Raw genomic sequence first — 72,089 nt, forward strand, 5'->3', positions numbered from 1 at the left:
GATTCCCTGGAGGGAAGCTTCTCTTATATGGCCAGGGAAAGGCAGAATCTACCAGACTCTGACCCTAGGGGTGGCTACATGTGGGAGGACCACATGGGGGGAAGACAAACTCCAGAGAGACAGACAACCATTGGATCAAAATACTTTTGCAGTCACAATTCCTAATGACACTCGTGTGCAACATACCTACATGGCTTATTGTGATGTAGTTAAAGAATTCCCAGGTTTGCTCAGCCAACCATCTTATTTACCTCCTGCCCCCTTTTTAGTACTGAGAATAGGAAGAGGGAGAGAGCAATGAAGCGGACCAGAAGAAGGAAGCCAACAACACGTTCTAGTTTTTGGAAAATTTTAATCAATGCCAGGATGTTTAACTGAAACTGTAGGTAAGCCGTTCTGACGCCGGTCGGAACGCTGAAAGCAAACAGACTGTAAAAAGCAGTTTGCAGGCTGACACAACTGGCGTGCAAGGAGACCAAGCCAAAGGAAGCTCACGATTGATGGCCTTAAGAAGCTGAAGCGGCATGGAGCAGAAGAAGGCAAAGCGAGGGCTAACCAGCGAATAGGACGCAAGCTGAGTCAGCGCAATGAAAAGGAAGGGGAAGGAAAGATGCAAGGAACACCAAAGTCACCCGGTAAGCGCAAGAGTCAAAGTGATACCATTAAAGAAACAGATATGGATGTAAGCAATATTAAGACAGGGTTGTCGACCCAATATTTCAGAAGATGAATCCAAACTTTGCTGAAAAAAAAGTGTCGGGGCCCAATATTTGAAAAGAAGAGTTGAAACAGATTCGAACTTTGCTGAGAAAGGGTCAGAGACCCAATATTGGAAAAGCATTATTACGTGGATGAAAGAGATAGTGATTGAAGAACGGAAAAGACCTGGCAGGCTAGTTAACCAGGCAAATAGTGAGTCTGGGACTCACACATATACAGGAAGATAAAGCGAAACAGTAGTGTGACATCCTGGCAGGAGAGTAAACCAGAAGTGAAAAGGGAAGTAAACCTGAAATTGTGACTCAATGATGGATGTATATAAAAGGGAAGAATCATCCCCCTTTTAAGGATCAGTGAGAAATGTGCAATTAGCCCAGCAGGAGACTACACCGCGGAGATAAAGAGGCTAATGGAAGTACAAAGTGTGAGAAACTGAACATTTGAGAGAATTGTGTTTTTAAATCAAGTGCAGGGGAAGACTTATCCCTCTTGGCCAAACTTGAACTGTGATCAAAATGATTTTTAAACTACCAGAAGAAATATATGGGGAAGGAAAACCCCTTTCCTGGTGGAACTCTATTCTTTTTTTGTATGCCCCTTAAAACTATATTTTGAAACTCTGAAAGAAAAGCTATAAGTGCACAGCTTCCATAAATCCCCTTGTACACATTATATTGAATTTGGAGTATAAGGGTCCGTTTAGCGTTTTTGGACACAGGATGGAGGACGCTCTTTTGTTTAACATCCTGAAACAGATGATCTTTGGTTTTGTTGAGGCAGGGAAACCACTTAGGATTAGGGATAAATAGAATTTCCCCCAACCCTCTTATTATTTTGAAAAGTGTATAGCAAGCACCCAGCATGCCACTGTTTCCTAGTCTTTCTCTTGATCCCTTATATATGGTGTCAGTAGTGGGATACGACTCAGCTGATACAAACTGGAGGACCCTCGAATTTGTAAAATTGAGTGAGCGGACTACCAGTCCTACTATGGCCACCAAAGAATCTGCTGGCTTTGATTTGGCTTGTAGCCGAAAAGAGACCTTACAACCAGAAGACCGATTGGTACTCCCTACCGTTCTAGTGTTGTTTTCCCTGAAAGGAACCTATTTAAGATTGACCTTCAAAACAGGAATGGCATGGGGACATAGCTTAGATGTTTTGGCGGGGTGGTAGATTCCGACTATAGGGGTGATGTTAAGATTCTAATACAGAATAACCGGAAAAACACCTACACTGTCAAAGTGGGAAAAAAGATGGCCCTTGGAATCTTAGAGCAAGCCCTGTTTCCTAGGATTGTGGAAAGTACCCAAGCCAACAAGACTGAAAGAGGTAAAAAGGGATTTGGGGAGGCAAATGAAGAACCTGCATCATCATCTAAGATACTAAAATCCAACCCCCAGGGTGATGAGCCTGAGAGCATTCCCAACCTCACTTTTGCCCAACGCAATGATCCCATACTTGCAGAGGCTTTTGTAAACAGTCTCAGTAGAGGAAGGGAGAAAGAAAAGAAGTTCTGTTCTTTATTAAACAAGCGCTCTTGTACAGAGGGGATACTAGTTCAGAGGGATCGCCCAGATCACAGATTGCAGTTTCCAAAACCCACCAAAGGATGGTGTTAGAAATAGCCCATGCCCATCTAACCGGGGGACAATTCGGAGCAGCCAAGACATGGGGACAGGTGGCGAACAGATTCTACTGGCATGGTGTGTACAATGACGTGGAAAACGTTATTCTCACCTGTGCCTTATTCCAGAAGTATTAACACAAAGAAGGGCTAACACATCTGAAAAAACTGCACTGCAACACGCTCCACATTCAACCAAGAGTTAGAGTGGAGGTAAACTGCCTTTCCATACACTTAAAGAGACACAAGAATAGAGTGATTGTTTCACTAATCCTGCCTATCAGTATACTAATTCTAGGCTGCGCTGGTGTGCCACTTATCTAAAAGTGGATAAATTACAGATCATGATAATCTTTGTTCTCTTCTCCACTTCAATCAATCTCTGTCATTCATACTTAAAGCAAGAGACTAAGAAGTCCTAGTTGGAGCACTGGACCCAAAAGATAAAATACCCTCAGGGCCACGTTGACAGTCTCCACACACGGCAACTAATGATGATGCAGTTATAGATAATGCACATGTCTATTACCTCCAGAGGCTAGTGACTATATCACTGTATTTTTAACCGAAGAAAGTGATTTTAGCAAACCTACACCACTAACACCAGTAGACAGTGATAAAGTGGAATAGGGGTAGTCCTAACTTACCTAAATATACAGTTTTTGTTCTGGTCTCCTTTCAGACCAGCACGCTACAAGGGCCTGTAGATGGATCAGACATAGTATCTTCGTATCAACACAGAAAGTGGTTGTTATATTAAATACTATTTTACACCTTTGAGATCTGGGGGAGAAATCCATACGGTCTATGGGTTAGTAAACTGAGTTGTACCATGAATAGATAGGTGGATTTTGCCACAATCTCTTGTTTTAAGTATGAATGACAGAGATTGATTGAAGAGGAGAAGAGAACAAGATTATCATGATCTGTAATTCCTGAAACACGCTTGAGCATGGCTTAAGAAGAATCTAGAAGATAACTGATCTTTCATTTTTCCGCTTCTTTTTCTATCCACTTTTAGATAAGTGGCACACCAGCACAACCTACAATTAGTATACTGATGGGCAGGATTAGTGAGACAATCACTCTATCCTTGTGTTTCTTTCAGTGTATGGAAAGGTAGTTTACCTCCTCTCTAAGTCTCGGTTGAATATGGAGCGTGTTACAGTGCACTTTTTTCAGATGTGTTAGCCCTTCTTTGTGTTAATACCTGATTGTCAGGGCGAACCACGCTTATTTAAATATAAGGCTCCCTATTGTGTTAATCTGCCCTATGCCAGAAGACCAGCACCCACACACCTCATCCAGCCCCACTCCAACCTTTACCTATTATTGACATCCCCTTTCCATATATCGGTATAGACATTGTGCAGCCACTTGAACCTTCTGAGCTAGGGAACCAGTATATCTTAATAATTATTGGCCATGCAACACAATATCACAAAGGCTTTCCTTTGAGATATAATACACCACAACAGATATTAAAACATCTGATACCTTTTTCTTCTCGAGTTGGATTCCCTAAAGAGATCCTTACTGATCAAGGGAGACATTGTATGAGTGGATTAGTTATTCAGACAAAACAAATCCTGCAAATTAAAATGCTCTGTACCTCAATATATCACCCTGAAACTGATGGTCTGGTTGAGCGTTTTAATAAGATCATAAAAAGTGCCCTTCACAAGTTGGTGGAAGCGGATGGGAGACATTGGTATGTAATGATACCTTGGGCCTTTTAACCATCCAAAAGACCCCCCGACCCTCCCTTGGGTTGTCACCTTTTGAACTCTTATTTGGTTGAGAACCTCAAGAGATGTTAGAAATGTTGAGGGAAACATGGCAGGAGAGTTAAGACACCTTATTACCCCTAATCTCTATTACCACCCAACATCTGAACCCCAAACCTCTTATTATTTTGATAAATAAAAGTCTATAGCAAGCACCTAACATGCCACTGTATCTGAGTTTTACGCTTGATCACTTACATCTAGTGTTGATATATACTTGGCCAAATCCAATTTTTCGATTAGGTCATCAATCCGTGGCATAGGGTAGTTATCAAAGATGGAAATCAAATTTAGTTTTCTGAAATCTATACAGAAATGCCAGGATCTATCGGGTTTGGACACTAGGACAATAGGGGAGGACCAATGACTCTCAGAGGGCTTGATTGTGTCAGCCTTGGGCATCTCCTCTATCATATTCTTAATTGTTTTCCTCCTGGCTAGTATCCTATAAAGTTATTGATTAACGGTCATCTCTGCCGGTGTTCGAATGTAATGGAAGAAATTAGCAACTCTACCTGGTTGTTCCGAAAATACTTTGGGAAACTGGGACAGCAAATTGCTAAGGTCTTCTTGTTGGTAAGATGATAGGTCAGGAAAATCAATGCGTTCCTGTATTAGAGTCAGTAAGGAGAACAGCCATAGTAACTGTGGTGGTCTTGCTATGGTCTATTTTCCACTCTTTGAGCATGTAAACATGATAGACTTGTGTTTTCTGACATCTGTTGTTGGGTTGGGATATGAGATAATTCAAGGGGCATTTTTTTTCTAGGACTTCATAGGGGCCATACGACTTGAAAATCATCTTGTTCCCAGACGTTGGAAGGAGGGCTAAGACTGATTGTCCAACTGAAAAGGGCCAGGGTACAGCATGTTTATTATAGACTGTTTGTTGTTCTTGTCCCAGATGTTTTTTTACAATTCCTCTTACCACTGCCAAATGTGTTTTCAATTTTTGTACGGTTCGGGAAATTGGTTAAATGACGTCCTCTGTTTAACCCAAGGTTTCTTATAGCATGTCTAACACATCCTGTGGTTCCCTCCCATAGAGTAGTTCTGTCATCTGCCGTTATGGCAGAGGACGAGATTGGCGGATTCTTGCTCATTGGAATTGGCGAAACCGACATAGAGGGTTTTAGTCCTTTTTTTGTTTCCTTACGCACAGCTCCGTGCAGTATTTAAGCTCCGCCCACAGGAGATGCGTTGCGTTGCAACCCTCGTTTCAGGACGCTTCCTGTTTCCGGGTCCCTCTCGCTTTGTGTTTCTGGCTTCCTTCGGTTCTGCCAGTGACTAGCTATTTCGCTTCGGCGATCCTTTGCACTGTTGTGCTTTCCTCCCTCCTCTGCTCCTCCTCTCTCTACGGCTCTCTGCCGTGCCTGGCTTATTTACTTATTCTCTCGTGTTCGGTTCCGGCTCTACGGAGCCTCTCTTTCTCCCTCTCTCTCTCTCTCTCTCTCTCTCTCTCTCTCTCGCTATCTCTCGCTCGCTCTCTCTTTTCTCTCACCCTCAGGATCTTTCCCTTTTACCCGGGTCTCTGTAGTGCCCTTACCTGCTCCCGGCGCTCCTGGACCTGGTGCATTTACAGCCTCCTTCTCCTTCCTGCACAGTAAGGACGGCTGCTTCTTCCGGTGGAGTCTTCTACTCCTTTTCACTCGTCCAGAATCTCCATCTACTGGACTGCAATTTACCTTCTGTGACATCGCTCCTTACTTCCTCCGGTTGGAACTTTCTCCACCTCCTCCAGTCAGCACCATTGGGGATTTGACTTCTAAAGAAGAGCCTGTCTTTCATCAAGGGTTTTTCCCTCCAGGGTTTTTTCCCTTTCCGGCTTGATTACGGAAGGGGAGCCACAGGACAGCTGTTCCTTAGCTGTCACTGTGGCTTCTCTCCGTGACAAGCAAGTGCATCCCAAAAAGAAAAGAGACTACCTCACCCGGCGACGCCTCCAGGAAACCAGCGAATCCAACAGCTCAGGTGAGGAGAACGTGGGCATAGGGGAGGAGGGCAGCAGGAAGGAAACCTCGGCACAGTTTGCAACGCCCACAAGTTCAAAAATGTCTGCAGAGGAACAAGTACAGGAATTGTGGAAGGCCTTTCAGGCCATGTCCCAGGAACTGAAAGGAGTTAAGACTGAAAATGCTCTACTCAAACAGATGGTGTCGGCCAGGGAACCGGCCCCTCCTCCCGAATTACCTCCCATGGCTTTGTCCTCGGGGAAGTTTGATGGCTCTCCTAAGAAGGTGAGAGAATTCTTAGAGGCCTGTATGGTCTATTTCACCTTCCGGCCTCGTACTTTCATTACCGATCAAGCCAAGGTGGGTTTCCTAATTTCTAACATTACTTGCAATGCATTGTCCTGGGCGACTCCATTAGTAACCAGTGGGAACCCCGTCCTCCAGGATTTTGCCGGGTTTCAAACCCTACTTAAGCAAACTTTCGAGCGGCCAGAATTATCCTTTACAGCCTGTGAGGAATTATTGGACGCCAAGCAGGGCTCTTTAGATGTTCTGTCCTACATCTCTTCATTTAAGACCTTAGCAGCCGGAGCAGGTTGGCCAGAGACTGCCCAATATGCTATCTTTAGGAGAGGTGTGAAGGAGGAAATTAAGGATGAGCTGACCAGATCCCCACGCTCACCCACTTTCTCGGATCTGCTTGCTGCTGCCCTTCACATCGAATTTCGTCTGCAAGAAAGAAGATCAGAACGCCGAAAGCAAAGAGGTTTCCTTCCTGACCCCTCTACGCACACTTCTCCCAGTCATCCTGCTGCTCCCTCTTCGGATGAACCGATGCAGATCGGTGCTACTAGGGCCCCCCTGTCAGTCGCTGAAAGACGCCGAAGACGTGAGAAAGGACTTTGTGCCTACTGTGGCTCAGACCAACATCTTCTGAAAGAATGCACTGCGTTGCCAGGCAAGAGTTCGGGAAACGCTTCCCCCCGGTGTCATGATCTCTGCTTCCAAAAGATCAGGACTTGCCCGACTCCCTTGGAAGCAGACCCATAACCCCGGTTCCGAGTGCCAGCCAATTGGGACCTTTTGGACCCTGTCCTGGCGCCAGTGGCACCAGGCTCATAAAGATGCCCAGTACCAGAGCTGGAAGCGCCGGGCTCATAATGCTTGGGTGGACTTACCTGCAGCAGACCATGCTGCTTACTTACCTGCCAGTTGAACCCCTGATCCTCTTCTGTTTGGGACTACTTTTCCTGTAGGGTGGGGCAGGAGCCACTCCCTAGGTTCAGAACACTGGAACTCTTCTGGAAAGCAGGAACTCTTTTCTTACCTAGGCGTGGCTGTGGAAGGAGACGCCTAAGCACTACAGGAGGCTATTTAAACCACACCCGATGGATGAATCTTGCTTTGCGTTATTCTGCATTCTCTGCAGCAGAACGCTCATCGTGTCTTCTGCTTCTGATCCTGGGCCTAAGGGAACAAAGGTTTACCATCCTGGAATCCAGTCTTCAGCAGCACCTGTAAAGACAAAGAAAGAACAGGTTAGCACTACGGTCTTCAGTGGCAGCGCATCTCTTACCTGGTCCATCGGCTGTCACCAACGCCTCGCGCTGCATTCCGGCATCTGAAAGACAAAGGCTTACCTACTCTTCGCATGCTCCGGTTGTCTTCGCACTGCATTCCGGCATCTGAAAGACAAAAGCTTACCAGCTCTTCGCACGCTCCGGAGGCCTTTGGCGCTGCATCCCGCATCTGAAAGACAAAAGAAGGTGCGTTTAAAGACATTGGGCAACTTTATTACTCACGTGCCATTACTCCTTCCCACGCCGAATCCAGTGGGTATTCCAGCACCCTTCAGCTTCTCTAAAGCTCCGAACTTGTACCTGCAAGATAAAAGGGACAGTCAGTGCGCATCGTGAAGCAGGCTACAAGCGCTTACTTACGTGCTTCCAGGCGCTTCTATTCCTCACGCGGGTTCGATCCTCAACTCTCATCAGCCCGCCATCCGCCATCGCCGGAACCCTGCAAAACAAGAGATATCATTACAAAAGACTTTTAAGACATTTGAAGTGCCCAGAACTTACCGTTCGTGCAGTTAACGACGGACAGCAGTCCTCTGGGGTCAAGAGGCCTGCACCCTTATCCAGTGAAGAAACTGGTTACGACACCCTGCCTCGAGGCAGATGGAGAGCTTGGCGTTCACTTACCTAAGGTGAGGGTGTTAACCTTTGGGGTTCTACAGGAGAAGAGAAAGGGAAGAGGAGAGAGGCACCCAATAACCCCAGTTCATTAATCCCATATTTTCTATCTGCAGACATCTTACTCTTCGAGTCAGACATACAGTGCACAGAGGTCCAGCCCAAAGAGCCAACCGTGTGTTACACATCACCTTTGAAGATACGGCATTCACCCAGTCAAGACCGGCGCCTCTGCGGGAATCAGGTGAGCGTTACAGAACGCAAAGCCTATCGCAAAACTCCCACCCAGGCGCTATGGAATCCTCGGATACCGACCAGCTAGCCCAGTTACTTGGGGAACTAAGAGCAGAAGTGCATGCAGCCCGTCAGGAAACGAATGCTCTAAGAAGGGAACTGATTATTTCCAAGGAGCGAACAGACGATCTCGCTAGACAATTGCTACAGTCACAAGCCGGACAAACTCCGTTACCCGCATTTGGGGCAAATCTTCCTTCAACATCCTCTACGAACCCAGTGCAGATCAACCTACCTGGGAATGTACCTCTGGCTCCGCCCGAACGATTTTCTGGTGACCCAAAGAGGTTTGCAGTATTTATTAATCAGTGCCGGTTGCACTTCTTATGCCGGCCAGCAGCCTTTCCAACTGATCAAGCTAAGGTAGCTTTCGTGCTTTCGTACCTTAGTGGCAATGCGGCAGACTGGTCGATCCCTTTAGTTAATCAAGATGATCTAGTTCTCCATGATTTTCAAGCTTTTCAGCTCAGTATGGAAAAACGGTTTGCAAGACATTCACAGGGGCAGGCCTTGGACAATGAGCTCCTTTCATTGCGACAGGGTAATCAAGACCTTTTGGCTTATATTGCGTCTTTCAACAGACTGATAGTGGAAACTCGATGGCCTGAGGACAAAAGGATTACGCTGTTTTATAGAGGTCTATGTGGAGAGCTCAAAGATGTGTTAGCCCAAGTAGTGAATCCCCCGCAAGACTGTTCGGACTATATTGACTTAGTCGTTCAAATTGACCACAGACTGCAGAACAGGAAGGCCGATCGTTCCAAGTTTGATGCTCGAGTATTTTCCAAACCACCAACTCCTACCAAAGGAGTAGACTCCGGGGAACCCATGCAAATAGGGGGCCTGAAAGGACCACTAACACAAAAGGAGCGGGAAAGGAGAAAACAGCTGCAATTATGCCTCTATTGCGGAAACTCGGGGCACTTTCTTCGAGACTGTCCGGTGAAACCAGCCAAGAAGGCAGTAGGAGCTGCAGTTACCAGGGTCACAAACTCTGAGCAGGGAAACGACCTCGCCCGACAAGAATAGAGGTCCTCTTGCCGAGCGTTAAAACCAGTTCCGTGACCTCGCATTTCGTGATACCTATGGTCCTCATTAGCCCTGAACATCCGGATCGATTAAATGCGATTGAAGCTTACGTCGACAGCGGTGCCATCGGCAATTATGTGGATCATGAAATGGTTTTGAGGATGAATCTGACTCTTTGTCCAAAGGCTGTAAAGGACGTCATTACTACGGTGGATGGTACGGAGATAGCCTCCGGACCAGTAACGCATACCACCCAAGAAGTGACGCTAGTAAGTCAAGATGGACACCATGAGAAGATCGTGTTCGATGTGATCAAGGCCCCTCAGTTCCAGATTATTCTAGGAATTCCTTGGTTAGAGAAGCACAATCCTCAGATCGATTGGCGAGCAAGAACGGTTCAGTTTCCAGAATGTGTCTCTACTTGTCACCCTCGACCTGGTGTTGCACTGGCAGCAATTTCCTCGGAGGCTCCCCAGTTACCTCCTGAATACCTAGAATTCCAAGATGTTTTCTGGAAGGATCAGGCTAACTCTCTACCTCCTCATAGGTCTTATGACTGCCAGATAGACCTGATACCTGGATCTACTCCTCCTTGTAGTAGAATTTATGCCCTCACCGAGCCTGAGAATCTTCACCTCCGACAATACCTGGATCAATACCTAGCGAATGGGTTTATTCGTCCTTCCAAGTCCCCTGCTTCCTCAGCTTTGTTCTTCGTTCCAAAAAAAGAAGGGGACCTTAGAACTTGTATAGATTATCGCGCCCTGAACCCGATCACCGTTAAGAATAGATATCCGTTACCTTTGATCCCTGAACTCCTGGACCAAGTCAGAAAAGCATGCATATATACAAAGCTGGATCTTAGAGGAGCCTACCACTTGGTACGAGTAAAAGAGGGCGATGAATGGAAGACGGCCTTCCGCACCAAGTATGGGCTATTTGAATATCAGGTCATGCCCTTCGGACTTTGCAATGCCCCGGCCGCCTTTCAATATTTTATGAACGATGTCCTCAGAGAGCTCATAGATGTGTGTGTTGTTGTTTACATTGACGACATCCTCGTTTATTCTTCATCGGAAACTGAACATCGGAAACACGTGAAAATGGTCCTCGAGAGATTGCGTCAACACAAACTTTTCGCTAAATTGGAAAAATGTGTTTTCAACGTGACTGAAGTTGAATTCTTGGGATTCATATTATCACCTAGCGGAGTGCGTATGGATTCAAAGAAGGTCGATGCAATTCTCAAATGGCCATCGCCATCCTCCGTAAAAGGTGTTCAAAGCATGTTAGGCTTCGCTAACTTTTACCGCAGGTTTATCCCCGAATTCTCTCGAATAGTCCAGCCCATCACCGCCTTGCTAAAGAAAAACAAACGTTTTGAATGGTCTACCGAGGCGGAACAAGCTTTCCAGAATTTGAAGACTAGATTTATCTCTGCACCGATCTTAAAACATCCTCGCCCAGAACTCCCCTACATCGTTGAAACTGATGCTTCGAGCCTTGCCATGGGGGCAGTTCTATCACAAAAGGACCCAGTAACCAATCAGTTGCATCCCGTGGCATTTTGGTCCCGCAAATTCTCGCCTCCTGAAATCAATTACACTATTACTGATAAGGAACTTCTAGCTATCAAGTCCGCCTTTAAGGCTTGGCGGCATTATCTTCTGGGGGCCCGACACACCGTTACTGTGATTACAGATCACCGAAACCTGCAATATTTGAAAACCGCAAAAGCTCAATCTTCTAGGCAACTCCGTTGGGCACTATTCTTTGCCGAGTTTGACTTCATAATTACCTATCGACCTGGTACAAAAAACGGTAAAGCTGATGCCCTTTCTCTGATGGGAGTGGAAGAACATTTGATCAATCCTAAACCTGTACCTATCATTCCCGAACAAAGAATTCTAGGTGTAATCGCCACACAATCCATAGAGGAAGTTAAGGAAGCCGTTTCTCACCTTCAAAGGGCTAAAGAACAATACAAGAAAGGAGCAGACCAACATCGGAAGGAAGCCCCCCAATATCAAGTAGGAGATCAAGTCTGGTTATCCACCAAATATCTACCTCTAAAAGGACCACGCACATTCAACCCAAGATACCTTGGTCCCTATTCCATCACTACCATAGTAAATCCAGTAGCGGTCAAGTTGGACTTGCCCCCTCACATGAAGATACATCCGGTCTTCCACGTCTCTCTATTAAAACCCGTGCAACCACAAACCCGACTAACTACATCTCCAAAACCTATTCTAGTTGATGGAGAACTCGAGTTTGAAGTCAAAAGCGTCCTGGATTCCAAGATCTCCAAATCTAAACTATTTTACCTGATTGACTGGAAAGGCTACGGTCCCCAAGAAAGATCCTGGGAACCTGCAGAATATGTCCACGCGCCTTGTCTAATCAAAAGATTTCATCGAACATTTCCTAACAAGCCCAAACCCCCGGAGAAGCCCGGTTTGGGAGGGGCCTTGAGGGGGGGTGCTGTCATGATCTCTGCTTCCAAAAGATCAGGACTTGCCCGACTCCCTTGGAAGCAGACCCATAACCCCAGTTCCGAGTGCCAGCCAGTCCCAATTGGGACCTTTTGGACCCTGTCCTGGCGCAACTTTATTACTCACGTGCCATTACTCCTTCCCACGCCGAATCCAGTGGGTATTCCAGCACCCTTCAGCTTCTCTAAAGCTCCGAACTTGTACCTTCAAGATAAAAGGGACAGTCAGTGCGCATCGTGAAGCAGGCTACAAGCGCTTACTTACGTGCTTCCAGGCGCTTCTATTCCTCACGCGGGTTCGATCCTCAACTCTCATCAGCCCGCCATCCGCCATCGCCGGAACCCTGCAAAACAAGAGATATCATTACAAAAGACTTTTAAGACATTTGAAGTGCCCAGAACTTACCGTTCGTGCAGTTAACGACGGACAGCAGTCCTCTGAGGTCAAGAGGCCTGCACCCTTATCCAGTGAAGAAACTGGTTACGGCACCCTGCCCCGAGGCAGATGGAGAGCTCGGCGTTCACTTACCTAAGGTGAGGGTGTTAACCTTTGGGGTTCTACAGGAGAAGAGAAATGGAAGAGGAGAGAGGCACCCAATAAGCCCAGTTCATTAATCCCATATTTTCTATCTGCAGACATCTTACTCTTCGAGTCAGACATACAGTGCACAGAGGTCCAGCCCAAAGAGCCAACCGTGTGTTACACATCACCTTTGAAGATACGGCATTCACCCAGTCAAGACAGGCGCCTCTGCGGGAATCAGGTGAGCGTTACACCCGGTGCCAGTAGGGTCCAGCGACCGGGGGTCTCCAGATTTTCATCATCGTCCCTATGTCTCCCTCTCTGTTTCCTCCTCCGAATTCAAGGAAGACTCTAGACTCATGGTAATACCGGTTCACCTTGACATAGAGGGCAGACCAGTACAGACTTTAGCTTTATTGGACTGTGGAGCAGCTGGGAACTTTATAGACACCCTATGGGCCGACAAGGTGGGTCTTCGTAGGGTGGCCCGGAAGGAAGGACAGAAAGTGGAAGGTGTGGATGGCTCACCATTGTCCTCTGGTCTCATCACCCATACCACAGAGGGTCTCTCTCTTACTATTAACCATCACACGGAGGTTTTGTATTTTGACATCATCAGAGCAGCTCATTTTCCCATCATTCTAGGCATTTCTTGGCTTCGCAGACACAATCCGTCTATAAACTGGACGGAGAATTTACTGAGCTTCACTTCCCCATACTGTACTTCCAACTGTTTTCCGCTGGAAAGTAGGGGTGATCTACAGCCGTTAAAGATATGCACAGAAAACCACATCGGTATCCACGTCCTAACCAGTTTCTGTTCATGGTTTTCGGAAGTCTTCCAAGAATGCCCCCATGCCAGTCTGCCACCTCATCGGCCAGAAGACTGTTCTATCGATCTGGAACCCAACGCCCTGGTTCCGTTTGGTAGGATGTTTTCCCTCACTCAGACGGAGAAACAGGTCCTGCCGCAGTACTTAGACGTAAATTTGAAGAATGGACTCATACGACCTTCTAAATCACCAGCAGGTGCCCCCCTGTTTTTCATCAAAAAAAGAGACACCACAGAGCTCCGTCCCTCTATTGATTACCGGGGTCTCAATAAGGTCACTATTCGGGATAGGTATCCCATGCCTCTCATTTCGGACATTATTGAGGCTGTACAAGGTGCCAAAGTTTTCACTAAACTCGATCTTCGGAATGCTTATCATCTGCTCCGCATCACCAAGAGAGACGACTGGAAGACAGCCTTTCGCACCCCTTTCGGCCTATATGAATACCAGGTAATGCCGTTTGGGCTAGTCAACGCACCAGCTGCATTTCAGAGGTTCATGGACCAATTGTTTTCCGATTTGCTATCTCTTTCAGTCATCATCTACCTGGATGACATCCTGGTGTTTTCTCCCAACATGGAGGTTCATTTCGAACAGGTCAGACAAGTGTTAGATCGTCTACAAAGGAACAAATTCAAGGTCAAGGCGGAAAAATGCAGATTTGCAGTTCCCACGGTGCACTACCTGGGGTATATTCTTTCGGAAGAGGGGATTGCTATGGATCAGGACAAGGTCCGGGCAATTCTAGATTGGCCAACCCCCACCTCGGTTCGAGAGGTCCAAGGGTTCCTAGGCCTTTCTAATTACTACTGAAGGTTTATACCCAATTTCTCGGAAGTCGTCTACCCCATAACGCGACTACTCAAGAAAGAAGCTCTCCCCTTTTCCTGGTCTACCGCGGCAGAAAGGAGTTTTGGTCATCTCAAAGGTCTTTTTTGTTCCGGTCCCATTCTACAGCATCCCAATCAATCCTTACCATTTATCTTGGAAACAGATGCTTCAGCCATTGCCATAGGGGCAGTTCTGCTACAGAAAGTGCAGGGAGTGGAATACCCGGTGGCATACCTATCCAAGACGCTTTCTCCCAGTCAACTAAACTACTCTGTTCTGGAAAAAGAATTGCTCGCCATGAAATTGGCATGCGAGGAATGGCGACACCTCCTCATGGGGCCAGACACAAATTCTTAATCCGCACTGACCACAAGAACCTGAAGGCATTACAAGAGATGGAATGTGCTAACTCCCGACAGGCAAGATGGGCCTATCTTTTTTCTCAGTATGACTTCCAGATCACCTATTTTCCGGGAACTCATAATCAGCTGGTGGACGCATTGTCTCGCAAGGACTCCCGCAACGAACGAGCATTGATCAAAGCTGAGCCGATGTTCCACCGTAATCAGATCTTGGCGATGATAGGTTCTTTTCTCTAAGACGTGAAGACTGCTACCATGAATCACCTGCCCCAGCTCTCCTCAGATTCTGACTTTCAAGTCAAAGATGGCTGGTTATTCTATAAAAAGAGGTTGTTCATCCCAGAAGGACCACTGCGTAAGAGCATCTTGAATTGGGGTCATGATTCTCGCCTAGCAGGACATCGAGGGGCAGAGACCACCCTAGAAATCCTTTCACGGTCCTTCCTTTGGCCAGGTATGAGAAAGGAAATACTGCAGTATGTCAGTTCGTGTCCGGTCTGTGCCAGATCTAAATATGCCTCAGGCAAGCCCTTAGGTCTCCTCACACAAGCGGAACTTCCGACTCGACCGTGGGGGCTCATCTCCACGGACTTTATAGTAGACCTCCCAGTTTCCGAGGCGTGTACCTGTATAATGGTTGCAGTGGACACTTTTTCCAAATTGGTGCCTTTTTCACCCCTTCCGGGAGTTCCCACAGCCACTAAGATGGCAGAGACCTTTGCACGAGATGTCTTCAAACTTCACTGCCTGCCGGACAAGATAATCTCGGATCGAGGCAGTCAGTTTATCTCAAAATTCTGGACTGCATTGTGTGCACGATTAGGAATAGAGAGAGCACTTTCCTCGGGATTTCATCCACAAACCAACGGCCAAACCGAAAGACTCAACGCCACTCTGGAGCAGTACCTTAGGTGCTTCATCACCCAACACCAGGAAAATTGGGTCTCTCTACTTCCCAAAGCGGAATACTCTTACAATAATGCCAAACATTCTGCCACCGGAATGTCTCCTTTTTTTTGCATCTACGGGGTTCACCCCCGATTTATCATTCCTAATGTTCCACGATTCTCTAACTCTGCAGCTGCGGAGGAGGTTATTCAAAACATACAAGAGGCTCAGAGTTCTGCCATACTAAAATTGGAAAACTGCAGGCAGCAGAATAAGAAGAAAGCAGACCGACATCGCAAGGAGTGCCCTACATGGTCACCAGGGGACAAGGTGTGGCTATCAACCAAATTCTTGCCCAAGTGGGTGAGGCCTTCTAAACTGTCTCCTAGGTTTCTGGGTCCTTTCTCTATTCTCTCGAAGATTAACCCTGTGGCCTACCGCCTACAGCTTCCCCCTTCTCTCAAATGCATTCATCCTGTTTTTCACTCTTCCTTTCTCAAACCTCACATCCCAGATTCTTACCGAAGATCGCAGTCTCGGCAAATTCTGGTTCCCTATCCTGGACCAGATGAGTATGGGGTCTCAGCCATCAGGGACTCCAGGTTCTCTCGAGGCAGGCTGGAATATCTTTTATCCTGGAAGGGGTACCCAGAGTCGGAGGACTCATGGGAACCGGCTTCTCAGATAAATGCTCCTCAGCTGCTCGCCAAGTTCTATCGCTTACAACCCGGGAAGCCGGGGTGGTTGCGATTTAGGAGGGGGCATACTGTCATCCGCCGTTATGGCAGAGGACGAGATTGGCGGATTCTTGTTCATTGGAATTGGCGAAACCGACATAGAGGGTTTTAGTCCCTCTTTTGTTTCCTTACGCACAGCTCCATGCAGTATTTAAGCTCCGCCCACAGGAGATGCGTTGCGTTGCAACCCTCGTTTCAGGACGCTTCCTGTTTCCGGGTCACTCTCGCTTTGTGTTTCTGGCTTCCTTCGGTTCTGCCAGTGACCAGCTATTTCGCTTCGGCAATCCTTTGCACTGTTGTGTTTTCCTCCCTCCTCTGCTCCTCCTCTCTCTACGGCTCTCTGCCGTGCCTGGCTTATTTACTTATTCTCTCGTGTTCGGTTCCGGCTCTACGGAGCCTCTCTTTCTCCCTCTCTCTCTCTCTCTCTCTCGCTATCTCTCGCTCGCTCTCTCTTTTCTCTCACCCTCAGGGTCTTTCCCTTTTACCCGGGTCTCCGTAGTGCCCTTACCTGCTCCCGGCGCTCCTGGACCTGGTGCATTTACCGCCTCCTTCTCCTTCCTGCACAGTAAGGACGGCTACTTCTTCCGGTGGAGTCTTCTACTCCTTTTCACTCGTCCAGAATCTCCATCTACTGGACTGCAATTTACCTTCTGTGACATCGCTCTTTACTTCCTCCGGTTGGAACTTTCTCCACCTCCTCTAGTCAGCACCATTGAGGATTTGACCTCTAAAGAAGAGCCTGTCTTTCATCAAGGGTTTTTCCCTCTGGGTTTTTTTTTTTTTTGCAATATATTTTTATTTTATTTTTTAAGGTCAAACAAACACACTACAACTGTTTCAAAACATAGAAAGCATCATATTTCAACACATTTTCAAACTGCCCAACTCCCTCCTCCCCCTTTAAACTAGAGCCGGTTCTCACATATCGTTTACGGGAACATCACTGGGTGGCACACTACCTAGACAGCCATCAACCGGGTCCTCTGTTTCGTTGTCACCCTGGTGAGGGTTTGCCAACAAGGCCACCAATTGCCGCCAGGCCAGCAAGGGCCCTACTTCTTCTTCGGCCCCCCCTGGTGACCGCTTCAAACCAGACTACGGATTCAGCTTCCGCCCACCTCAAGAGGTCTGTCCACCATAACTCCACCCTAGGTCTGTGGGCCGCCTTCCAGCCCATGGCGATCCTACGTTTGGCCAAGACATAGGCCAGGTCCTTCATCTTGCTTATGTGTTTCAAATGCCGGGGTCTAGGGAACAGTCCAAGCAAGCATGACCAGGCCGATTCCACATCCAGCACCACCCCCCCGCCAGCCAGTTTCGTCTTGACCTCGTTCCAAAATCTATGCACCTCCGGGCAAGCCCAAAACATGTGTAGCAGTCCCGGGTTCACCTCCCCACACCTGGGGCATTGCTGTATAGCTGATCCCCCAAACTTTGCAATCTTCCCGGGGGTTAAATAAGCCCTGTGGGTAACATACAATTGAAGCTGTTGGAATCTCGAGTTACGGGACACCTTTTTATGGTACCTCTGGGCCCGTTCCCACTGCCCATCCGTCATGGGTCCTCCCACCTCCTCCTCCCAATCTTGTCTTAATTGGAGCAACTCCTTCCCTGCCCCTTGCTCGCAGGAGCTCATATATCCTCGATATTTCGTGCCCGCCCTCCGATACATCATACATGGTTTCCAGGGAGGCATCTGGATCCTCCGCGAGCACTGTCTCCGGCCATCTTTCTCTAGTCTTTTTCACCAGCCTAGTGTAGGTTATATATTGGCCACCATGTACTCCCGTCTCTTCCTGCAGCCGCTGAAAGTCCACCGCCTCCCCTTCCTGCCATATGTCCCCGAGGGTGGCTAGGCCTACCTGTTCCCAGTATCTGCGGACCGATTCAAGTAGTTGAGAGTCGCTCCCACACAGAGCCGCCAAAGGGGCCTGCTGGGAGTATGGTTCCGAGTCCCCCCCAGTCTTCCATGTCCTGTGCCAGATCTCCCAGCCCAACCTCAGTAACCGCCCCTTGCCCACCAGTTAATCTCTGCCCAACCACACCACTTCCATCAGAAAGTATGGGGCTGTATCTTCGCGCAGGAACCTGGCTTCCGCCGAATCTTCAGTCGAGTGCCACCTGGCCACGTACTGCAGCTGCCCCGCCAGGTAATAGAGTTCGAAGTTAGGCAGGCCTATCCCCCCCCCTGTCACACGGGTTCTGGAGCTTCCACAGAGCCACCCTATTCCTAGAGCTGCCCCACACAAAACCCCTACACACGCTGTGAAGTTTCGCGAATAGGCATCACGAAATATCAGAAACGGGACGTTTATAAAAAAGTGCAAGAGTCTAGGTAGGACCACCATCTTGAGCAAGGCCGCCCTCCCCATCATGGTCAGGGGCAGTCTGGACCAAAATACCATACTGTTCTTAATCCCCTCTATCGCCTTTTCCGTGTTGTGCTTGTGTTCTGTCTCGATCTTGTGGTAAATGTTTATTCCCAAATACCTAAATGTTACGGGCTGCCATGGTATTGGCAAAACAGGCAGCCTCTGCACCGGGACATTCCTATATCTACCCAAAGGGAACAGGCTGGACTTTCCAGGGTTCACCGATATACCGGAAAGGATGGCGTACCGTTCTATCACCTCTAGGACGTACTGTAGGTTTTCTTCTGGGTAGCGTAAATAAAGGAGCATATCATCGGTGTCCAGTCATTTGGTCGACTACAAACTGGTCGACTGCAATTTGGTCGACGTCATTTGGTCGAAAACCAAATGGTCGAATTTTTTTTTTTTTATTTATATATGTGTTTTGTGGGTTTTCGTGTTAAAAAAAAAAAAAGAAAGAAAAAAAAGGGGGTTGGGGGGGGGACCCCCCCCAAAAAAAAAAAAAAAGGGGTAAAAAAAAAAAAAAAAAAAAATTCGACCATTTGGTTTTCGACCAAATTGATTCGACCAGTTGTCCAGTCGACCAATTGATTTCGACCAAATGACTGGCAACCCATATCATCCGCATATAATGATATCAGATGCTCTCCACTGGCCGTGTTTATGCCCACCTCCCCATATTGTTGGCGCAGGCATATTGCCAGCGGCTCCAATGCCAGTATATATAGCATAGGTGACCAGGGACATCCCTGTCTGGTCCCCCTGCCCAGTTGTCAAGAATCTGAGACCGTGGACCCTGTCTTGACCCTCGCCATCGGGGTGCTGTAAAATAACTGTACCCATCTGAGGTATCCGGGTCCCACTCCATACCCCTTCAGGACCGCTTTCAGCCAGGGCCATCGTACCGAGTCGAAGGCCTTGACCGCGTCTAACGACACTATAGCCAGCTCGCCCGTGTCCTCCTCAGTTTGGTCTATGACATGGTGTAGCCTCCGGTGGTTATCAGTGATGTTCCTGCCCGGAACATATCCCGTCTGATCTGGGTCTATCAGTTTCTTAATCACCCTCTTCAGTCTATTAGCCAGCACCGCCGTGAGTATTTTGCTGTCCTGGTTGAGCATGGACAACGGTCTGTAAGACCCGCGCTCCACGGCCGGCTTGCCTGGTTTCAGGAGTGGGATGATCACAGCCTCGCGGAGGGACAACGGGAGTTCTCCCTTCTCATAGGCTTCGTTGAAAGTGGCAAGTAGTGGCTGGAGCAACTCTTGCTGGTATGTTTTGTAGAACTCGCTGGGCAGCCCATCCGAACCCGGCGCCTTGCAAGTGGGCAAGTTCCGAATCACTACCTCCAGCTCATCCGAGGTGACGGGTGCGTCCAACTCAGAACGTTCTAGATCATCTAAGGTGGGCAGCTCAATGTCCCCCAATGTGTCTAATATACCTTGGGCCATATCCTCCCCCGAGTCCTCATACAAGTGTCTGTAAAACTTAAGGAATTCCTCATTTACCTCTTTCTGGGTGTTACATATGCTACCTCCTTCGCCCTGAATCTCACTAATCACCGAGCGGGGGGTCTCACTCTTATACAGCCAGGCCAGCAGTCTGCCTGGCTTGTCGCCCCCTGCGTGTATCCTCTCCGTATATTTACTGTAGCTGAGTCTGCACAGTCTATCCCAGAGTGCACTGCAGGACAACTGTACCTCCTCTACTTTGGTTCTGTTATCATGAGCGGTGCTCACGCAACACGTGAGCTCCTCTAGCTCCCTTTCCGCCTCCCGGAGCTCCCTTTCGACCCCCCCTGTAGCCCCTTAACTTGGGAAATAGCTACCCCACGCACCACCACCTTAAACGCTTCCCACAGTGTGCCCACAGAGCTTACGCTTCCCGTGTTTGTATCAAAATATTCTGCAATGGCGTCCCTCAGGCCCTCCCGAAACCCCTCATCCTGCAGAGCCTCGGTCCTAAGTCTCCATGTAGGGATCTGCGGGCGTGGGGGCTGGTGTCTCCAGTCTACCACCAAGGGCGAGTTGTCCGACAGCACTCGGGCTTTGTATTCTGCTCCTTCTATTTCTCTCACTATCCCGGCTGTTACAAACATGTAGTCTAACCTTGTTTACAAATCATGTGGCACTGTGTAGTGTGAGTACTGTCTATCCGTGGGATGCAGCCTTCTCCAAGCATCCTCTAGGCCTAGGTCTTTCAGTAGGGTACTCAGCACTTAAGCCGCCGGTGCCGTTTTTCCTGCCCTGTCTTTGGACCTATCCATACTGGGGTCTACGGTACAGTTAAAGTCCCCCCCCACACTACTGTACCCCCTGCCAGGGGGCCAAGTTTACCGTAGAGGGTCCTAAAGTAAGCCGCTGTATCATCATTGGGGGCATACAAATTTATGATGTGTATCTCTCTGTTTTCCAAGAGACCCGTTACCACCACCATTCTACCCTCCGGGTCCACCGTAGAATCAAGCACTCGAAACGGCACGTGGGGCGCCACCCAAGTGACAACCCCTCTGGCATACGCTGAGTACGCCGCCCCCACAACGGTGCCCTTCCATTTCCTCCCGACCACCTCCAGCCTTTCCCTAGTGAGGTGGGTCTTTTGCAGCAGGGCTATGTCTACGCGCATCCTCTTTAAATACATCATCACTTTGTTGCGTTTAATGTAGCTGTTGAGGCCCTGTACATTCCAGGTCACAATTCTGAGATTACCCGATGCCATCTAGTCGGTCTATCTCCGTCCCATCCCTCCCCATAATGTTCCCCATGTAGGGTCGTTTCCTGGCTCCTTCCCTTCTGTTAACGAACCGTGCCCCCCTCCCCCTTCCCCAACCGCACACCACTGCACACAACTCCCCCCCCCCCTCCCCACCAACCCCCAACAATAGCCCAGCTCCATCCCTGGATCTCAGGCCTACCCACGCCTGGACCCGTCTCGTGACCAAGAACAAGGACCCCGCGGGGTGTCACCAATCTAACAGTGACCTAACTAAGCGTACTACTATCGGGTGCAGAGGTTGCTCCCCAGGAGCTCCCAGTCATCTATTTAGGAGAAGTGAATTCAACGGGACCCACCGGCAGATGCCGTGACTTCCCCCACACAAGCACAATATCAGACTATATTCTAGTCCCAATGTCATAGCTATGGCCTCACGGGTGCCTCTGCAGCGTGCTACTTATCTCCATCCGCTTCTGTCTGGGCATCCGATTCCTGTGGTCGACCTTGCATATCCAGCCATTCCATCGCGTCGCTCTGCGTCTCAAAGAAGAGGGATCTGTTCTTATGAATCACCTTTAACCTAGCGGGGTAAAGCAACATGTAGCGGTGGCCTGCCTCTCTGAGCCTCCTCTTCACCATTCCAAAGTTCATTCGACTCCGTTGTACAAGCAGCGTGTAATCCGTATACGCTGTTATATTCGCTGACCCCCTTTCTATCGTGCCCCCTTTCCGGAAAAATTCGAGAATCTTCTCGCGGTCACGATAGTTCAAGATCTTTGCAATCAACGGCTGCGGGGGGGCTCCTGGGGCCGGTCCCCTGGTCAGGGCCCTATGCGCCCTTTCGACCGCGAACCCCTGGGTCAGCTCTCCGCCTGTAATCTCCTGCAAAAGCATGGTTCAACGAAATCCGTGGGGTTCGATCCTTCCATTCCCTCCGGTACCCCCACTATGCGAATGTTATTGCGCCTAGCGCGCCACTCCGCCTGTTCTGCTCTGTCCTCCAAATTGCCCACTCGCTGCACGAGGGCATGAAGTTCCTTGGCGTGTGTATTGCACGCCTCCACGGTCGGGGCCAACTCCTTCTCCAGTTCCCCAGTGCGCTCCGCGATCGTTCGCACATCCTGGCGCAACAGGTTCACTTCTTCTCGGACCGCTCCTATCTTGAGGTTTAGGCCCTCTTGCAACTCTTTCATGGCCAGGCCCAGCTTCGTCTCCCAGGCCACCTTCAGGTCAGCAATTGCTGCAAGCACCTCCTGGATGGTACCCGGTGGGTCCGTCGCCGCCGCAGGGGTTTCTTTGCTCTTGCCCCCTTCCGCGCCCGAGGGTGACCTAGCATAGGTCTCCATCGTAGGCTGCTTGATCCGGGGTCGCACCATCTTGGAAGACATCCTGTTGCGTCGATTGGGCCCACGCGCCCAGCTGTTTCCTCTGCAGTGGGGGCTTGCCCTTATGTTCTTGCTTCCAGCCCGAGGCGCATGCAACCCTTCTATCTGGTTGGGCTCGCCCACGTTCCGACCAACCTTGTCTTCCTCAGCTCGTCAGACCTTTTATGGCCCTTTGTCCACAGGCGGCCATCTTGGGTGCTCCCCTTCCTTCGCGCGACCGCCACCTTCTTCGGGGTCTAGTTCCGTGAATATGCAGTCTCGCCGTTGGGGAGGGCACACACCGTATGCCCCCCACTTTCATACGCCTTTAGATGCACCGTGGGCTCGAAAGTCCGCCAAAAACCATCACTTTTTTCCCAGGATCAGTTTCGGATCATCGGGAGCTCCTCCAAGGAACGTCCTCTCACATAGCCATCAAGCCACGCCCCTCCCTCTGGGGTTTTTTACCTTTCCGGCTTGATTCCGGAAGGGGAGCCACAGGACAGCTATTCCTTAGCTGTCACTGTGGCTTCTCTCCGTGACAAGCAAGTGCATCCCAAAAAGAAAAGAGACTACCTCACCCGGCGACGCCTCCAGGAAACCAGCGAATCTAACAGCTCAGGTGAGGAGAACGTGGGCATAGGGGAGAAGGGCAGCAGAAAGGAAACCTCGGCACAAGTTCAAACTGAGAATATCCCAGGGATGCTTGTGGGGTCTTCCAGACTGCAAACAATGCCCACGGTATCATGATATCTGTCATGACCGCTGCCTCCAAGGAGTCAGACCCAGCCCAACATCCTTGGAAGCAGGGTCACAACTTCCATTCCAGGCACCAGCCGGTCCCCACAGGGGCCTTTTGGACCTTGTCCTGGCGCCAGTGGCGCCAGGCTCATAAGGGAACCCAGTCCCGGCACAGGAAGCGCCGGGCTCATATCGAGAGGAATGGTGCTTGGGTGGACCTACCTGCTGCAGACCATGCTGCTCACTTACCTGTAGGATGATATCCTCATCCATTCCTGGCTGGAACTACTTTACCTTCTGGGTGTGGCCAGCACCACTCCCTGGGACTGGATACTGAAACTGTGCTGGAAGCTGGAACTTCTTTCTTGTCTGGGCGAGGCTGTGGAAGGAGACACCTAAGCACTCCAGTGGCCTATTTAAACCACACCCGATCAGTGCAACGTGCTTCGCGTTATTCTGCACTAGCAGCAGGACGCTCACCGTGTCAGCTCCAGAGAATCTTCAGCTTCTGCATCTGTGAACAAGAAATCTTCAGTCTTACCTCCCGGCAGATCAGTCTTCAGTCTTCAGCAGCGTCTGAAAGAGAACAAGGACACCAGGTTAGGACAATACAAAACCAGCGCAGCACTTACCTCGTCCATCGGAGCATCTCGAGGCCGCGTGCCGCACTCTTCATACTCCGGCAATCCTGCGGAAACAAAGGACATTGGTTAGTGAACCTCCGTGATTATTCTGCTTACCTGTGCCACGTACGCCTCGATCTTCGTCAGGCGCTGTTTGTCCGCACCTGTTAAAACAAGAAGGACATCATTAGGGGCACTGTACGCCATCACTACTCACGTGCCTTCTAGCTGTCATCGGCTTGCCCATTCTCCGGCACGTACCTCGGCGTCCATCTCCACGCCGACAGCTACGGCTACCTGAAAAAAGGGAAAAGAGACATTAAGAAGTGCATTTAACTTCGCATAACATTCTTTTACTTACGTGCCTTCACGAACTCCGGCATTCTTCTCGCTTACCTTAATTACATACCGGACCTGCAATGGCGAGAGACATTTAAGGGGTCATATAAATAAAACTCCATATTCTAGCAATCACCGTTCGTGCAGCTAACGACGGCCTTGCTCCCTGACTTCATCCTCTGCAATCAAGAGGCTGGGCGATTAACCAGTGAAGCAAATGGCATCAGCACCCCTGCACAGACGCAGGATGGAGAGCTCCGCTTTCACCTATATAAGGTGAGCACATTCAGCCTACGAGTAACGTGGGGAGTCCAGAAAAGGGGAAGGTCAGATTGGCCAACCAGACATTCATTAACCCCTTGTTCTCCTACTTGCAGACACCTCACCCTCCAGGTCAAAATTACGGTGAGGAGAGGGTCTATCCAGGGTGTTACCAGAGGCCTGCGCGTGACCCTAGAAGACACTGAAATCTCCAACCCCGGACCTGCGCCTCCGAGGGATTCAGGTGAGCGTTACAGAACGCGAAGCCTACCGCAAAATTCCCACCCAGGCGCAATGGAAACCTCGGACACAGATCAGTTGGCCCAATTGCTTGGGGCACTGAGAGCTGAAGTACAGGCATCCCGCCAAGAGACAAATGCTTTACGAAGGGAGTTGATCGTTTCAAAAGAACGAACGGATGATTTGGCCAGACAGTTGCTACACACACAAGCGGGACAGACGCCTCTGCCTGCCTCGGGAGGGAGCTACACTCCTACAACCTCAAATAATCCGGTGCAAATTAATCTGCCAGGGAATGTGCCTTTGGCCCCGCCCGAACGTTTTTCAGGTGATCCAAAACGGTTTGCAGTATTCATCAATCAATGCCGCTTGCACTTTCTGTGTAGACCCGCCGCATTCCCAACTGACCAAACCAAAGTAGCGTTCGTACTTTCCTATCTTAGCGGTAGTGCTGCAGATTGGTCCGTTCCTCTTGTGACACAAGATGATCCGATCCTCCATAACTTTCAAGATTTCCAGACCAGTATGGAAAAGTTGTTCGCAAGACACTCACAGGGGCAGGCCTTGGACAATGAACTCCTATCACTAAGACAAGGGAATCAGGATCTCCTAGCATACATAGCATCTTTTAACAGACTGGTGGTTGAGACTAGGTGGCCTGAGGATAAGAGAACCACGCTTTTCTACAGAGGGCTGCGTGGAGAACTTAAAGATGTCTTAGCACAGGTGGTGAATCCCCCGCAAGATTGTTCCGATTATATCGACCTAGTAGTCCAATTAGATCACCGGCTACAGAACAGGAAGACCGATCGTTCCAGATTTGAAACCCAAAAATTTTCAAGACCTCAGAGCTCCGCTAAAGGAACTGATTCCGTGGAGCCCATGCAGATAGGGGTTGTTAAAGGACCATTAACCCAAAAGGAACGGGAAAGGAGAAGACAATTACAGCTGTGCCTCTACTGTGGGAATTCAGGACATTTCCTTCGTGATTGTTCAGTGAAACCGGTCAAGAAGGCTGTAGGAGCTTCCGATAAGAATGCTGAAAAACCAGAATCGGGAAACGACCTCGCCCGACAAGTGTAGAGGTCCGCTTGCCGAGCGTTAAAACCAGTTCCTTGACCTCGCATTTGGTAATGCCTATGGTCCTCATAAGTCCAGATCGACCAGATCGCATGCATGCAATTAAAGCATACATTGATAGCGGAGCGATCGGTAACTATGTAGATCAAGATATGGCAACCAGGATGAATCTTCCTCTATGTTCGAAGATGGTTAAAGACATAATCACTACAGTGGATGGTACAGAAATAGCTTCCGGACCGGTTTCTCACACCACCATGGAAGTGATGTTGCTATGCCAAGATGGACATCGGGAGAAGATCGTGTTTGATGTAATCAAGGCCCCGCAGTTTCAAGTAATCCTGGGAATTCCTTGGTTGGAAAAGCACAATCCTCAGATAGACTGGCGAGCCAAGGTAATCCGGTTTCCAGAATGCGCCCCAACTTGCTACCCTCGACCCGATATCAGGCTAGCAGCCATCGCTTCCGAGAGCCCCCAATTGCCTCCAGAATACCAAGAGTTCCGCGACGTCTTCCAGAAAGATCAGGCCAATACCTTGCCCCCGCATCGGTCATACGACTGCCAGATAGACCTAATACCCGGATCTACCCCTCCGTGCAGTAGAATATATGCTCTCACTGAGCCAGAAAATCTCCATCTCAGGCAATACCTGGACCAGTACCTGGCTAACGGATTCATTCGTCCCTCGAAATCTCCAGTTTCTTCAGCTTTGTTCTTCGTTCCGAAAAAAGAAGGTGACCTGAGAACATGTATCGATTATCGCGCCCTGAACCAGATTACAGTCAAAAATAGATATCCTTTGCCTCTGATTCCCGAATTATTGGACCAAGTTAAAGGAGCCTGCATATACACAAAGCTAGATCTCAGAGGAGCTTACCACTTGGTACGCATTAAGGAGGGTGACGAATGGAAGACGGCCTTTCGCACTAAATACGGATTGTTTGAGTATCAAGTAATGCCCTTTGGACTATGTAACGCACCGGCCGCCTTTCAGTTCTTTATGAATGACGTTTTCCGAGAACTTATTGATGTATGCGTAATTGTTTATATCGATGATATCCTGGTATACTCATCCTCAGAAGCTGAGCACCGAAGACATGTCACAGCGGTTCTACAGAAACTTCGCCAACACCGTTTGTTTGCTAAATTGGAGAAGTGTACTTTTCATGTAAAGCAAGTCGAATTCTTGGGGTTCATCTTGTCACCCAATGGAGTTCACATGGATTCAAGAAAGGTGGACGCTATCACCAAATGGCCGTCCCCAACTTCCGTGAAAGGAGTACAGAGCATGTTGGGCTTCGCTAATTTTTACCGGAGATTCATTCCAGAATTTTCTCGAGTTGTTCAACCCATCACGGCCCTTCTGAAAAAGAATAAAAAATTCGAGTGGACTCCAGAGGCCGAACAAGCCTTCCAAGAATTGAAAGCTAAATTTGTCTCCGCTCCAGTCTTAAAGCATCCTCGTCCAGAACTTCCGTATATCGTCGAGACAGACGCATCCAGCCTCGCAATGGGGGCTGTGCTATCACAACGAGATCCCGAAACACACCAATTACACCCTGTGGCATTTTGGTCCCGCAAATTTTCGGCCCCCGAAATCAACTATACAATTACGGACAAAGAACTTCTGGCAATTAAGTCCGCCTTTAAGGCCTGGCGGCATTATCTCCTGGGAGCCCGGCACACTGTCACTGTAATCACTGATCATCGCAACCTCCAGTATCTGAAGTCAGCCAAGGCCCAATCTTCGAGACAACTCCGCTGGGCATTATTCTTCGCGGAATTTGATTTTGTGATCACGTATCGGCCAGGCAATAAGAACGGAAAAGCAGATGCCCTTTCCCGAATAGGGGTAGACGAACGCACAGCTAATTCAGAGCCGGTACCAATAATCCCCAAACAAAAGATACTGGGAGTGATCAACACGCTATCCCTTGAAGATATCGAAGCAAAAGTCAGTCAACGAATAACTCCTGAAGATTCATTGAATTGGCAACTGAAAGGGAAAGATTTTACGATAGATCAGAATCTATTGTATTTCCAAGGACAACTATATTTGCCATGTGTTGACTTACAGAAGCAGGTCATCACCTGCTACCATGATTCTCTAATAGAAGGACATCCTGGGGTGGGCAAAACCCTAGAGAAAATCAAAAGACATTTTTGGTGGCCGACTTGGAGAAAAGACATTAAAGATTTTGTGGCTTCTTGTGGCATCTGCGCACAAAACAAGAGTCAAAAGGAAAGACCAGCAGGTCTGCTACATCCAATAGACATTCCACCATGCCCTTGGCATACTCTCTCAATGGATTTTATCACGGATTTACCCTCCTGCTCCGGATACAACACAATTCTAGTAATCGTGGACCTTTTTTCAAAAATGGCTCATTTTATTCCACTGAAAGGTTTACCCACAGCTCCCATTTTGGCCCGAGAATTCCTTGAAAACATCGTCCGGTTGCACGGTTTCCCTTCAGTGTTAATCTCCGATCGAGGGAGCCAATTTATTTCCCATTTTTGGCGAAGTTGTTGTCGTTTAGCGCAAATTGATGTACGACTTTCCACCAGCCATCACCCCCAAACTGACGGGCAGACTGAGAGGACTAACCAAACTCTGGAACAATATCTACGCTGTATGTTGCAACAATCGGAGGGCACTTGGAAGGATGTCCTTTGGATTGCTGAATACGCCTACAACAATTCAATCCATTCAGGAACTGGAAAAACCCCTTTCTTTCTGCTGTATGGAAGTCATCCTCGAACCTCTAATTTGGATCCACCTCATGCTCTCGGAACGCCCGCTGTAGACCATCTGCATGGGACAATAACTCAAGCATTCAAGGAAGCCACAGCTCACCTTCAACGAGCCAAGGAAAGGTATAAGAAAGGAGCGGATCAACATCGAAAAGAGGCCCCTCAATACCAAGTAGGAGATCAAGTCTGGCTGTCCACGAAGCATTTATCCCTAAAAGGACCACGCACCTTCAACCCAAGGTATTTAGGACCCTACACGATCACGGCTGTGATAAATCCGGTGGCTGTGAAATTGGAGCTACCTACTCGGATGAAGATACATCCCGTTTTCCATGTTTCTCTCCTTAAACCTATGCAACCCGGAACCCGTTTGACTAATCCCCCAGAGCCAATCCAGGTGGATGGAGAACTCGAATTTGAAATTCGAAACATCTTGGATTCCAAAATTTCCAAATCGAAACTGTACTACCTGATTGATTGGAAGGGATTTGGCCCCCAGGAGAGATCTTGGGAGCCTTCAGAATATGTCCATGCACCTCGTCTAGTCAGGAAGTTTCATCGGACTTTTCCCAACAAGCCAAAGCCTCCGGAGAAGACAAGCTTGGGAGGGGCCTTGAAGGGGGGTGCTGTCATGACCGCTGCCTCCAAGGAGTCAGACCCAGCCCAACATCCTTGGAAGCAGGGTCACAACTTCCATTCCAGGCACCAGCCGGTCCCCACAGGGGCCTTTTGGACCTTGTCCTGGCGCCAGTGGCGCCAGGCTCATAAGGGAACCCAGTCCCGGCACAGGAAGCGCTGGGCTCATATCGAGAGGAATGGTGCTTGGGTGGACCTACCTGCTGCAGACCATGCTGCTCACTTACCTGTAGGATGATATCCTCATCCATTCCTGGCTGGAACTACTTTACCTTCTGGGTGTGGCCAGCACCACTCCCTGGGACTGGATACTGAAACTGTGCTGGAAGCTGGAACTTCTTTCTTGTCTGGGCGAGGCTGTGGAAGGAGACACCTAAGCACTCCAGTGGCCTATTTAAACCACACCCGATCAGTGCAACGTGCTTCGCGTTATTCTGCACTAGCATCAGGACGCTCACCGTGTCAGCTCCAGAGAATCTTCAGCTTCTGCATCTGTGAACAAGAAATCTTCAGTCTTACCTCCCGGCAGATCAGTCTTCAGTCTTCAGCAGCGTCTGAAAGAGAACAAGGACACCAGGTTAGGACAATACAAAACCAGCGCAGCACTTACCTCGTCCATCGGAGCATCCCGAGGCCGCGTGCCGCACTCTTCATACTCCGGCAATCCTGCGGAAACAAAGGACATTGGTTAGTGAACCTCCGTGATTATTCTGCTTACCTGTGCCACGTACGCCTCGATCTTCGTCAGGCGCTGTTTGTCCGCACCTGTTAAAACAAGAAGGACATCATTAGGGGCACTGTACGCCATCACTACTCACGTGCCTTCTAGCTGTCATCGGCTTGCCCATTCTCCGGCACGTACCTCGGCGTCCATCTCCACGCCGACAGCTACGGCTACCTGAAAAAAGGGAAAAGAGACATTAAGAAGTGCATTTAACTTCGCATAACATTCTTTTACTTACGTGCCTTCACGAACTCCGGCATTCTTCTCGCTTACCTTAATTACATACCGGACCTGCAATGGCGAGAGACATTTAAGGGGTCATATAAATAAAACTCCATATTCTAGCAATCACCGTTCGTGCAGCTAACGACGGCCTTGCTCCCTGACTTCATCCTCTGCAATCAAGAGGCTGGGCGATTAACCAGTGAAGCAAATGGCATCAGCACCCCTGCACAGACGCAGGATGGAGAGCTCCGCTTTCACCTATATAAGGTGAGCACATTCAGCCTACGAGTAACGTGGGGAGTCCAGAAAAGGGGAAGGTCAGATTGGCCAACCAGACATTCATTAACCCCTTGTTCTCCTACTTGCAGACACCTCACCCTCCAGGTCAAAATTACGGTGAGGAGAGGGTCTATCCAGGGTGTTACCAGAGGCCTGCGCGTGACCCTAGAAGACACTGAAATCTCCAACCCCGGACCTGTGCCTCCGAGGGATTCAGGTGAGCGTTACAATATCCCAGTTTTTTCAGTTGATTTCCACTAACTTCTGCAAGATTCATTTTACCATCTGATTGAAACAATATATCAAACCATCTATCTGGGGATGGTAGACCAACGTTCGTAGGATTTTGATATTAAGCAACGCTTTTGCCTCTTGCATTAAGCGGGACATGAAAGTAGTACCTTGGTCAGTAAGGATCTCCTTCAGAAATCCTACTCTGGATAAAAAGGGTAATAGATGATTTAATATCTGTTGGTTAGTGTTATTGCGAAGGGGACAGGCTTCTGCATATCGAGTGGCATAATCCACAATCTCTAAAATAAAGCGATTACCCAACTTAGATGTTTCTAGTGGGCCTACTATGTCCATCGCTATTCTAGAGAATGGGACCTCATTCTAAGTAACGGTTGCAATGGGGCTTTCGGGACGAGAGTTGCAGAGATCTTTTGACAGATATCACAGGTCAAAACATAATTTTAGACATTGGCAAAACATAATTTTAGACATTGGCGAAAACTCCTTGCCAATAAAATCTGGTTATTAGCTGGCTCTGGGTTTTTCCCACCCCTTGATGAATGTGAATGGGCCAGCTCTATAACAATTCTTCTACTGCTTTGAGGAACCACTAGTTATGCATGGTATACTCCTTCTTGTGTTATCTCCCCACGATATAACCATTGCTTTGGTTCTTCTAAAGGCTTTGGTGAGGACTGGGTCATTCCTCTGGGCAAACGCCAGGTCAGGTAGTGGTGCAACCTCCTCTTCCTCTTCTTGGTGGGTCTCCACTATGGGGAGATCTGCCTCTCCAAACCCTCTTGCTCCTCTTTCAGTCTCTTTCACGGGCCTCAACCTCTTGGGGTATAGGTAACAGGGTTTTTTCAATGATCCCCTGGACTACTTTCTCTCCCTCTTTTACTGTACAGAGACTGTTCCCGTGGTTGTGCAGAGAAATTTTGATGTCTCTTCAGAAGTCAGGATCAATGACCCCCGCCATATCATCCAATCCCTATCTCCAGGCCAATCCTGATTTTAAGGCTAGCCTAACAGAGATGCCTTGGGGAGGGACCAGGATAAGGCCTGAAGGTATAAAGCACCTCTCCCTGGGTGGAATCAAAATGTCATTGGTACTTTGTAAATCAAACCCTATGGATTCTTCTGTGGATATGGTAAGGGCTTTGGCTTTGGGGCTCAACTTAGTAAAGAGCACAGGTCTCAAACTTCTTTCAGTTGGCTGACATCCCTTTTCAACGTGGCAGGTTAGAAGGAGTCAGGCACTTCAGGGACATTTTTACTGATGAAAATAATGCAGATAAGCCCTATCTTTGCCTGGTGCTAGAGGGGTATCCAGGCCAATCTAAATAAAGTAAAGGTTCCCATCAGACATCAAGAAGTCCCAAATAAATATGTCCATGGTACAAACTAGATCTAACAGACCCCACTACTATTTTAACTAGCTTAAAATAGATCAGGAGAATGTCTACCTTCTCCTGGTTGTCTCTTAACGAAATGTCTCTTCTTTACTCACGTGTTCTCTTTAGTATGATATCTTTAGATAGTTTCTTCCCACCTTTCCTCTTTCCGAATACATTTGAGTTTTATCTCCTCTTTAGGGCCTGGCTTTTGACAGCCCCCCTTGACGCCCTTTCTGACTCTTGTATCCCAGACCTTCTTAGTTTGGTTGTAATTTGACCATCCCCCTCTCCTGGGGCTTCTCATTTTGATTATCCCTCCCCTTATCTGATCCACTTGATTTCACATCCCATTCATACTTCTAAGATTCTTTATCTGGGTTGTGCCACTCTTTACTTCTTAAACTATGGGGTACTTTTCCCCTCTTCCCAGGGTATTGTGCCTACTCCTTAATGACTCTTCTCTTAGGCTTATTCATTATTCTCTTTATCACTTTATCACAGTTCCATTTAAATGGTTTTATATACAGTGGTCCTCATTACAACTCCGGCGGTAGCCATGCAGGTAAAAACGGCAGGCTGCTGCCTGAGTTGTGTTTTTTTTTCTGGCGCCTGGCTTTAGGGAATCACCGGGGCATTACAGCCCCGGCGATCCGTGAAGCCATGTGCCGGAAAATGTAACTCCCCATTCCCATTCGAGTGCCATATGACTCAATGGGAATGGGGAGGACGGAAGCACCGGCACCCTGTGCAACAGCGCCGGTGCTTCCATCAAAGTCTGTTAGCGGCTGCTGTCCCTCCCTCCAGGTCCAACCTGGCGGGCGGGACAGCAGCCGCTAACAGAACTCGGATTGTGCCGGTCCGGTAACAACAGTGCCGGTACGCTTACCGGCATCGTTATTACTGGACCGGCACACTCATAATGTCATGATCTCTGCTTCCAAAAGGTCAGGGTTTTCCCAACTCCCTTGGAAGCAGATCCATAACCCAGGTTCCGAGTGCCAACCAGTCCCAATTGGGACCTTTTGGACCCAGTCCTGGCGCCAGTGGCACCAGGCTCATAAATATGCCCAGTCCCAGCGCTGGAAGCGCCGGGCTCATAATGCTTGGGTGGACTTACCTGCAGCAGACCAAGCTGCTTACTTGCCTGCCAGTTGAGCCTCTGATCCTCTTCTGTTTGGAACTACTTTTCCTGTTGGGTGGGGCAGGAGCCACTCCCTAGATTCAGAACACTGGAACTCTTCTGGAAAGCAGGAACTCTTTTCTTACCTAGGCGTGGCTGTGGAAGGAGACACCTAAGCACTACAGGAGGCTATTTAAACCACACCTGATGGATGAATCTTGCTTTGCGTTATTCTGCATCCTCTGCAGCAGAACGCTCATCGTGTCTTCTGCATCTGATCCTGGGCCTAAGGAAAAAGGCTTACCATCCTGAATCCAGTCTTCAGCAACACCTATAAAGACAAGAAAGAACAGGTTAGCATTACGGTCTTCAGTGACAGCTCTTCACTTACCTGGTCCATCGGCTGTCACCAACGCCTCGCGCTGCATTCCGGCATCTGAAAGACAAAGGCTTACCTACTCTTCGTGCGCTCCGGAGGTCTTCACACTGCATTCCGGCATCTGAAAGACAAAAGCTTACCAACTCTTCGCACGCTCCGGAGGCCTTCGGCGCTGCATCCCGCATCTGAAAGACAAAACAAGGTGCGTTTAAAGACATTGGGGAACTTTAATACTCACGTCCCATTACTCCTTTCCACATCTAACCCAGTGGGTATTCCGGCACCCTGCAGCCGCTCCGAACTTGTACCTGCAAAATAAAAAGACAGTTACAGCGCATCGTGAAGCAGGCAACAAGCGCTTACTTACGTGCTTCCAGGCGCTTCTATTCATCACACGGGCTCCATCTTCAACTCACTTCAGCCCATCATCCGCCATCGCCGGAACCCTGCAAAACAAGAAACATCATTACTAAAGACTTTAAAGACATTAGAATTACTCGAAACTTACCGTTCGTGCAGTAAACGACGCACAGCAGTCCTCTGAAGTCAAGAGGCCTGCTCCCCTTATCCAGTGAAGAAACTGGTTACAGCACCCTGCCCCGAGGCAGATGGAGAGCACGGCGTTCACTTACCTAAGACATCTTACCCTTCGAGTCAGACATACAGTGCACAGAGGTCCAGCCCAAAGAGCCAGCCGTGTGTTACACATCACCTTTAAAGATACGGTATACGCCCAGTCAAGACCGGCGCCTCTACGGGAATCAGGTGAGCGTTACACATAATGAGGCCTAGTCAATTTGACTGGGACAAGTGTTTTCCGCTTCACAGCGATGCCCTGGAGGCTTCCCAGTACCACAGTTCTCTCCGTTTTCTCTTTATCTGCAGGGGAATGCTGTCGGGCTAGGCGCTTGCTCAGGTTCTCTTCGTCCGTTTTGGATCTCCTGCTTCTTGATTTTGCGAGCGTCCCGCCCTCGGTCTTCTCTCTCTGCGCGTGTTAGGCATACATAGAGTCCTGGCCTTCAGGAACCATGGAGAGAGTACACCAGGGCAAGAAATGGAAAAGGACCCTGACCTTTAGTTTGCGTCAGAACCCTTTTCCTTTCTTGCTGAAGTGTGAAAAGAATCTTGAGTGCGGGAGATTCAGGCGAGCAGTCGAGTCTGAAGAGCTGCAGCAAGGTGGGAGAGATGGTATGAAATGTTAAATGCAGCTGACAGGAATATGTGCCCCCACTCTGAGATTCAAGAAGGGTTGATTATTGATGCACACCTCGAAATCAATAGCAATAGAAAGTACATTCAATAAATGTTAGAAGTTAATTTTAGGTGTGGGGGAGGAACTGGGGCCATGGCACAAGACCCCAACAAATAAGAGACAAATAGGATGAGGATTCAACATGGGAACCCTCCCGTTCCCTGCACACTTTCAGGTGTTTGGACTAAGTCCACTACTGTAATTTAATATTAATACAAAGAACATATAAACCAGGAAATCCAGTTTTATGTTTTTATAGTAAGATTTATGTCTTGGGTATCAAATACATATTATCAAAAGAAGAAACATTTACAAATTCAAGAAGCAAAAACAGTGCAAGAATAGGTCACAACAAATTTAAGGAGACAGTGGAATCCAATTCATGTGGCGACGCGTTTCGAGGATACTTTCCTCTTCTTCATATGGCCAAAATTGAATTCTTAATACAAAAGGGAAAAAGAAGGAAAAACATTTGTTCAAGTTTTTTACCTTAAGACAGTTCATGTTACTCATGCTATACATTTCAATGTCATTTGTTTGGCAGAACAAACATTATTGCTAGAATAGATGTAATCCACCCTGTACCCCTAGGGCACATTCATTCCTGTTTCAATTCAGGGTGAAGGGAGGGGGGAAGGTTCAGAATGACGATTCTAGACCAGTGCGGTAAAGGTAGTCACTCAAGGAGTTTAAGAAGAATAAAGTTTGGAAGAAAAACCATATAAGACACAATATAGAGAGGTAAATCCTGAGTAAAAATGAATTACTGGTGAGAAATGTATTCAGGAACAGCGGGTACAGATTTTGATCATAGGTAGTGAATCAGACAATATGTAGATCCTCCACAGGTAAGTTAAGCCACTGTAGTCAAAGAGAACACAGACGAAAAATAGGAGAGAATGTAAGTCTAAAGAAAACTGTATTTAGGAGAAAATTAAAAAATAGGCACTTGTTAAAATATTGTACCTGTGAAGTGTGCAGGAAAAAAGTAACAAATGCGGAAAACACCAAATATTCAAACGACGTGAAAGTCAAATAGACTCAGGGTCATTCACGTGTACCACTATGTAACTTCTGTTCAACAATTGACATATGTCGGTAGAATACTCTAGAAAATATAATGACAGACATCGGAAAAATAATTGTAAGGCATGTGCTTATTCAGTACTGTCCGAAACTAGGATAAACGCTGGTAAGTGGAATACCTTTAAGTATTAGCTTTGAAGTTACAATGCGCAGGCTGCCAGGCACAACGGGCTGGTGATGCGGTTTCTAGGCCATGCAGCTCGAAAAAATGTCGATCTGAATGGGAAGATGTTCGGGCTAAGTGGCTCGATGTACTTGTAGACAGCAGGTCCAAGTATACGAGTGGACATCTGTGGAAAGTGAGGCGGGGAGTTAGCCCGGCTCAAGAGTGAGTGAATAGTTGAGATAGATATCTCAGTTGGAAAGAGTATAGACAGCTGTACGCGCTTACCTGCACGGGGGGAGACAGTTCAGAGCGACTGCTGCCGCCGGTCAACGCGTCCTACCAGCTATGGAAACAGCGCGAGTTCTAAAGGATCTAGTTTACGGGTATGAAGATAAAAGAGGGACTGGTAAAGTCACCTCAAAGGTCGGCCATCTTAGAATGGACTATGTGACCATTGGATGAACCAACAATGGTTGACTACAATGTGTAAAGAAGTGGAATTGTGTAAAGGTAAAAGGAGAAATGTAGTGTGGAAACAAAATAAAAGAAGACTAGAAAGAATGTAAAAGAAAGATTCACAGAGATGTAACCTAAGAGGAATTCGGGCAACGATGTAGACAAATCTACAGAGTCAAATAAAAGAGACTATCCAATAAGGATATAGATAGGTGAAGAAGTTGAACTGAAATTCAGAAACGTCAGAATGAAACAAACTCCATCCACCAGAACCCAAATGAAAAGGGTATTTTAGTCATTTACAAGGCTCATTTGCATAATATATGGCTTGACGGTAAAACAAAAATAAACAATTTTGATTCATGAGTTATCATACAACATATAGCACAAGAATTCATTATATATATGCATATATACATACAGTTCAACCTTCGGTGGAGCATATATCAAAAGTATATCAAGAAAATCATATAAATCATTAAAAGATTCAATCGAATATTACTTATTAGTAGTTGAAATTTCCAAAAGAGATAGACTCAATATGGTTTGGTCATTACACAAATCATGATGCTAGTGCTGAGGGTCAAATATTCCCTGTTCACAGGAAACAATTAAGGGTAAAGTCTTCATTGAGGCCCCAAGGTTGTAGTGAGCCCATTCTGTCGATCCAATAGGCCTCTCTCTGTAGTAGAAGGGATTGAAAGTCACCGCCCCTTGTTGGGTGTTTGACAACTTCAAGTATCTGAAATTTGATTTGGGCATTAGAATGTTTCTCGGAATTGAAGTGTCGGGCTACTGGTGAGTATTGGTTCTTACATCGTATGTTCGATTTATGTTCTGTTAATCTTAATTTTATGGATCTTTTTGTCTGGCCAATATACACCTTTCCGCAGGGACATTTCAGCAAGTATATTACACCTGATGACAAACAGGTGGAGTAGTCTCTAAGTTAAATTTTTTGTCCAGTTCTCGGGTGAGTTACCACATCACCTTTGATGACGTTGTTACAGTGTGTGCATCCCAAACAGGGGAAAGTACCCAATTTTTTAATAGTTAGAAAAAGTTGCTTGTCCTTGGGTATTTTCTCTGCCCTTACTAATTTATCTCTGATGTTTCTGCCCCTTTTGTAACACATCATCGGTGGGGTCGGAAATAGTTCTAGCAAAGTCTGGTCATTATGAAGAATGTTCCAATGTTTCTTAATGCTCTTTGAGATCTGAAAACTCTGTCTTGAGAATTTCGATATGAATAACAGCGGTGTATCCTTTCCACTGGGTTTTGTTTTTAGCAAATCGGTGCGGGTGATCTCTGACGCTCTGCTTTTAGCGACTTCCAAAACATCTTGAGGATAGCCTCTATTCTGAAATGTATTCACAAGGTTATTGCATTCCTGTGTTATAATTTCTGGATCGGAAATAATCCTCTTGAGTCTTAAGATTTGGCTATACGGTAAACTTTGAAGCATAGCTCTGGGGTGGAAGCTAGAGTAGTCTAGCAGATTGTTTGCATCCGTTTGTTTATGGTATATGGAGGTTGCAATTACGTTGTTACTAATGCTCAGATTAACTAATTAAATTAGGGTCAGTTTCTTTGTCGGGGAACTTGGAATTCCTAATGCTCTGGATCTATTAGTGTCCTCAGGTAAGTCTCGTTGATTGGTTTCTTCCGGTGTAGGTCTCTGTATAGGTTCGCCAATACTGCTATCACTACTGTTGCCAGAGTTTGTTGAGCATGTATTGTGTTGTATATTACAGTTGAAGTTCCTTTGTTGGTAATATTCCTGCCAATTGTAGACTATGGCCCTCATTACGACCCTGGCGGAAATCGAAAAACGATGGCGGAAATGCAACACCGCCATCGAATAGCGCTCGGTGCGACTATGACCCGTCACCGCAAAGTACGATGCCATTAGCGACACCGTAGTGAACGCCAACGCTAACTGCACCAAGTACGCGCGCGCGCGCCATGCCAAACCGTAAATACCACCATGGCGCAAGGGTACGCGAATTCCGACCCTAGCGGACATGTACCTAACGCCATCAAGCACGGCGGAAAGTACCATTCCGCCATGGTGAGAAGTACGGCATCGCGAATCAACCGTAAACGGCCCCACTGAGTGCCTGTACACCGCTCCCTGCCCACATAGTACAACTCCCCGTAGGTGCAATGAAGTCACCATGCAACCAGTGAAATGTACAAGTCACCCATGCATGCCAACGAACAAAAGAATCACAAGAGGGGCCAATGGGAGCTGCAGGGCACAGATGGCACGAATACAGAAGCCATTCCAATGGACATGACCACAGTCCCCCACCAAGAAACGCACGCAAACACAGGCACCTGTGACCAGCAATATTCCGAAAATCACATCATTCCACCAGTCCACCTGGCTGACCGGCATCTGTTACACAAAACCTAATCCCCCGCCCCTGAGCATGACATCATTCAAACAGTCATATTGGCAGCCCTCATCCCTGACCTCACTGGGCTTCGTAGGCAAACGCGCCCAGCACAGTACCACGCAACTATACTCCGAAGCTGGAACCCAATGCAGATCACCTCACAATACATCGCTCCCCAAATAGGAATATGCCACATCACTTGCAAAGAAGAACGCTACACGGCCCATATCAGAATAGAAATTTAATGCACAACAAAATCACCAAGCCCATACAGCCATTAGGCCATGAACTCCAAAACACATTCCACCATTGTGGGCTGCATCCGCAAGAAATGACCAGCTACTACTTGTGTGACGCCCTGTTCCATCATGGTACACAGAGCCACATTCACGTACGAAAAGGCAACATGGAAGCGCACAGAACCGCAGGGCCGTCCCAATGGGGAGGCACTAGTCCAGCTGAAAGGCCGAAATGTTGCTCCGAGCCACTAGTACTGCGTAAGGGCATGTGGCCCATTGGCGATCGTCCCATAAGATCGTAATGCTGCTCCACTGATTAACACGAAGCAGCAGGTGTCGGGAGTAAAAGCCATCTGCAGGAGTGGCATACAGATGGCAGTGGCAAAAGGGGAGGAGATACCTGTCAACCAAAAGAAAAGAAAAAGAACAGAATGGCCATCAGAACTACATTCGAACAACTCACTTCAATGATCACACTAAATCCACAGCCATATGCATGCTAGCCCACTCCAAAGGATCATCACCACCCCAAAACCACTTGCGACTCATAACTATCTATATCGAGGTGTAAACACCATCACAAACGAGTGTACCTGTGCATGCGACTGTGAAAACAGAATCCATCTGATGGGATTGTTAACGTGCATGGACACAAGTGTCTGAAGGCGCGTCGAGACAGGGAGGGCTCAACAAGGCCAGATAGACGATGGTCCCACTATGGCAGCCCTGCATCACATAGCGCACGGGAGGCGGACAGATTCCAAGAAGCCCTGTACATGGCAAACTCTGTATCAAATCATCTGCCCATGCATCCATTCATCATTCCCTCATCCCGGTATAAAAATGCCTGAATATTTACTCACATAACATTAGAAATATCCATTGAGTCTGTGCGTTATGCAGCCTGCAAAATCCACAGTGCCCCAGCCCGTAATTCCAGTGTTGTGAAGTAACATGTATTTGGGAACGTCCGGCCTCATCGCCCACGTCGCTATTGCGCATCCCAAACTATTCATATCAATCATTGCATCCTCGCCATGGCCCCTGTCTCAAGGACATTGAACAATAGAACGTTATATTTGCAGTCAGACCTGTGGGCATCTCCTCGCCGCTAGCTGATAACCGAAAGCGCCGCCCTTCGAATTCCTCATTTGCAACATCACGTTGAAAAGGCATCTGTGGCCGCTTGAAATCACAAATTAATCCATCTAGTGCGGCTGTGTGTGAAAATGGCAACTGCCTTCACTCACAAATGGGACGGCCCGCCCGTCGGTGCAACTCGGTACAGTGATGCATGAGGGCCCACCGTTACTCGAGTACTACGTTCCACTGACCCTTCACAAGTCTGTTCGCGACTGCAAAGATTGTATGTGAAACAATGGGAGCATAGCCGAATGAACATATCAACCAATGTTACACGGCCATCGGGTACAAATACATGATTGCAATAGCAAGATGCCATTCCTCGAATTGCAGCATTGTGTGCGGGACGTGCTCGGCCAAAGGGGAGAGCAGCTTGCACAGGTGGAATGAATCACCACAGGTGGAGGCCATACAGCCTGAAAACACATAAATTGCACACCCAGTCTCCTCCCACAACCACACCCACTCCGAAATGCTACCGGCAGGAATCGCGATGTTGGCCCTGGGGGACCTGATAGCACTGCAAGTACTCCAACTCCAAGAAGAAGACGAACACCAACTACAACCGGCCGCACGGAGGAGACGCAGGAGGAGGAGGAGGCCAAGGCAGGGCCAGCAAGGGCCGGCAGCACAGCCACTACCACCACGCAGGCAGCCCGCAATCCCACGCCTCCGAGCACATCCGTTCAACCTCACTGATGAGCAGATCCACACCCTCTACCGTTTGGACCGTGACACCATAGCCGCCATTGTGGACATGACACAGGCTGACCTTGTCAGCATGATAGATAGCCCAACCGCCATCCCACCCCTACTGAAGGTGGTGTCTGTACTCCACTTCCTGGCCACAAGCACCTACCAGCACACAGTCGGACAGTTGCATGGCATTTCTCAGCCACTGTTCTCACGGACACTATTGCAAGTGCTCGATGCCCTCCTGCAGCACGCAGACGACTACATCTCTCTACCACGCTCGGAGCAGGAAATTACCAACACAAAAGTGGGATTCCATGCACTTGCCGGCATACCGGGTTGCCTTGGTGCCATCGACTGCACCCATGTGGAATTGGTCATCCCACATGCCATGGAGGCCCAGTACCGCAACCGAAAACAATTTCATTCTCTGAATGTACAAATGGTGTGTGACTCCAACAGGATCATTACACATTGTTGTGCCCGATTCCCTGGATCAACCCATGATTCTATGGTCTTGAGGAACTCTACAATACCACGCTACATGGAGCGACACGCAGGGAACAGATCCTGGCTACTCGGTGAGTCTCATTTCATGCATGATGATGTGGGGTATGTGATTCGGCAATGACCTGGCAGGAAGGGGGGGGGCGTGCGTACGTAGCAATGGCATTCCACATTATACGTTTATCGTCCACATACAGGTGATGCTGGATATCCACTGAAGAGATGGCTCCTCACACCAGTCCGGAACCCACGGGACCAGCATGAGGAGGACTACAACCATGCCCACTCACGTACCCGTGTAGTCATTGAACAGGCATTTGGCCTACTGAAGACTCGTTTCCGCTGCCTCAGCAGGTCTGGCGGGGCACTCCTGTACCGCCATGAGAAGGTTGCAAAGATGGTCATGGCATGTGTCATGCTCCACAACATGTGCGTACGTAGAAATGTGCCCATGCCCCCTGACGCAGAACTGCAAGCACCTGAAGATGGTCATGATGAGGGTGGGGATGTGGCAGCACCTCAAGGAGTCTGCGAGGCACAGGAGGGCCGTGACATTCGTCAGCATCTCATTGATGCATGCTTCTAGCACTCACGCCTGGTGGCTGATACATGGACACGGTACTCGTGGCACTGTGTGTGTCTGGTACATGCACAATATGGACTGTACGCCTATGATGGCCTAGTACACAAAGATCATTGTCCACACATCTCATTGGTTGATCGTGCATTGTTTATGGCATATGTGATATCATGTTAAACACCCTATCGACCCGCCACCCAAGTGAGCCCAACACACCCCCTCCACCCTCCTACCTCCCCCCCGAACACCAGTGTCCAAAGATGCTCATTGTCAGTGGGCAGTCGCTATTGCAAGCCCCCTCTGCGGGTATCAGGGGCACCCCTGCCTGTGGAGCGCAGGTTCCTCCCAGATCTACGTTGGGGGCTGCCCTGGACGGAACTTGCAACGGATGATGTCTCTGCCTGCTCACGTCCATGCATGTCCCTAAGGGTTTGTGAGAGCTTAGTGAGCACACGGCGCACTGCGGCAAGTTCGGCACATACGTCTTTGGACGTCGCATGCAGTTCCCCCCTCAGGCTCTCGGTGCTTCTCTCCATTTGGACTCTCAGGCTCTCGGTGCTTCTCTCCATTTGGACTCTCAGGCTCTCGGTGCTACTCTCCATTTGGACTCTCAGGCACTCGGTGCTACTCTCCATTTGTGCCCTTAGTGTCTCTGTACTTCTCTCCATTTCTGCCCTAAGTGTCTCAGTTGATGTTTCTATGTCTGCCTTAGTGCCCCCACATTCATCGGCATGGTCCTTGAGGAGCGTGGCCAGTTGCTGCTGTTGCACGATTAACTGGTCGAGGGACTGTTGCCTCTGCTGGGCCATGGCCATTTGCGGTGGTGTCACAGAGTGGCTGTTCGCCTCATGTTGCCCTGCCACAGGGCTAGTGGGGGATGGCCAGTCGTCGTCTTGTGGGTGCCCCTGCGTGGTATCCTCATGTTGTACGGGATGGGACAGACAGGGGGATTGGGACAGGTCATGGATGGATCTGACTTCGACATCCCCGTCTTCTGTGTCGGAGCATGCTGCCATCAATGGGGTGTCACCTATGGTGCTGCTGCCACCAGAGGCAGTGCCTTCTGTGGCATCCATTGGGGGGACCTGTGGTGCTGCTGTTGTGGGCATGCTGGCTGCTGGGGTGCCTGTTGATGTTCCCTCCTCTGTGCTGCCACCTGATTTGTGCTGCTGCCGTGTCTTGATGCGTGCAGCTGAGGTGGAGGGTCTTTGGCCGTTGGTCTTGGCCCTCTTTGCAGGTGTGCTGGTAGGGGTGTCCTGAAGCTCGTCGTTTGGATCGGACCCTGTGGTGGAGTAAAGGAGGGCGAGGGTTATTAATGGGTCTGTGGGAATTGGAATGGCATTGTATCGCATGCATTGGGGTGGTACCTGAGGGTGATTTGGGTCGGGGCCTTGGAGGTGCTTTCATTTGTGTGTGGAGTGAGGGTGCAGTTGTTTGGCAGCCTGCAGTTAGGGTGTGCCTGCTGCACGTGTAGTGGGTGTTTTTGGGTTTTTTAATTATTTATGTATTTATTGTGAGTTTTAAAGTGCGCTATCAGGCCAATGTGTGTGGACGTTCTCCTGGACATGTGTTTCTGTTGCACTATGTGGACACATGGTACTTCACATGATTGGACATTGTGGATTTAGCTTTATTTCATTTGGGCCACCTACCTGATTCTTCGGATGTCTGCACTCCTTTCTCCATCCCTCCGACTCCCTCTATGTTCTCCATTCCAATGGTGGAGGCACAGATTTCTTCCCAGGGGGTCAACTTGATGGGTGATTCCAATCCTCCCCCGGTGGCTGTGGCAATGTTGCGGTTGGCAGAAAGTATGCTGCGGACGCGTATCCGCAGGTCGTCCCATCGCTTTCTGCATTGCTGTGGGTTGCGGGGTGTGGTCCCCACCGCACTTACCCGCTGTGCCACCAGAGCCCATATGGCCTTCTTGTTCGCAAGTGCCGTCCTGGTCATTTGCGTGGAGAAGACGGCGGCGGCATTCTCCTGGAGGGTCTCTGTTAGCACGGTGAGTTCCTCACGGGAGAAGTGGACCTGCCGCTTGCGGTCGCACGCTTTCTTCGCTACTTTTCCCATTTTTCTTGGTTTCGCTAGGGTGGATGACGGGTTGGGGTGTGTCTCAGGGTAGTGTTTTTAGTGGTTGTGTGGATTTTGTGGTTTTATAGGTGTTCGGCGGGATGTTTCCCGTTCCGGGCCCATGTTTTTACTTCCGTTTCCGTATATTTACGGTCACCGTACTTTCCGGTTGGCGCTCACTGCGGTGTCCGCTAAGATGGGTGGCGGTATTGCACCTAGGGCGCCGTACGGCGGCGGTGTGGGCCGTTTTGGGGTCATCTCCGCCATCGCGGACTTTGCACTTCCGCCATGCCGTGGTGCTCGTGCCCGATGGGTCGGAATGGGCCGCACTTTGCTCCATCGTGCAATGGCGGAAACGCTATTTACGCTGTGGCGGTCCGGTCAGTCACTTTCCGCAAGGGTCGTAATGAGGGCCTATGTCATTTAAATAGAGATCCACGGTAACCCACAATTTGTCCTTGAGTTGCTTAACCTTATTCTATTCAACAGTTACTTCAGGTACCAGGGCAAATACTTCTTGCAGACCTCCGGAACCTCGATGGGATCATTGATGGCACCTGTCTATGCAAATACATTTATGTTTCAGTTTGAAAGCCAAAATGTTTTGGAACATCCCACATGGTCCCCTTATATTCTGACATGGAAAAGATTCATAGATGACATTTTTGGTATATGGTGTGGTACGCATGTAGAATTGGACCTATTTTTTGAGTACATCAACTCAGTGCAGCCTCGAATCAAGTTCACCATGGAAGTCGTAACCAGTACCTTCACTTCTTGGATGTTAATCTGAGTATTAGTAACAACGTAATTGCAACCGCCATATACCATAAACCAATGGATGCAAACAACCTGCTAGACTACTCTAGCTTCCACCCCAGAGCTATGCTTCAAAGTTTACCGTATAGCCAAATCTTAAGACTCAAGAGGATTATTTCCGATCCAGAAATTCTAACACAGGAATGCAATAACCTTGTGAATAAATTTCAGAATAGAGGCTATCCTCAAGATGTTTTGAAAGTCGCTAAAAGCAGAGCGTCAGAGATCACACGCACCGATTTGCTAAAAACAAACCCCAGTGGAAAGGATACACCGTTGTTATTCATATCGAAATTCTCAAGACAGAGTTTTCAGATCTCAAGGAGCATTAAGAAACATTGGAACATTCTTCATAATGACCAGACTTTGCTAGAACTATTTCCGACCCCACCGATGATGTGTTACAAAAGGGGCAGAAACATCAGAGATAAATTAGTAAGGGCAGAGAAAATACCCAAGGACAAGCAACTTTTTCTGACTACTAAAGAATTGGGTACTTTCCCCTGTTTGGGATGCACACACTGTAACAACGTCATCAAAGGTGATGTGGTAACTCACCCGAGAACTGGACAAAAAATTAAACTTAGAGACTACCCCACCTGTTTGTCATCAGGTGTAATATACTTGCTGAAATGTCCCTGCGGAAAGGTGTATATTGGCCAGACAAAAAGATCCATAAAATTAAGATTAACAGAACATAAATCGAACATACGATGTAAGAACCAATACTCACCAGTAGCCCGACACTTCAATTCCGAGAAACATTCTATTGCCCAAATCAAATTTCAGATACTTGAAGTTGTCAAACACCCAACAAGGGGCGGTGACTTTCAATCCCTTCTACTACAGAGAGAGGCCTATTGGATCGACAGAATGGGCTCCCTACAACCTTGGGGCCTCAATGAAGACTTTACCCTTAATTGTTTCCTGTGAACAGGGAATATTTGACCCTCAGCACTAGCATCATGATTTCTGTAATGACCACACCATGTTGAGTCTATCTCTTTTGGAAATTTCAACTACTAATAAGTAATATTCGATTGAATCTTTTAATGATTTGTATGATTTTCTTGATATACTTTTGATATATGCTCCATCGAAGGTTGAACTGTATGTATATATGCATATATATAATGAATTCTTGTGCTATATGTTGTATGATAACTCATGAATCAAAATTGTTTATTTTTGTTTTATCTTCAAGCCATATATTATGCAAATGAGTCTTGTAAATGACTAAAATACCCTTTTCATTTGGGTTCTGGTGGATGGAGTTTGTTTCATTCTGACGTTTCTGAATTTCAGTGCAACTTCTTCACCTATCTATATCCTTATTGGATAGTCTCTTTTATTTGACTCTGTAGATTTGTCTACATCGTTGCCCGAATTCCTCTTAGGTTACATCTCTGTGAATCTTTCTTTTATATATCTTCTAGTCTTCTTTTATTTTGTTTCCACACTACATTTCTCCTTTTACCTTTACACAATTCCACTTCTTTACACATTGTAGTCAACCATTGTTGGTTCACCCAATGGTCACATAGTCCATTCTAAGATGGCCGACCTTTGAGGTGACTTTACCAGTCCCTCTTTTATCTTCATACCCGTAAACTAGATCCTTTAGAACTCGCGCCGTTTCCATAGCGACTAGAACGCGTTGACCGGCGGCAGCAGTCGCTCTGAACTGTCTCCCCCCGTGCAGGTAAGCGCGTACAGCTGTCTATACTCTTTCCATTTGAGATATCTATCTCAACTATTCACTCACTTTTGAGCCGGGCTAACTCCCCGCCTCACTTTCCACAGATGTCCACTCGTATACTTGGACCTGCTGTCTACAAGTACATTGAGCCATTTAGCCCGAACATCTAGAAACCGCATCACCAGCCCGTTGTGCCTGGCAGCCTGCGCATTGTAACTTCAAAGCTAATACTTAAAGGTATTCCACTTACCAGAGTTTATCTTAGTTTCGGACAGTACTGAATAAGCACATGCCTTTCAATTATTTTTCCGATGTCTGTCATTATATTTTCTATAGTATTCTACCGACCTATGTCAATTGTTGAACAGAAGTTACATAGTGGTACATGTGAATGACCCTGAGTCTATTTGACTTTCACGTCATTTGAATATTTGGTGTTTTCCGCATTTGTTACTTTTTTCCTGCACACTTCACAGGTACAATATTTTAACAAGTGCCTATTGTTGAATTTTCTCCTAAATACAGTTTTCTTTAGACTTACATGCTCTCCTATTTTTCGTCTGTGTTCTCTTTGACTACAGTGGCTTCACTTACCTGTGGAGGATCTACATATTGTCTGATTCACTACCTATGATCAAAATCTGTACCCGGTGTTCCTGAATACATTTCTCACTGGTAATTCATTTTTACTCAAGATTTACCTCTCTATATTGTGTCTTATATGGTTTTTCTTCCAAACTTTATTCTTCTTAAACTCCTTGAGTGACTTCCTTTCCCGCACTGGTCTAGAATCGTCGTTCTGAACCTTCCCCCCCCCCCTCACCCTGAATTGAAACAGGAATGAATGTGCCCTAGGGGTACAAGGTGGATTACATCTACTCTAGCAATAATGTTTGTTCTGCCAAACAAATGACATTGAAATGTATAGCATGAGCAACATGAACTGTCTTAAGGTAAAAAACTTGAACAAATGTTTTTCCTTCTTTTTCCCTTTTGTATTAAGAATTCAATTTTGGCCATATGAAGAAGAGGAAAGTATCCTCGAAACGCGTCGCCACATGAATTGGATTCCACTGTCTCCTTAAATTTGTTGTGACCTATTCTTGCACTCTTTTAGCTTCTTGAATTTGCAAATGTTTCTTCTTTTGATAATATGTATTTGAATCACAAGACATTGTTCTTACTATAAAAACATAAAACTGGATTTCCTGGTTTATATGTTCTTTGTATTAACATTAAATTACAGTAGTGGACTTAGTCCAAACACCTGAAAGTGTGCAGGGGACGGGAGGGTTCCCATGTTGAATCCTCATCCTATTTGCCCCACTCTGAGATTCCCCTGGATAAAAAGATTACGTGAAATGGGAAGTCAACCCGCTGTAATTGGCGGACTGCGCAATATTGGAACTCCAATCGTGCGAAAAGGCGAGGGTTGGGAATGTGGAAATAAAATGCATTCTTTGTGGAGCGGATACTAATATGACAAGGGGTTGCTTAAACTGCGAGTGTTTATAATGAATGCAAGGGATTTGCTTCTGCCTTCCCGGCTTTACAATCGAAATACGTAAAACTAATGGAGTCAGCGTGTTTCTTTTATTAAAGAAAAAAACAGGCAGTCACCAAAACAATGATGCTGAAAGTGCTAAAATACCTAGTCAACAGCAGACGTTGGGATACGCTGCAATCCAATGTCCTCCCCACTCCTTTGATCAGGATTGGGCGTAAAAGAAATAATAAAGTTACTGGTCAACACCGGCAAGGGGAAAAAGACGCTGCTTGGGATAATCTGTGCTTCAGGCATGGATTAAGTTTCCTGGAATTCACTGGCAGTCTCCGGGTGCATAGAAGAAGTTCTCTGTAAATACCACAGCTCCTCGCTGCAATCGGAACCGACGTAACTCGATAATGACCTATATTGGATTCGCTTGATGACTTCCCGATCACCGCCCCCAGCTAAATGATTGAAGCAACAGGACCACCATTTGTAAGCAGAGTTGTGTCAAAGCGGATCATATCTCCTGGTCCAGGAAGGTTGCCACAGCCTTCCTGGTAACAGACAGGATGTATCTATTTTGGTTCTAGCGGCAGGAGTGTAATTCCTGACAGTGTGACCGTGTGACCGGTTAGGATTGCAGGCACCAGGGAGTCTCGTCCACTCCCCACATGGATGGTTTCGGTGTAGTTCAACACATACCGTCCACCACCTAGTCGTTACGGTCACGCTACCACCGGGGTTATGATTCCCTTCTACGCAGTTTCTCCATCCTCATAAATTCCAGCATTTTCCTCTGGCGTTTAGGACTTCTCTGAATGCTGTTGGCTCTGCGGCTCTCTTTCGCTTCACCCAGTGCTTAATTTGTAAGAAAATAAGAAAATAAGAAATTTAAGAAAATAAGTGCCAGGTATAGATATAGGTATAGGTATACTGGTATAGAACACCGGGTACTCGATTCCATCGTATTCTTGAGAGAGTACTGCCCCAAAACAACTTTTGATGCATCCGTTTGTAAGAGGAACTCTTTATTGAAGTCCAGCATTTTGAGGACGGGTTCCTGACAAAGAATACTTTTCAAATCCTCAAAGCTCGCTTGATCCTTCTTATCCCAGAGTAATTTTGGGGGTTGTGAATTCTTCAACTTCTCCGTAAAGTTATCTGCCAGGGTGGAATAGTTGGTGATAAACCTTTTATACTATCACGCTAATCTGAGAAAGGCACGCAGCTCTTCTTTGGTCTTTGTTGTGGGTGTTTGCTGAACCACTTTCACTTCCTCAGCCAGGTGTTGGATTAGGCTATTACCAATGAAAATATCAGAGATATTATACAGTGGATTAAGCCAGATGCTATTGCCGAGGATTTGTTCTTAAACCTGCTCTCAAGTACAGATGATGCATGTTCTCGGGCCAGCTGTCACTGTGGACTACTATGCCCCACAGAAGGCCGAGTATGGTTTTAGCACTTTGTCCATCGGCTGCTGAAAAGTTGCTGGAGCTCCATGCAGGCCAAATGGTAAGAAAATGCCTTACCTAAAAGCCCTAAAAGCCCTTCTTCTTCACTCCCCCTGACTCTTCTTCCCTATCCCTCTCCCCTTCTAACTCTTCCCCTCCCCCTCCTTCCCCTCCCTCAGGACCTCAAATTCACCACTGATTCGCTTGAACTTTAAGGTCATCAGACCACTCCCCCCTCCCTTCCTCTGCCCCTCCCCCTTCCTCCCACTCCCAGACCACAATACAAACTCTGGAACCCCCTTCACATTCCCCCACTCTCCCCCTCCTCCTTGTAAATTGTTCTACATGTTGATCTAATGACTTGACTCATGTTGTAATATGCTTCTCTTACTCTTGTACCAGTTGTTATATTGTAAAGCGCTTTGGCTTAAAGTGCTATAAATTCAATAAACATAAACATAAACATAAAATGAATTAGAATAGGCCTTGTAGTGTTGAAAAGGCAATCGTTTGCCTATCGGCTGGATTTATAAGGATCTTGCCAGTAACCCTTTGTCAAGTCTTGTGACAAAATTAGCAATATCGTCACTGATTCCCCGGAGGGAAGCTTCTCTTATATGGCCAGGTAAAGGCAGAAGCTACCGGACTCTGACCCTAGGGGTGGCTACATGTGGGAGGACCACATGGGGGGAAGACAAACTCCAGAGAGACAGACAACCATTGGATCAAAATACTCTTGCAGTCACAATTCCTAATGACACTCGTGTGCAACATACCTACATGGCTTATTGTGATGTAGTTAAAGAATTCCCAGGTTTTCTCAGACAACCATCTTATTTACCTCCTGCCCCCTTTTTAGTACTGAGAATAGGAAGATGGAGAGAGCAATGAAGTGGACCAGAAGAGGGAAGCCAACAACACGTTCTAGTTTTTGGAAAAGTTTAATCAATGCCAGGATGTTTAACTGAAACTGTAGGTAAGTTGTTCTGACGCCGGTCAGAACGCTGAAAGCAAACAGACTGTGAAAAGCAGACAACTGGCGGGCAAGGAGACCGAGCCAAAGGAAGCTCACGATTGATGGCCTTAAGAAGCTGAAGCGGCATGGAGCAGAAGAAGGCAAAGCGAGGGCTAACCAGCGAATAGGACGCACGCTGAGTCAGCGCAATGAAAAGGAAGGAGAAGGAAAGATGCAAGGAACACCAAAGTCACCCGGTAAGCGCAAGAGTCAAAGTGAAACCATTAAAGAAACGGATACGGATGTAAGCAATATTAAGACACGGTTGTCGACCCAATATTTCAGAAGATGAATCCCAAACTTTGCTGAAAAAGTGTCGGGCCCCAATATTTGAAAAGAAGAGTTGAAACAGATTCGAACTTTGCTATTGGAAAAGCGTTATTACGTGGAAGAAAGAGATAGTGATTGGAGAACGGAAAAGCCCTGGCAGGCTAGTGAACCAGGCAAACAGTGAGTCTGGGACTCACACATATACAGGAAGATAAAGCGAAACAGTAGTGTGACATCCTGGCAGGAGAGTAAACCAGAAGTGAAAAGGGAAGTAAACCTGAAATTGTGACTCAATGATGGATGGATATAAAAGGGAAGAATCATCCCCCTTTTAAGGATCAGTGAGAAATGTGCAATTATCCCAGCAGGAGACTACATGGCAGAGATAAAGAGGCTAATGGAAGTACAAAGTGTGAGAAACTGAACATTTGAGAGAATTGTGTATTTAAATCAAGTGCAGGGGAAGACTTATCCCTCTTGGCCAAACTTGAACTGTGACAAAATGACTTTTAAACTACCAGAAGAAATATAGGGGAAGGAAGACCCCTTTCCTGTTGGAATTCTATTCTTTTTTTGTATGCCCCTTAAAACTATATTTTGAAACTCTGAAAGAAAAGCTATAAGTGCACAGTTTACATAAATCCCCTTGTACACATTATTTTGAATTTGCAGTATAAGGGTCAGCTTAGGGTTTTTGGACACAGGATGGAGGACGCTCTTTTGTTTAACATCCTGAAACAGATGATCTTTGGTTTTGTTGAGGCAGGGAAACCACTTAGGATTAGGAATAAATAGGATTTCTCCCAACCCGCTTATTATTTTGAAAAGTGTATAGCAAGCACCCAGCATGCCACTGTTTCCTAGTCTTTCTCTTGATCCCTTACATATGGTGTCAGTAGTGGGATACGACTCAGCTGATACAAACTGGAGGACCCTCGAATTTGTAAAATTGAGTGAGCGGACTACCAGTCCTACTATGGCCACCAAAGAATCTGCTGGCTTTGATTTGGCTTGTAGCCGAAAAGAGACCTTACAACCAGAAGACCTATTGGTACTCCCTACCGTCCTAGTGTTGTTTTCCCTGAAAGGAACCTATTTAAGATTGACCTTTAAAACAGGAATGGCATGGGGACACAGCTTAGATGTTTTGGCGGGGGTGGTAGATTCCAACTATAGGGGGTGATGTTAAGATTCTAATACAGAATAACTGGAAAAACACCTACACTGTCAACGTGGGAAAAAAGATGGCCCTTGGAATCTTAGAGCAAGACCTGTTCCCTAGGATTGTGGAAAGTACCCAAGCCAACAAGACTGAAAGAGGTAAAAAGGGATTTGGGGAGGCAGATGAAGAACCTGCATCATCATCTAAGATGCTAAAATCCAACCCCCAGAGTAATGAGCCTGAGAGCATTCCCAACCTCACTTTTGCCCAACGCAATGATCCCATACTTGCAGAGGCTTTTGTAAACAGTCTCAGTAGAGGAAGGGAGAAAAAAAAGAAGGTCTGTTCTTTATTAAACAAGAGCTCTTGTACAGAGGGATTACTAGTTCAGAGGGATCACCCAGATCACAGATTGCGGTTTCCAAAACCCACCAAAGGATGGTGTTAGAAATAGCCCATGCCCATCTAACCGGGGACAATTCGGAGCAGCCAAGACATGGGGATAGGTGGCGAACAGATTCTATTGGCATGGGGTGTTCAATGACGTGGAAAACGTTATTCTCACCTGTGCCTTATGCCAGAAGTATAAACACAAAGAAGGGCTAACACATCTGAAAAAAATGCACTGCAACACGCTCCACATTCAACCAAGAGTTAGAGAGGAGGTAAACTGCCTTTCCATACACTTAAAGAGACACAAGAATAGAGTGATTGTTTCACTAATCCTGCCTATCAGTATACTAATTCTAGGCTGCGCTGGTGTGCCACTTGTCTAAAAGTGGATAAATTACAGATCATGATAATCGTTGTTCACTTCTCCTCTTCAATCAATCTCTGTCATTCATACTTAAAGCAAGAGACTAAGAAGTCCTAGTTGGAGCCCTGGACCCGAAAGATAAAATACTCTCAGGGCCACGTTGACAGTCTCCACACACGGCAACTAATGATGGTGCAGTAATAGATAATGCACATATCTATTACCTCCAGAGGCTAGTGACTATATCACTGTATTTTTAACCGAAGACTGTCCTGAAGAAAGTGATTTTAGCAAACCTAAACCACTAACACCGGTAGACAGTGATAAAGTGAAATAGGGGTAGTCCCAACTTACCTAATTATACAGTTTTTGTTCTGGTCTCCTTTCAGACCAGCAAGCTACAAGGGCCTGTAGATGAATCAGACATAGTATCTTTGTATCAACACAGAAAGTGGTTGTTATATTGAATACTATTTTATACCTTTGAGATCTGGGGGAGAAATCCATGCAGTCTATGGGTTAATAAACTGAGTTGTACCATAAATAGACAGGTGGATTTTGCCACAATCTCTTGTTTTAAGTATGAATGACAGAGATTGATTGAAGAGGAGAAGAGAACAAGATTATCAAGATCTGTAATTCCTGAAACACGCTTGAGCATGGCTTAAGAAGAATCTAGAAGATAACTGATCTTTCATTTTTCCGCTTCTTTTTCTATCCACTTTTAGATAAGTGGCACACCAGCACAACCTACAATTAGTATACTGATGGGCAGGATTAGTGAGACAATCACTCTATCCTTGTGTCTCTTTCAGTGTATGGAAAGGCAGTTTACCTCCTCTCTAACTCTCAGTTGAAAGTGGAGCGCGTTACAGTGCACTTTTTTCAGATGTGTTAGCCCTTCTTTGTGTTAATACCTGATTGTCTGGGCGAACCACGCTTATTTAAATATAAGGCTCCCTATTGTGTTAATCTGCCCTATGCCAGAAGACCAGCACCCACACACCTCATCCAGCCCCACTCCAACCTTTACCTTTTATTGACATCCCCTTTTCATATATCAGTATAGACATTGTGCAGCCACTTGAACCTTCTGAGCTAGGGAACCAGTATATCTTAATAATTATGCACCATGCAACAAGATATCACGAAGGCTTTCCTTTGAGATATAATACACCACAACAGATATTAAAACATCTGATACCTTTTTCTTCTCGAGTTGGATTCCCTAAGGAGATCCTTACTGATCAAGGGAGACATTTTATGAGTGGATTAGTTATTCAGACAAAACAAATCCTGCAAATTAAAATGCTCTGTACCTCAATATATCACCCTGAAACTGATGGTCTGGTTGAGCGTTTTAATAAGACCATAAAAAGTGCCCTTCACAAGTTGGTGGAAGCGGATGGGAGACATTGGTATGCAATGATACCTTGGGCCTTTTAACCATCCAAAAGACCCCCCGGCCCTCCCTTGGGTTCTCACCTTTTGAACTCTTATTTGGTTGAGAACCTCAAGACATGTTAGAAATGTTGAGGGAAACATGGCAGGAGAGTGAAGACGCCTTATTACCCCTAATCTCTATTACCACCCAACATCTGAACCCCAAACCTCTTATTATTTTGATAAATAAAAGTCTATAGCAAGCACCTAACATGCCACTGTAGCTGAGTTTTACGCTTGATCACTTACATCTAGTGTTGATATATACTTGGCCAAATCCAATTTTTCGATTAGGTCATCAATCCGTGGCATAGGGTAGTTATCAAAGATGGAAATCGAATTTAGTTTTCTGAAATGTATACAGAAATGCCAAGATCTATCGGGTTTGGACACTAGGACAATAGGGGAGGACCAAGGACTCTCAGAGGGCTTGATTGTGTCAGTATCCTATAAAGTTATAGATTAACGGTCTTCTCTGCCGGTGTTCGAATGTAATGGAAGAAATTAGCAACTCTACCTGGTTGTTCTGAAAATACTTTGGGAAACTGGGACAGCAAATTGCTAAGGTCTTCTTGTTGGTAAAATGATAGGTCAGGGAAATCAATGCGTTCCTGTATTAGAGTCAGTAAGGAGAGCAGCCATAGTAACTGTGGTGGTCTTGCTATGGTCTATTTTCCACTCTTTGAGCATGTTAACATGATAGACTTGGATTTTCTGACATCTGTTGGGTTGGGATATGAGATAATTCAAGGGGCATCAATTTTCTAGGAGTTCATAGGGGCCATACCACTTGAAAATCATCTTGTTCCCAGACGTTGGAAGGAGGGCTAAGACTGATTGTCCAACTGAAAAGGGCCAGGGTACAGCATGTTTATTATAGACTGCTTGTTGTTCTTGTCACAGATGTTGTTTTACAATTCCTCTTACCACTGCCATATGTGTTTTCAATTTTTGTACGGTTTGGGAAATTGGTTAAATGACATCCTCTGTTTAACCCCAGGTTTCTTTTAGCATATCTAACACATCCTGTGGTTCCCATAGAGTAGTTCAAACTGAGAATATCCCAGGGATGCTTGTGGGTTCTTCCAGACTGCAAACAATGCCCAGGGTATCATGATATCCCAGTTTTTTCAGTTGATTTCCACTAACTTCTGTAAGATTCATTTTACAATCTGATTGAAACAATACATCAAAACTTCTGTCTGGGGATGGTAGACCAACGTTCGTAGGATTTTGATATTAAGCAAAGCTTTTGCCTCTTGCATTAAGCGGGACATGAAAGTAGTACCTTGATCAGTAAGGATCTCCTTCAGAAATCCTACTCTGGATAAAAAGGGTAATAGATGATTTAATATCTGTTGGTTAGTGTTATCGCGAAGGGGACAGGCTTCTGCATATCGAGTGGCATAATCCACAATCTCTAAAATAAAGCGATTACCCAACTTAGATGTTTCTAGTGGGCCTACTATGTCCATCGCTATTCTAGAGAATGTGACCTCATTCTAAGGAACGGTTGTAATGGGGCTATCGGGACCATAGTTGCAGAGGTCTTTTGACAGATATCACAGGTTAAAACATAATTTTAGACATTGGCGAAAACTCCTGGCCAGTAAAATCTGGTTATTAGCTGACTCTGGGTTTTTCCCACCCCTTGATGAATGTGAATGGGCCAGCTCTATAACAATTCTTCTACTGCTTCGAGGAACCACTAGTTATGCATGGTATACTCCTTCTTGTATTATCTCCCCATGATATAACCATTTCTTTTTAATGAAAAACAAAGGATTTGCTCCACTGAGCCCGACTTCCTCAGTGGTAACCCTACTAAAGGCTTTGGTGAGGACCGGGTCATTCCTCTGGGCAAACGCCAGGTCAGGTAGTGGTGCAACCTCCTCTACCTCTTCCTGGTGGGTCTCCACTATGGGGAGATCTGCCTCTCCAAACCCTCTTGCTCCTCTTTCAGTCTCTTTTATGGGCCTCAACCTCTTGGGGTATAGGGAACAGGGTTTTTTCAATCATCCCCTGGACTACTTTCTCTCCCTCTTTTACTGTACAGAGACTGTTCCCATGGTTGTGCAGAGAAATTTTGATGTCTCTTCGCAAGTCAGGATCAATGACCCCCGCCATATCATCCAATCCTTATCTCCAGGCCAATCCTGATTGTAAGGCTAGCCTAATAGAGATGCCTTGGGGAGGGACGAGGATAAGGCCTGAAGGTATAAAGCGCCTCTCCCTGGATGGAATCAAAATGTCATTGGTACTTTGTAAATCAAACCCTATGGATTCTTCTGTGGATATGGTAAGGGCTTTGGCTTTGGGGCTCAACTTAGTAAAGAGCACAGGTCTCAAACTTCTTTCAGTTGGCTGGCATACCTTTTCAACGTGGCAGGTTAGGAGTCAGGCACTTCAGGGACATTTTTACTGATGAAAATAATGCAGATAAGCCCTATCTTTGCCTGGTGCTAGAGGGGTATCCAGGCCAATCTAAATAAAGTAAAGGTTCCCATCAGTCATCATGAAGTCCCAAATAAATATGTCCACGGTACAAACTAGATCTAACAGACCCCACTACTATTTTAACTAACTTAAAATAGATCAGGAGAATGTCTGCCTTCTCCTGGTTGTCTCTTAACGAAATGTCTCTTCTTTACTCACATGTTCTCTTTAGTATGATATCTTTAGATAGTTTCTTCCCACCTTTCCTCTTTCCCAATACACTTGAGCTTTATCTTCTCTTTAGGGCCTGGCTTTTGACAGCCCCCCTTGACGCCCTTTCTGACTCTTGTATCCCAGACCTTCTTAGTTTGGTTGTAATGTGACCATCCCCCTCTCCTGGGGCTTCTCATTTTGATTATCCCTCCCCTTATCTGATCCACTTGATTTCACATCCCATTCATACTTCTAAGATTCTTTATCTGGTTTGTGCCACTCTTTACTTCTTAAACTATGGGGTACTTTTCCCCTCTTCCCAGGGTATTGTGCCTACTCCTTAATGGCTCCTCTCTTAGGCTTATTCATTATTCTCTTTATCACTTTATCACAGTTCCATTTAAATGGTTTTATATGCAGTGGCCCTCATTACAACTCTGGCGGTAGCCATGCAGGTAAAAACGGCAGGCTGCCACCTGAGTTGTGTTTTTTTTTCTGGCGCCTGGCTTTAGGGAATCACCGGGGCATTACAGCCCCGGCGATCCGTGAAGCCATGTGCCGGAAAATGTAACTCCCCATTCCCATTCGAGTCCCATATGACTCAATGGGAATGGGGAGGACGGAAGCACCGGCACCGTGTGCAACAGCGCCGGTGCTTCTGTCAAAGTCTGTTAGCGGCTGCTGTCCCGGCCGCCAGGTCCAACCTGGCGGGCGGGACAGCAGCCGCTAACAGAACTCGGATTGTGCCGGTCCGGTAACAACAGTGCCGGTACGCTTACCGGTATCGTTGTTACTGGACAGGCACACTCATAATGAGGCCCAGTCAATTTGACTGGGACAAGTGTTTTCCGCTTCACAGCGATGCCCTGGAGGCTTCCCAGTACCACAGTTCTCTCTGTTTTCTCTGTATCTGCAGGGGAATGCTGTCGGGCTAGGCGCTTGCTCAGGTTCTCTTCGTCCGCTTTGGATCTCCTGCTTCTTGATTTTGCCAGTGTCCCGCCCTCGGTCTTCTCTCTCCGTGCGTGTTAGGCATACATACAGACCTGGCCTTCAGGAACCATGGAGAGAGTACACCAGGGCAAGAAATGGAAAAGGACCCTGACCTTTAGTTTGCGTCAGAACCCTTTTCCTTTCTTGCTGAGGTGTGAAAAGAATCTTGAGTGCAGGAGATTCAGGCGAGCAGTTCGAGTCTGAAGAGCTGCAGCAAGGTGGGAGAGATGGTATGAAATGTTAAATGCAGCTGACAGGATATGTGCCCCCACTCTGAGATTCCCCTGGATAAAAAGATTTCCTGAAATGGGAAGTCAACCCGCTGTAATTGGCGGACTGCGCAATATTGGAACTCCAATCGTGCAAAAAGCGAGGGTTGGGAATGTGGAAATAAAATGCATTCTTTGTGGAGCGGATACTAATATGACAAGGGGTCGCTTAAACTGCGAGTGTTTATAATGAATTCAAGGGATTTGCTTCTGCCTTTCCGGCTTTACATTTGAAATACGTAAAACTACTGGAGTCAGCGTGTTTCTTTTATTAAAGAAAAAAACAGGCAGTCACCAAAACAATGATGATGAAAGTGCTAAAATAACTAGTCAACAGCAGACGTTGGGATCCGCTGCAATCCAATGTCCTCCCCACTCCTTTGATCAGGATTGGGCGTAAAAGAAATAATAAAGTTACTGGTCAACAACGGCAAGGGGGAAAAGACGCTGCTTGGGATAATCTGTGCTTCAGGCACGGATTTAGTTTCCTGGAATTCACTGGCGGTCTCCAGGTGCATAGAAGAAGTTCTCTGTAAATACCACAGCTCCTCGCTGCAATCGGAACCGACGTAACTCGATTGAAAGACTAGTGTGTTAAGGTAGGAATGACCTATATTGGATTCGCTTGATGACTTCCCGATCACCGCCCCCAGCTAAATGATTGAAGCAACAGGGCCACCATTTGTAAGCAGAGTTGTGTCAAAGCGGATCATATCTCCTGGTCCAGGAAGGTTGCCACAGCCTTCCTGGTAACAGACGGGATGTATCTATTTTGGTTCTAGCGGCAGGAGTGTAATTCCTGACAGTGTGACCGCGTGACCGGTTAGGATTGCAGGCACCAGGGAGTCTCGTCCACTCCCCACATGGATGAATTCGGTGCAGTTCAACACGTACGGTCCACCACCAAGTCGTCTTGGTCACGCTACCACTGGGTTTATGATTCCCTTCTACGCAGTTTCTCCATCCTCATAAATTCCAGCATTTTCCTCTGGCGTTTAGGACTTCTCTGAATGCTGTTGGCTCTGCGGCTCTCTTTCGCTTCACCCAGTGCTTAATCTGTAAGAAAATAAGAAATTTAAGAAAATATATGCCAGGGCCTAAATATTTTCTACCTCGTCTTTGACAAACTGGGAGGACACCATCCACGTCTGCTCCATACAGTGTCAGTATATTAGGGGTTAAAGCTGCATCTTCCACCAGTTCATTGAAGGTGACAAATGATCTGACTCGGGCAGTGTCGAAATAACACACGAGTTTTGTTTCGAAAGTATTTCTTTAAAACACATAATCGTTAACATTTTGCTCTAATTCTATCAGTGGCAAGCAGAACATATTGACCATCTAACCATGGACAAATACAGGCAAAATCATTACTGAACTAATTACATTTGCTGCCAAACACTGCAGTAAAGTCTTCTTGTATAGGTTGTCACTCATGACAGGCACGCCTCTTCGACATTGGCCTTTTCACTGACCATGCCCCTGTGTTGGCGCTGCTCATTGGTGACTATCCCGTTGTTGCCAACCCACCTTGCTGTGGCAGTGCTGTTGGTTATTAAGGTAGAGAATTTGCACCAATGTCCTGCAGGCTAAGTGGAGCAGTGTGTAGGCATGGCTAGCATGAGTGACAAGCATTGTTACTTTCCAACTCATTGTTATTCATAAACATTGATCATTAGCAATGTCCTGACAACCTAGGCCACACTGTTTTTGCTGTTACTACGACTGTCTGACAATTAAAATAATAAAGATGCCAAAATACCACAACTTAACCAAACTGGGCTCAAAAATAGGTGCTGGGGCTGAGCCCTAGCAAGCACTCCCACAAATTAAGCATTGTCTCTGCCAGGCGTGATGATGTCAGGGAGCTTCCCCTGCTTACGGTCTTTTCTCACTCTACCCAGTCTACTCTTTTCAGTTAAATGTGTGTGACAGAGTTATTTTCCTTGTGCATAGTAGTGTATTTTAGTTTTGTTTTTAGCCAAACATCCAGATATTACAGTTCTCTTATAAATTGCTATGGTGGAGGGTCTAGGGAGTTCCTAAGGGGGAGTCTTTGAAGTGAAGTCCTACATGCTCAGACCACTAGGGAGGGTCTAGCAGAGTGAGCACACCTCCCTAGCCTCAAATGGGGAGGCTACCCCTTGGGAAGAAGGGACACATAGCCTTGATTCATCACAATTCATTCTCTTGCTCCCTCGCTCTTTCCCCCTGATCCCCCCGTCCCCGTTAGGTCTTCTCCTCTTCTAGGTGGCAGAGGAGGCATGGCCAGGCAGCACACTGGGAAAATGCAGGCATGTGGCACAACCCCGAAGGACTTGAATCCCCATAGTGCACGCAGCAACTCCAATGTGGTTGCCATGCGAATCCTGTGAGTGGTGTGTTGCATCACACATGTTGGCATGCCACTTAGTGTTGTTTTATTATCAGGGTTGGCACTCAGTGGCAATCCTGAATGGGTGCCAGCCCTGAGGGCTGCACAATGCACATGGGGAGAGCCAGGAAGGGTGACCAACTCCCCTCATCTTCCCTTGCGCTGCCCCTGTGCAGAATGATTTCAGACCTTGAGGGCCCCAAAAGAACTGCAAGTGACTTTTTGGTGAACCACTCAGAAATAGTGAGCAACTATTTATGGACAACGGAACTGTGAATGACTTTGTTTGAAGCATTCAGGGCTATGCATTCCTGATCATGTCCAGTTGTAGACGAGGGAAGTTAGGCTAAAGACCAGGGTCCTATCTTGGCCAGGGTATGGATATCCATCTCACTGAATTGTATTTTCATTGAACCTCTGCAATTGTATATTATATTGTTTCCCTGTTAGAGCATCTCCTTTATAGGCCATCCTCCAACCTATGTGCTTGACACCAATAAATCTCATGCATGCAACCTGTCAGTCTCAAGTTTTCTGTTGATCCCTTTGTCCATGCCGTAAATCGTGGCATTGCAGGAGTGGTGAGCTTCGTTCATTGCTGCCACTTCCGTAACAGATGAGAATGCATGTCTTCATGGAAAAGTGTTTGACAGCACTTTTCCATTTTAACATGTACCTTTGAATCAGGCCAACTGTGTCCAAAAAGTCTCTGACCCTCACACTAATACTTTACTAATGGAATTTTTGTCTGTCTTCAGTTCAACAAAACAACACAAACGTTAAAACTTATAGTTGTTAGAAAGTACTCCTTGGAAAAGTTCTGATTCAATAAAGTTCCGTTCAGTTCAACACAAAAATGTCTTTTTCATCCAATGAGCCCTTTCACTTTGTAAAGAAAATGTCTCTTTCACAAACACTTGTTCCAAAACCTTAAGAAATTGTTTTCCTCCACACAACGTCATTCTCAGGATGCAAAACAAATATTAGTATACCACAATTATTATTCCAATGGAATATGTTTGTCAGGATAGCACAGCAACTGCCTTTGATGATGAAACAGTTTCTCAAAATGATAAAGTTATCAATGTCTTTCCACAACACCTTTTTACCACAACCACATTTCTTCAAATCAACTGTTTCTTTCCTGGTATAATTGCCTGCCAAGACTCACTAATAGTGGTCCCTTTTCATGGTTCACTCTCCTGCCAGGAAGAAAATGACTACTACAGTTGGTCTCTTCTGTTAGTGGGAATAGGGGTTACAGATTCCCCCAAACATGAGTCTCAGGAAAGGAGAATTGTGCTTTTGTTGCCTTCTTATCTCTTTGTTATAGTCTCTGCACTGGTGGCAATATGGGTTACAGGATTCCCCAAGTTGACGTTTCATAAGTGGAGAATTACACCCTTTTTGACTTTTTATTTTACTTGCTCGGTATTCAAAATAGTCCAAATTTTGTAAACGTTAAATTCGGAGCACCCCGGGGATACCTGCTATTTCATGCCAACTCACTGGCTCCGTTTGGCATCTCTGTGTTGCTCCCTGCTGATGTGGCAGACCCTCAGCAGATCAGTAATTTGTTTGACAGCTCTGCTGTATCTGCCACCACCTGAATGGCTTCTCTCCTGAGCCACACCGGGCCACTGGGTCTCCACATTCTCCAGTTCCTCCAGGGAACTTGCGTCAGGTCGGGAGCACATTTCACATACAGCTCGGAATCTCTCCCTGCTGCTGACCTCGACTGTGCTTCCTGCTGTGCGCACTCTGCAAACACGCATGCCTTCTCTTTCCGTGTCAGCTTCTGCTGACATAGAAACTCCTGCTGCAGCTCCAACCACTTCAGTGTCCTTCATGACGGCGTCTGCTTCTGCTGCTCATTTCCTGCTTCTTCCACCACCCAGCTGTGGTCTATTTTCAAGTTTAAGGTCCCGCTCAGGTGCCTTGTCTTCAAACAACTAGACTGCATATTCCCTGCAATGGCACCTTTGATCCTCTTTGACTCTTTATCCTTCTTCTTTGTCCCAGTACCACAGGCAATATGGATTTTAAAGTCCATAATGGGTTTGAGTCTTTTATGTCCATTTATTTCTATTTCATTGTTGAACCGGATGTTATCAGAGTTAGGAGATGTTATATGCATAGCAGTTACATTTGTTTTCTCTACTTTACAATATGCCAGCAATTCTTCAGGGAGAATAGGGGGAATCATGAGTTAAAGAGGTCACCAATTTTGTTTTATATGAGTCTCCTCCCATGTGATCCTCCCTCATAATACTGCCTCCAAAGTCAGGATCAGGTATCAGCTGCCTTCCCCATGCCACATGAGGGAAGGCCCATAATGGGGTCTCAGTGATGAGCTCAATAAATTCATCACAGTACTTACAGAAGTGGTTGGGAAGGTTCTATTCGGAAGAGCAAGGTCGCAGTCAGGCAGGGCCTTTTTTTTCGATACAAGAGGTCTGCTATATTGAGGGGACATTGAGAAAGATGGTTTTCACAGAACCAAACTGGTAATCCCTAGAAGCCATCAGAGAATAGTGTTGGAGCTGGCCCACTCCCACCTAACACCAGGGTATAGGGAGGACCCAGAGCCAAGTGGTCCTTCGATTCTTTTGGCCGGGGGTATTTTTGGATGTAAAAGGTTATGTTGCTGCATGTGACTTATGTCAAAAGGCAGCAACTACTCAGTTTCCCCATGTCCCATTACAACCACTTCTTATTATCAAAGTACCCTTCTCAGGTATAGCAATGGACATTGTGGGGCCATTAGAGACATCTAAGTTAGGAAATAGATTAATCCTGGTCATAGTGCATTACGCTACTCGTTACCCCGAAGCAGTTCCCCTAAGGAATAACACCACCCAACAAATGTTAAAACATTCACTCCCCTTTCTCTCCCGAGTAGGATTCCCTAAAGAGATACTTACGGATCAAGGGACCACCTTTACCTCTAAAATCATGCAGGAGGTAAAAGAAATCATTTAAATAAAAACATTCCGAACCTCGGTATACCACCCTCAGACCAACAGACATGTAGAGGGATTGAATCAAACTCTCAAGAGGATCCTTCACAAGCTAATAGAAAAACACCTCAGGCATCCTTGGGATCCTCCCCCTTTCAACTATTATAGTGTTAGACATGCTCAAAGATGCCTGGGAAGAGAGGGAAGAGGCTATCTTACCTATATTTTTGAACACCCAGAAACTTAAGACCCACATGAATGCAGTCCGAGAAATTGCAAAACTCCATGTAGGTAGGGCCAAGGAACATCAAAAGGCTCTAGGTGTTAAACAAGCTGTCACCCAGTCCTTTTCAATACGGGACTGTGTTGTAGTGTTGTTACCAACCTCGGAACACAAAATGATTTTCAAATAGAATGGACCCTATAAAAATTTAGGAAAAAAGGCCCCCTGAACTACATAGTCGCCCAGCCAGACTAGAGACCAAAGATAGATTAAAATTTAACATATTAACCCCTTGAAAGAATGGAAAGTCAATCCTTTAGAGAGTATTACTGTCACCATAGCTACTCTTTTAACTGAACAAGAAAGGGAAGTTCAACTAATTCCCTTCAACAACAGGAAGATCTTCATGATCTACTAGTACAATTCCCAGAAGTATTCTCTGAAGAACCTGGTCAGGTATGCAATTGTTTTCATTTTATTCATACCCCATGAGGACAAACATTGACTCTCAAGCTGTAACGAATTCGCAAGCTTGCAGAAAGATCATTGATAAAGAGCTGAAATCCATATTGGAGGCAGGCATAGTTCAACCATCCTTGTCTCTGGTCCTCCCTAATAATTCTGGTAGCAAAACCTGATAAAAGTTTTGTATTGATTTCCGAAAACTCAACTCAATCTCGAATTTTGCCAACTATCCCATGCTTAGGATAGATACATTTATTGTGAAGATAGGATCCGCTCACCATATATCTACTGTGATGAATCTGATGGTGTCATAACTTCTTTCCTGGTGGTAACCTCTTCCCATGTGGCCAGGGGAGGGCAGTCACTACCTGATCCTGACCCTGGGGGTGGCTATATAAGGGAGGATCAAATGGGTGGAGGCAGTCCTCGGGGGAGGGGGTGGTGTCATGACATCATTTGACGAGACATGATATCTTCTTTTTTTATTTTGATGATACCCCTGCCATTTCCCATGCCTTAATGGCATATTGTCATACCTCCCCTCACCCACTTAGAAAAGGTACTGAAAACACTTTCAGAGGATTTGTATACAGGTCCTTAAAATCTGACTTGTCTTTCACGACTCCTGAAAACACCTTTCCTGACTCTGCATCCAAGTCCTAAAGAACTGGCTTGCCTTTAAAGATCACTGAGAACCCGTTTTCAGACTTTGCATACAAGTTATCCGGAACAGACTAGCATTGCCCTACAAATGAAAATACTGTGACTAAGAAAATGAGCTGAGTAATTAAGATCCCTGCGAATCCAGGAGCACACGCTGCATTCTAGTTGTTGCAGGAACAAGTCTGATGCCGGGAGATTTAAACCGGCAGACCAGCTGACAGGCAGACGCTGGCGTCACGATCCTACCCACATGCCACCTAGCACCGCTACATGCACACATTCAGAGACTCTCAGTTTGGTATACTTGCAAAGTTAAAACCTGCAAACTGCCTCTGCATTCATTTACTTGTTTCACTGCTGCAGTTTTGGACCAATCTAATTTCATGTTCCATTCTGGGTTTTGGGTTAAACCAGCAGATGCATTCTGGTACATGTATCCTATCCAAAAGGTAGAGGACTGGAGGAGGCATATGAAGTACATATGTTTGCAGCAAGCTACTAAGAGGCCCTGATTGCATTCACCTGTTCCAAGCTACTGCAGGCTAGGCTGCAGAGACCTGGAGACCCCTTAATTAGAAACCGCTGATGCAGGCTACTGAATCCAGGGCTGTGCTTAATTGAACACAGCTGCCTGATACTGCAATCAGCTCCTCCCTGCTGGCCTGTTGACTGGGAGGGCCTTTATAAGCTCAATTTGAACAGAAGCAGTTGTCAGTCAACTGTTTACACTGGGAGTTTGTTCTTGTGCTCCTGTTACCAGTTTTTGGCCTTCCCTGTAAATCCTCATTTTGGCTTTTGAATCCTGTTGCTGTTGCTGCTTGCTGCACCCTTTCCAGTCTGCTTTTGCAGTCTGCCTTTATTCAACCTTTCCTTGATTTCCAGCTTTGGACTTCTGAAACCTTGTCCTGTTTTGCTGTTAAAGACATTCCGTTTTTTACCCTTCTGACTTTCTGTAAACACCCTGATTTCTGTAAGCATTTCTGCTTTACAGACTTGTTCTATTTCTGCCTAGCCTTTCTCTCTTTCTGACTGCTGTCTCTCCCATTTGTTCCTTTCCTGCGATATTTCCCGACTTCAGTCCTTAGTTCTAGTGCCTGTTGTTAAGTACTCTGAGTTTCCTGAATCCCTCGTATTCGCTGTGTTGGCAGCAACCTATCCTTTGCCTTGTGTATTCTGATATTCTAGTCTCTGCTTTGTACTTTGTTTCTCTATCCTGTACCTGGTTATTTCATTTAATGCCGCTTTCTACCTGTATTACATCTTGGTCCAATTTTGTGCCTCTGCTTTGAATCCATTTACAGTGTGACCCCTGGGATGGTCTCTGTTTAGATTAGATAAGGGAAATACTTATTTTGCCTTTGCCTAGTCAATTGAAGTCTTACCTGCCTCAGTATATGGTCTCCAGTTTTACGCTTGCACTGAGTACAACATTCTCTTCAGCACACCTAACTTATGACGCTGCTGTATGAACGTTGTTAGGAGTAATCTGCTGGTACTGGTTCCAAGGGCTTTCCCTAATCCCTGGAGACCCCTTATTATATTCAGTATCCCCTTTAACTGATCAATCTGTGTTGCCCAGTATATTTGCTTGTCTTTGCTTTCTCTCTGTCTCTTTGCTTACAGCCAGCATCTGCCCCTGCAGTTCCTGTGAATATGTTTCAACTCAGATCAGCTTGGTATGTACCCTGTTTCTGGTATATGCTAGCATTGCCTCAGGAATCTCCCCAATCTACAGTGCATACTGTGAGATATAGCCTTTGCCCCGTACTCCCCAGCCAGACACCTGGCAACTGGCTGGAGAATGTTACTTCTCTCAGCGCTGACCGAGGAACTGTGGGGCTGGCGCTGTGTCCGTGGAGACAACCAGCTCACCAACAAGGAAGAGGTGAGCGGACTGCAAGAGGGAGTACACTGCAAGAACACCAGAATCAAACAAAAGGCTTCTGGGCATTCGCAATTACTGCAAGGCAGCCTCCATACCACTGAAGCTAAGAAAGACCCGGAACAGATGAGGGGGGGCTGCAAGAGGCAGAGAGGTGGAGAAGCGGAGGTGGCGAGAGGAGCCGAATGCCAAAACACCACCACAGGCTTGCCGCAGGAGAACTAACATACACCAGCAAGAGCCAGTGAGTCCACCGGGACACCGGGGCGTATGGGCCACCCTGCCAGAACCGAATTACCGTGAATGAAGTATATGAGAGAGAACAAGTGAACATTTCTTAAAGAGGCAGAACAGAATAAGTATAAGAGACTGTCAAGTTTGTGAGTGTATGAAGTACACCTATAAGAGAAGCCCTGGCAGGATAGTGTACCAGGCGGACTCAAGGCAAGACAGAGCAAATATAAGATGCTATCAGGTTTGTAAGTGTGCGCAATGCACATATAAGGAAAGCCCTGGCAGTACAGTATACCAGGCAGATTCAAGACCAAACAGTGTACACATAAAGAACTATCAAGTTTGTAAGTGTGCACAGTGTACATATAAGGAAAGGCCTGGCAAGAAACTATACCAGGCAGATTTCAGTCACAAGAATATATCTGGCAGGAGAATGTACCAGGCAGGCTAAAGCTGCTATATATGGAAGGCCCTGGTAGGAGAGTATACAAGGCAGACTCAGGTCAAAAAATAAAAGCCCTGGCAGGAGTGTATACCAGGCAGGCTCAAGTCACAAAACAATATATATTGGCAGGAGAGTATACAGATGCAAGTTGCTAGTTTATTCATATAAGAAAAGCCCTGGCAGAAAAGTATCCAAGGCAGATGACAGTTGTAAGCATGTTCATGTGAGAAAGCCCTGGCAGGAAAGCACACCAAGCATTGTCAAGTTGAACAGTGTGTAACATACAGTACCCACGGAAGTCCTGACAAGGATACATTAGGACTAGCAAAAGGCTGTGGAAACATATTAAAGAGGAAAGAAAACCTGGCAGTAGAGTATACCAGGCCTCCTATCAAGATACGGACTAACAGCCAAGTTGTTTTGTATACAAGTTGTCTTGTTTATCAAGAGAAACTAGTTAAGGAACTGATATTCTTTTTTTTTAACACACTTTATTGGCATTTTGATATAACAGTACTCAACTAACATACCCTCCCTCCCCATTCACCCAAACTCCCCTCCCCTAAATGACAAAGCTCAGCCACCCATTCTCATTTTCCCCCTCCAGGTCCCCCCCTCCCACCATCACATATAAGTCATCGTTTTTCCTTCTTCCACCAGGCACAGCAGTCGAGCACCAGACACTCATAGTCCCATGAGGTCAGGGGCAATCCATCTGTCATCTCTATCATCGAATTCCCCCTCTCATCGCAGCCCCTTCTCCGCACTCATTGGTTCACGGCGGAAGTAAGTCATTATCCTTTGCAAGATCGTTCAACAGTTGGGACCAATGAACCGTTACCTCCCCCGCATCCCCCTCCACCCCCAAGTTCTGTAGCACCGTCAACTCCACTAGACCCTATCTCCTTACATCCTTCCTCCATAGCTGGATTGCCGGACCCTGGGGGGATTTCCACGCAATCGCCATTCGGTGTTTTGCCAAGATTAGTAAAAAGCGACCCAGTCTATTCCGTATGTTACGCTTCCCCCCCGGCAGGCTTCCCCACAAACAAATCTCCGGCCGTCGCTCCAAACTGGTTCCCAATAACTCATTTATGCCTTTAAGCACTTCCTCCCAATACTCCACGATTGCCCCACACTCCCACACCATGTGCCAAAACCCTGCCTCCTCCGACCCACACCTAGGGCACTCCCCCGAGTGGTCCACACGCAAGGAACTGATATTCTTGAATATAAAACAAAGGGAGGAGAAATCCAGGTGAATGCAAGCACCCTCTGGAACAAGGAACTGTCATGATTCCTGCCCCTCATGTCCCCAGCCCTCCAAGATGTCAGGCTGGAGCCAGGCCACAATCACCTACATGGCCCTCAAGGGCCTCTCCATCCCTCCAAAGACCCACTTGGAGTCAGACTTGGCGCTTGTGGCACCAGACTCACTCACTCCCATAGGATAACATTGGGGATTGGACTTGTAGTGCATTGATGGGGACAAGATGGATGCCTCCACATATTTCGGTTCCCAGAACTGCATGTGCAGTCTAGTCTTTTGGGTGTGGTTCAGCCCAGAGACACCTGGGATACCCAGTGCCTATTTAAGCCACGCCCAGGCTGAGAAACATGCTTTGCCTTTTCTGCACCTGCAGCGTGACACTCACCGTGTTCGGATCGGTCTCCAGTAGGCCTGCATCTTTCTTCTGCGCTCAGCTCCTGCAAGAACAAGAACACCGTTAGGAACAGCCTTACCTTGCCGCGTTTATGCCCATCATTCATCGCTCCTTCAGTTCTGAGGGCATCTTCGGCGGTGTCATTCTCATCCAGGCACGCCGCTTCCTAGGGAAAAGGGAAAAGAGCGGAAAAAAGGCATTAGTAAGCATTCAGGAAATCTTAGCTTATTTTTGAAGACTGTACGAGCTTCAAACGCTTACCTGAATCCAGGCGCTCTGGGGGAACTCTGTCTCCGGAACTTCTCATCCATCTGCAAGAAGGAAAAGACACTCCAGGTTAGCGTGGAAACATCTAGCGGCGCCGCATACCGCGCTTACTCACCGCATTTCTTCTTCATAACTGGCATCCACGCTGAAAACATTGCGGCACCTAAAAGAGACAGAAAAAGAACTCAGTTCAATACAAATACGAAAGGGTCGCATCGCGCATCGCGCTCTCACTCACCTTCAGGGCTACTCATCTCAGCAGCATGTCGCCATCCCCGGACGCCGGCCATCATCTAAGGAAGGAAAGGAACGAAGTTAGAGAACTGTTCAAAAGACTCATTATACTTACCTGTCGGACTCTTGCCAGTGAAGTAACTAGGCAGCAATGAGCCTGCATCAATCAACGCGCCCCTGTGCTAAAAGCAGGACGGAGAGCACACTTTCCAAGAAAACAAGGTGAGCTGTGGATCAAAGGGAAGGGTTGGACCCCAGGGAAGAAGGGGTTCAAGCACACAGAGACAATAGGGAGTTAAACTCTACCAATCCTGTGTTTCAGGCCCATTCTCCAGTCGAGTAGACTCCAGGGAAGGGTTCGAGGTCGTAAGAGGTCAGAACAGGCTGAGTGACGTCCCCATGGATACCAGGTGAGCGTTACAGAACGCAAAGCCTCACATCAAAATCCACCTGAGCGTCATGGAAACGTCAGAAACCGACCAGTTAGCCCACATGTTGGGGCAGTTACGTTCCGAAGTACATGCAGCCAGGCAGGAGACCAACACCCTGAGGAGAGAGCTGATAGTAGCCAAAGAACGCACTGATGATTTAAGCCGGCAACTTCTCCAGTCACAAGCAGGGCATGCACCATTGCCGGGAAGCGTGCCCTCGATGCCAGCACCATCAGCCAATCCCGTTCAGATAACCCTTCCTGGGGCAGTTCCCTTGGCCCCGCCCGAACGATTTACGGATATCCCAAGAGGTTTGAAACGTTCATGAACCAGTGCCGCCTTCACTTCCTTTGTAGACCAGGGGCCTTTCCGAATGACCAATCATGGGTCGCTTTTGTGCTATCCTATCTGAGTGGTAGCGCTGCGGACTGGTCTGTACCCTTTGTGGCCCAAGACGATCCTTTGCTGCATGACTTCAGGGGCTTTCAGCAGGAGATGGAAAAGCTGTTCGCCGGTCGTACTCATGGGCAGGCATTAGACAATGAACTTCTGTCCCTACGCCAAGGGAATCAAGACCTACTCACATACATAGCCACGTTCAATAGGTTGCGGGGGGAGCTCAAGGATGTTCTCGCACAAGTAGTGAACCCCCCGAAAGACTGCTCAGAATTCATTGACCTTGTTGTTCAACTGGATCATAGGTTGGAGGACCGAAGAGCAGATCGAACCAGACCGGACCATCGCCCTATGTATGTGCATTCAAAGGACAATATTGCCCGCACAACGGAAGGTTCAAGAGAACCAATGCAAATCGGGGGGGGTCAGACCCCCCTTGACTAAAGCAGAAAGGGATAAAAGGAGACAGCAGCAGTTATGTCTGTACTGTGGAAGGTCAGGTCATTTCCTTAAAGAGTGCCCTGTGAAGCCACCGAGGAGGACGGTAGGGGCCACGGACAAGGAAGATACCATCAAGGAATCGGAAAGCTGTCACGACCCTCGCCCAAAACCCCCTCTGGCAAACCCATTGGCCAGGTGGAGCCAGGACTCTGGCCTCTAGAGCCTGGCATCCTCTTCAAAAGTCCTCATGGGGCCAGTCCTGGCGCCTATGGCGCCAGGTTCATACACCATGAAAAACAATGTGCTTGGGAACTACTTTATTGTATTGTCAGCCAACATGGAGGTATACACATAGCTTGGTTCCAAAGAACCAAGCTATGCGGTCTAGTGTTTTGGGTGTGGTAGCCTAGGGACTACTTTACCTGGAATATTTTGTTGGGGCTATTTAAACCACACCCGAGCAAGACAACACGCTTCGCGTTATTTTGCATCTTGCAACGTGACGCTCACCATGTCCAGCTATTCCCTCGAACCTCGGGGAAGCAGAACCTGCAAGGAGACAAAAAGAACATCATTAGCAGCAGCATTTTACCTGCAGTCTCATCTTTAAACACTCGCAGCTACTGAGAACAGCTTCCTTGAATCTGCACGCCTCATGGACAGAACGACCTGAAAGAGGAAGATAGAGGCAACATTAAAGAAAGCAGTAGAGACATTTACAAATTACGAACTGCTCAAAAGGCTTACCTGGCTGGTCGCCTCTCGGCTGGCACCACTCCGGACATTTCACTCGCGCTGAAGAACACAGCGACCTACAAGGAAGGAAAGCACAGGTTAGCAAAGGCAAGCGCTTACTTACCACATCATAGCGCTCTTAATGCGCCATCATTTACCAGCGGGGCTCAACCAAGCCAGTTCGCCGTGCTGAAGCTCTGCATACCTAAGGGAGAAACAAGAGACATTTTAAACAAAGAAAGGCATGCAGGATAGCAACAAAACTAAAGAACAGCAATTAGACCTACCAGAACAATATCAAATAGGCCGGCGTCAGTCAAGTAACTGGACCGCACTCACCCATGAAAGACAATGCGCCCCTGC

This window comes from Ambystoma mexicanum, chromosome 4q (genome assembly GCF_040938575.1).
Source record: "Ambystoma mexicanum isolate Mex_15411 chromosome 4q, UKY_AmexF1_1, whole genome shotgun sequence".
NCBI lineage: Eukaryota > Metazoa > Chordata > Amphibia > Caudata > Ambystomatidae > Ambystoma > Ambystoma mexicanum.